Below are 72089 nucleotides of genomic sequence, written 5' to 3'. Positions count from 1 at the left end.
CGACTGAGATTTGCATCTCAGAAGGAAGGGTGGTTGTTGATTGTTGCAACCCTTCGCTCGGCAGCCAGCGGCATGGAGGCATGGCCGGCATGGCTTTGGCGTGCTTTAGGCGCGGGCAAGCTATGACTTTGGCATAGTTTTAGGCGCGGCCAAAATTAGGGTTTTGGCATAGTTTAGGCGCGACCAAAATTAGGGTTTTGGCATAGTTTAGGCGCGGCCAAAATTAGGGCTTGGCATTGGGCCAAAAGTTTCCACGCGTTTAGTGGCGAACTTGGACGGCTGAGATTTGCATCTCAGAAGGAAGGGTGGCCATTGATTGTTGCAACCCTTCGTTTGGCACCCAGCGGCATGGAGGCATGGCCGGCATGGCTTTGGCATGGTTTAGGCGCGGCCAAGCTAGGATTTTGGCATAGTTTTAGGCGCGACCAAAATTAGGGTTTTGGCATAGTTTAGGCGCGGCCAAAATTAGGGCTTGGCATTGGGACAAAAGTTGCCACGCGTTTGGTGGCGAACTTGGACGGATGAGATTTGCATCTCAGAAGGAAGGGTGGCCGTTGATTGTTGCAACCCTTCGTTTGGAAGCCAGCGGTACGGAGGCATGGCCGGCGTGGCTTTGGCATGGTTTAGGCGCGGCCAAGCTAGGATTTTGGCATAGATTTAGGCGCGGCCAAAATTAGGGTTTTGGCATAGTTTAGGCGCGGCCAAAATTAGGGCTTGGCATTGGTCCAAAAGTTGCCACGCATTTGGTGGCGAACTTGGAAGGTTGAGATTTGCATCTTATAAAGAAGGGTGGTCGTTGATTGTTGCAACCCTTCGTTTGGCAGCCAGCGTCATGGAGGCATGGCTTTGGTGCGGAGGTGTGGCTGGCATGGCATGCCATTGGCACTCTGGTGCGGCTGGCATGGTTGGTATTCCTTTGGCACGGAGATGTGGCTGGCATGGCATGTCATTGGCACGGTGGTGCGGCTGGCATGGTTGGCATGCCTTTGGCTTGGAGATGTTTTTGTCATGGCATGCCATTGGCACGGTGGTGCGGATGGCATGTTTGGCATGCCTTTGGCGCGGATATGTGTATGGCATGGCATGCCATTGGCACGGTGGTGCGGCTTGGATGGTTGGCATGCCTTTGGCGCGAAGATGTGGCTGGCATGGCATGTCATTGGCACGGTGGTTCGGCTGGCATGGTTGGCATGCCTTTGGCGCGGAGATGTGGCTGGCATGGCATGCCACTGGCACGGTGGTGCGGCTGGCATGTTTGACATGCCTTTGGCGCGGAGATATGGCTATTAGGGTTTAGCGTGTTAGAACCCTAGTTTAAAATATGTGGCACGCGTGATTGGCACGTTTGGCTAGCATGTGCGGATGGCATGTGCAGAGATGATGCCAGTCAGTACTGAGGGCTCTGCCGTGGAGCATGGCATATAAAAAAGGTACCCCGGTAATTTTACGCAGACATGTTGAATGGTTCAATAAATGTGCTAGTGGCGACATTACTATTCAAGTGTGATGTCACTGTCTGACTAAGGTTTTACCATTTTAACCCTAAGCTAAAAACCACCATCAATATTAAGTCCCTTGCTTATCTCGGAACAGGGGCATTGTTGCGAGGTAAGCATAAGATGGTGACAGACAGGGACAAAATCGAAATGGCAAGATGGTCAGGAAGATTCGTCTAACCTTTTCGAGAGCTAAGGAGAATTCGTGACTCTTGTATTGGTGGCTTTGCGTAGATTCTGCTCGTGGTGCTGCTAGCTAGGCCGCGGAGTGGTAGTGGTGGTTTTTGTCGGGAATGCAAACAGTTGGCGTCAGCTTGGATAGGCTGGGGAACACGGAGTTGTTGGCGTTGCTGGCTTGGCTTGGCAAGCCGTTGACATGGTGTGTCTTAGAACGGAGCCGCTGGCGTTGGTCGGCTTGGAATGGAGCTGTTAGCATTGGATCAGCTTAGAACGGGGATGTTAGCGTAAACTTGGCGTGGGCACTGTCTTGGTCTTGGCATGGCGTGAGCGTTGGCATGGGCTTGGGTGCTGGCTTGGTGTGGAGTGGGTACTGCCACGACACGGTGTGGGCGCTGGCATGGCGCGACGTTGGCTTGGCACGGCGTTGGCTTGGTGTGGCGCGGATTGTTGGCACCGTGAAGCTTGTTCTTGCGTGCCCAATTGACTTTTTCCATACATAACTCAAATAGGAAATCCTTTCCTTATTCAAATTCCAAAAGTGTCACGCCTATAAAAGGGTTTGCTCTCCTTTTTATCTCGTATCTTTGTTCTCACGTCCTTGCGCTAGCGGTAGAATGGTAGCAATAAAGCGGGCAAGCATATTCCAGGTATGTATTCCAGCGTTTCTCTTTCAATCTTTTTTTTTTGTATTGGTGCAAACCCTATCCATAGGTGTATCTTCCATGAACTTGTAAAAATATTTCAGCATGAACACCGCAGTAATGTTAGCCACCTCAATTATTATGCAAAATAGGCATGCACGGGCAGGTGACTGCCACCAATTCCTTTCCCACGAAAACCTAGTTTTTAGGGTTTCCTCCTTTTCCTTGGGGTGACTGTGTGCATAGTTTCCGCGGTGGGGCGCGCTTTCTTGGTCGGGTGCGTACTTTCTGCTGCAAGGTACGACTTTGGCAAGGGGCGTGCTTTCCGCAGCAATGTAGGGTTTTCCAGTCCCCATTTCTTCCGTTATGAGCGTTATGGCTTGCAACTTAAAACAAATTGGTCCACGTCCAAAATGGATTCTCCGTTATTGATAAAATAGTTTTCATGTACTTTGTAGTAACTTCTCTTCGTACCCCTTTCTTTGTTGTAGTTGAAAGCGTAAGCAGCTTAAGAAGGTTTCGTTAGGATGTCACCTGAGAAAATCCCTGCCGCGGCTTTGAAAAATATTGGCATCTCTAAGCCAAACATGGATGATGATTTTTTCACAACGTCCGCCACAGCTAGTAGAAATCATCCTAAGTTTGTGCCCGTCCTTCTGACCGGTTCAGAGGGTGAAGGAGACACCCATTAGGCTCGAACAGGTTGTGTAATACGATTTTGCCTTCAGAGGCAAGAGTATCCTGCTTCTTCCATTGACTTCAGAACCTGTCAGATTCCGTTGCGTTCTTTCGACAATTCGATGCAATTCATGATAAGTCAGGATTGTGTAAAAGCAAATTTGATCAAAGCGCAAATCATTGGCGCTTCAAATCAGGAAAGATATCCCGGGCTTAGTTGATTTCATCTCCCGGTGGTGTCCAGACACTCACACGGCCATATACAGGTGGAGTGAAATGACTGTCTCTTTGGAAAGTGTGGTTGTCTTGCTGAACCTTCCCATAACAGGGAATCTTGATATCACCTTGTCTGAAGATGAAGAACAAATGCACGCTGCTCTTGTCACGAAGTCAAAAGGCTTTGTCCGGAAGGAAAAGGAGACGAGGCGTTTCTACGTTTGGTGGGTGTCTCAATGGTTCCCAGATGAGTCAGAGCCATATCAAAAGAATAGTACGCTTCATGTCGCGACATTCTTGGTTCTTTGGTTATCCAGGGACATTTTTGACGACGGCTCTGGTAAAAAGGAAATAAGACAGGGTCTCATTAAGTTTGCCATCATATTAGCGAAAGGTGTTGTTCACCCCATTGGCGGCTTGTTTCTCGGTTCTCTGTACACACATTTGGATGATCTGGTTGCAGACATGCGTGCTTCAAACGGCTACATGAAAGTGGACTCGTACGTCCATGTTGCTTTTCTTCAAGCGTGGTTGTGGGATCATTTTGATAAGTGCATTCCCAAAACACTGGCTTCACTTCCCCAGTCTTGGGGTGGTTCTAGGATACTTCGCTGGGTGAACAGGCGCCCAAGATCTGGCTCGAACCTGGTTGACTTCCTTGACAACTCCTACATAATTAACTTTCGTCCATGGGCTCTGGTGCATGGCTCCATAGTTCAAATAGACACTTTTGCCTCTATTCCGGATACATCTTTACTTTCTGGAAAGAATACGAGCATTGGGGAGGTTGTGCTCATGCGAAGTTGCACGCCTGGTTATGTACCGTCTTTCTTTCGAGGATCTTATCAGGCAGTCTCTTACAACATTGACATGGCGGCTCGACATATGGGATTTGACCAAGGGGCCCCGCTCTCTCGTCAGTCGGTTGTTCCAGAAAACTTGTTGCCAGCTGCTCTTGATGCTAGTGCTCTTGAGCCGGGTATAAGTCTTCCCTTCTTGCTCTCGGAACGAAATCTGACAACAACTTCTAAGTATAACATATACTGGAAGGACGAGTTCCTTTCCATTCATGGATTCGTGAATGACGTAATGAAGAATAATTGTGGTAAGCCTTCTGCTGCAACTTTAGCAAGATATCCATTGTCAAGGGATCCTTCCTCGCCCAAACGGAAATCTCCTAACACGGACACAGACAGTCCCCAAAAGAAGGAGCGAAGGTCTAAAGATCGCGCGGGTGGTCTTCGATCAGATTCAACGGCCCTTGTGACTTTTAGTTCTTCCAATGTTCAGGTATGTATTCTTTTTCTTGCCCACTCAGTCGGATTGTACATTTCTTTCGTTATTGAAACTATTTCCTTATTCCTTAACCAGGGCGTGAACGCCTTTGCCCAGCTTGCACGTAGTCAGAAAACGGCGGCTCTCGCAGCAGAGTGTGGAAATTCTGATCCTCAGCTCTCGCGACAGAGGGTGATAATGCCGAGCCTTCTTGCGGTGAAGAAGAGCTCGAAAAGGAGGAAAGCTCAGAATTTAATGATGGTGAAAATAGCTCTTCCAACAGCAGCGCTGAGTCTTCTTCTAGTCAGTCTGAAAGTGAATCAGTGAGTCTTCCACGCATTCTTCTTCTTCCTTCCTTTCTCTCTCTTTTTTTTTTTTTTGAAAAATATCTAAACCACGATATTGCAGGGAGAACCCGCTCCTAAATATGGCCCCAAGGCGGAAAACCGCAGAGATACATCTTTGTCTCCAACCGTGGAAGCTGCGCCTGGCGACCCGGAAACGGAGGTCGATCAAGATGAAGATGTTGTTGCGGCTCCAGTAGTGGAGAGTGCTCCAGCGACCGTTGGCGTCATTGCAGTTAGGAATCATTTACAGTTGCCGGTTCGGTTGCGGGCGCTGTTTTCGCTCCTCCATACTTAGTTCCTTATCCAGATCATGTGTTGATCGGCGGCTTCAGCGTGCCATCCAAAGACGAGACGTTATATACCAAGATATGGGAAATGTATGGACACATCGCCACAACCAAAAAGGTTACTATTCGGATTGTACTGGTCAAGCGTGTGGAGGAAGCTTTATCTTCGATTGACGACATGTGCAAAGTGACTGGCCATACCATTTCTGAGGACGTGGTCTCAAGCTGGAAGTTCCATCGTGATGTGTGCGTAGACCACGGGTTCAACGTTTCCTGGTTTGTTGAAGGTTTATCTGAGATCGAAAAGTTGCATACCACGGTGGCTGAAGGCCCTTCCGCGGATGAGGTCGCACAGCAGGAGGCGGAGATCAACAGGTTGTCCACAGAGCTAAAGCTGAAACAGGCGGCTCTCGAAAGCACGAAGGAGGCTTTCTCCAAGAAGATCAAGCCATTACTAGATGGTTTTCCTTGAATGTACTCCTGTCTTCTGAACTTCTTTATTTAGGCTTCTTTTTTTCGAAAGGCAAACAGAGCGCCTGGTTCATGGTTCGATTTGAATTGATAGATAATCGTCTCCTATGAGGGTTTTGGATTATTCTTTTGGAATGAATTGTTGTTTTTTTTTTTAGAATAATGTTGTTTTCAGTTATGACTATGTGTGGCACAAATACCCCAGGAGAGTCATGGAGTTGTGAATGTTGTATTGTGAGTAGAAAGTATGGGATGAAACATGGGGATATCATGGCTGTTGGTTTCTATTATCTATGTGAAAATTCTAGGTAGTAGAACATGCAACTCGTCTGACGAGACTTACTTGCTTTTTAGAGTCTCCCAACAAAATGGATCTCTCGGATGTAAATATGAGTTTTTGTGGGCGACGGCGCCGTGACTGTGAAAAGTCCCCAATTATTCCTAAGTCCCTAGTCGTTCCAGAGTCGTCTGATAACCGAGGCGGCGGGCTAGTATGCTTCCATCATCTCGATATCTGGGTTGAAAAGATGGAATCGGAAATCGGGAATTGATATTGTGACCGATAGATTAATCTCCCACTGCGGTCGCCAATTATTTGAGGGTGAAAACAGTTTCTGCTGATTTTGGTAATTCCGAGTGTGTGGGTGAGAAACGAGTCTAAACCCTAACAATGTATTGCAAGGGAGTACTTTGATTCGAGAGATCAATCTGTACAAATACGGCCTAAAAAATAAATGGCCGTTCCGGACTTGCTTCGGTCACAACGTGAAGGAGAAGGGTTGGTCTAGGGAGGGAAGCGAAGAGAGTGTTGAGACCAGAATAGTTGATTCGGGAAGAGTAGTTGTTTGACGACTTGTATCAGAAAGTGGAAAACTAACAGATGGGAAAACTAAGAAGTGATTTCTGAGTGTTGTATTCTCCTGACCAAAATTTGTTCTTTGGTGGAAATAGGTGTGACCTATTTACACAAGTCGCAACGAAACGTACCCTGGTCTCGTAAGAAGTGGAAACAGTTGAATAAATGGAAGAAAGAGGTAACGGGTAACGCCTGGAATTGATGTTTCCATAATGAAGGAAACGTCTCACCATTACTTCTTGTATTTAATAACCGCCTCACTCTTATGACACTTTCTTGTAACGGGCGTAGTGTACGCCACACACTGTAAACCGCCATACCAATACCCTGATGAACATCCCCCAGTTTGTGACATGTTTTGATGTCTCGAGTGTTTTGTGTAGCATGTTGCCATTGTTTGGAAAGTTGATCTTGGGAGGCTTGCCGGCTCGGTGGTGACCTTCGACGGTTGAGATTTTGCATCTTGAGAGGAAGGTTAGTCGTTGATTGTGGTTACCTTCCGTTGGTAGCCAGTGGCGTGGCCACGGTGCTGGCATAGCTTGCGCAGGATCTTGGTATGGTTAATTAGGGTTTGGTGCCGTGACCATAGAATTGGCATAGCTAAGTGTGCCTCGTGTCCAAAGAGGTGGCAGCGTAGCCAAAGGTTGCTACAAGTCGTTTGGTTTAGTGGCGAGCTTGTACGGATGAGATTTGCATCTCAGAAGGAAGGATAGCCGTTGACTGTTGCAACCTTCCGTTTGGCAGCCAGCGACATGGAGGCATGGCCGGCATGGCTTTGGCGTGGCCAAATTAGGGCTTTGGCACCGTGGCCAAATTAGGGTTTTGGCACCGTGGCCAATAATTGGCACCGTAGCCAAGAGATTGCCACAAGTCGTTTGGTGACAAGTTTGTACGGTTGAGATTTGCATCTCAAAGGGAAGGGTAGCCGTTGATTTTTGCAACCCTACGTTTGGCAGCCAGCGGCATGGATGCATGGCCGTGGCTTTCGCATGGTTTAGGCGCGACCAAGCTAGGATTTTGGCATAGTTTTAGACGCGGCCAAAATTAGGGTTTTAGCATAGTTTAGGCGCGGCCAAAATTAAGGCTTGGCATTGGGCCAAAAGTTGCCACGCGTTTGGTGGCGAACTTGGACGGCTGAGATTTGCATCTCAGAAGGAAGGGTGGCTGTTGATTGTTGCAACCCTTCGATTGGCAGCCAGCGACATGGAGGCATGGCTGGCATGGCTTTGGTGTGGAGGTGTGGTTGGCATGGCATGCCATTGGCACTATGGTGCGGCTGGCATGGTTGGCATGCTGAGATGTGGCTGGCATAGCATGCCGTTGGCACGGTGTGCGGCTGGCATGGTTGGCATGCCTTTGGCGCGGAGATGTGGCTGGCATGGTTGGCATGCCTTTGGCGCGGAGATGTGGCTGGCATGGTTGGCATGCCTTTGGCGCGGATATGTGGCTGGCATGGCATGCCATTGGCACGATGGTGCGGCTGGCATGATTGGCATGTCTTTGGCGCGGAGATATGGCTATTAGGGTTTAGTGTGTCGAAACTCTAATTTAAAATATGTGGCACGCGTGATTGGCACGTTTGGCTAGCATACACGGCTGGCATGTGCGGAGATGATGCCAGTCAGTACCGAGGGCTCTGCCGTGGAGCATGTCATATAAAAAAAGGTACCTCGGTAATTTTACGCAGACATGTTGAATGGCTCAATAAATGTGCTAGTGGCGACATTATTACTCAAGTGTGACGTCACTGTCTGACTAAGGTTTTATGATTTTATCCCTAAGCTAAAAACCACCATCAACAGACGGTTACTCAACTAGATAAGAAATTCATCACTGATTTTCCTACGTTGAGGCAAGACTTTATACGCTTGTTTTATGGTAAATTGGAACAGTGTGGAAACTAAGTTATATGTATCATGCTTTCTAGCATACTTGCAAGGGAAAATGGACATTCATTTGTCTAGATTTAAGATCCGGTTAGTAGCATCATCATGGCACATCAGGAAAATTATGATCTGTTCCCCCAGGTATTTAGGCACAAGAATCATCCAATGCGGAAGGAGTAAAAGACTTCCAAACATTAGATTTATCTTCGTATTTGGTTTGGTTGGATAATATATCATCTTAGTTCACAAAAAGTAAATATTAAATGGGATAGGACAGTGCTACCCAAGCACTGTCGCAACCAGTTTCTTTGTTTTTTAAACCCCAAAGCTCTCTCCCGTCATGTTATCATTTGCCACCGGTCCACGACATTTAGCTATGGCCCACGGTTGCCCAAAAAGCTCAAGGCTCCTAAATTCAGGGGTTAGATGAAAGCCACGTTACAGAGGAGATAGTGAGGGACCATTTCAGGAAAAAAGTAGCACCGTCGAGATTATTTTGGTTATCAAAGGAAAAAAATACTGGTCGTAGTAGTGGCAGAGACGACAAGCACTGGATTAATTTATACACTAAATTAACGTCTTCTCTTCCATATGTATTGCAAGTTGCACTTTGTGCAGAAGCCGTGTAAATAACCTAGCCGGAGTGCCGGACAAATATTTTCACAAGCGATGAGGGATTCGCTGATATTCTACATTATTATGCTCGTGATTGACTGATGGACAAATACTCTTCAATAAAGCATGTCTAAAGTATGCTACCAATATTCTTCACCAGTAAAAGGCACATTGGCGCTATTCGACCAGTCAAATCAACAGAAACCTACAAGCATGAACGGCCCTAAGCCACTTAGTAATTGTTATCGCGTAGATATGCATAGGGGAATATATATAGTTTTGATTGACAGTCACTGGAATTTGTCCCCTCAAATTCTGTTGGGTGTCTAAATATTCTGGCAAGTTTCATGCAGTATCTTGCTATGACCACCACGAAAACTAAACCCACTTTTTGAACTTTCTTTTTCTTTTTATCATTTAAAACAAAGTGTGATGATAACATTTCCTATCGGATAGAAATAGGCGAACTTGGTTAACCAATGTCAGAGCTTTCCTATGAAGATTAAGATAACTCAAGTTCCACTTTTAACCTACTTTCCCCAATGATTTTGCTCTAGAAAAGCCTTCCCCTGTTAAGCAAGACAACTGAGAAGTTCCACTTTTTAAACCCACTTTTTCACCTGTCCTTTGTTTGTACGTGCCTGTACATATTATAGAAGGGATGGTGGAATTTGGGATGGCATTTCCAAAAGATTTTTCTATAACGATTAATTAGAGTATACCCCATTTAGGCCATCCGGATTCGTTTGGATCTATAAGATTTTGGGTAAATTACTCTATTTTAATTGGAGCATTTCTTATTGAAGAAGATAATTATTTCAAATGGTCGGAGTTGATCCCGATTCACACCATCATTCGTCAATACTACTGGTACAAAAATTGGATGTCTTAGCGGTGCATGACTCTTTCTCTTTGCGATGTATTTGCAATTGGTGTCATCATTTGTATTTGGGTTTTGATTATCTTGTATGTTGGTGTTTTTGATAATCTTGTAAGCAATCATGTAATCACTATTTTGGTTTGAATGAATTGAAATGTGATTTCCAAATTTTTTTTTTTTTTTTTTTTGGTAATTCGATTTTCATTAATGGAAATCATGATTACATGGATCTCAAGTACATCGAATTCAAAAAGTAACAAGAAACAACATGCTTGTAGCGGTACATGATTGAAAATTACGACAAGGAAAAGAGAAAGAATTCCAAATACTGGCCAAATACAAGTATGTGAGAACCGATTGAATCGGAGAGAATATGGCCTTCATAATATTTATAGACTAATTGATAAATCGTCTTCCTGTTGAAGTAATGCTCCAATAGTATGAGAGTAATCTGCAAATTTGTTGACCAGGGAATCGAGAGTAACGTGAATCTGGCGACGCACTCGAACAAACATATAATCAAGATCAAGTAACCATTAAAATAAAATATAATCACCATGAAGATGAAGATAAAAATCACCCTAAAGGTGAAGAAAAAATCACCATGAAGGTGAAGAAAAGAAGGCAAACAAAGCCAAATTAAAAAGCTAATAGAAAAGAATCTTGTTATTCTAAAAGTAAAACATAAAAAAAAAAAAAAAAACGAAGATCCTTCCTCAGATCTACCCCAAAATAGGTTGGATCTGAGCAAGAAGATGAAGTTGAGTTTTTTCTGTTTTTCTTTTTTTCTCTGGAAAAGTGGAGAGAGAAAAAAAATTAGAGTATACCTGAAATAATTGAGGGATATTTTATTATTCACGCTGGCATGAAAAAATCATGCCTATTTTGATTGCTGGCATTAAAAAAGGGAAAAAAACGGTTTAATCCAAAACCGCCCATAATAGTACGCTTTAGTCCAGACCTAGTTGACTGGGTACAATTTAACCCAAATATTGTATAAAGACGCTGCTACCTTTCGCACGCTTTTAATAAAGCACATGTGCAATGAAATAAATCAGTTTTGTAACTGACACAATGAACGTGGTTGCGACACGTTATCCTTGAATTAAAAACTGATTAAAACTGCGGCGTATCGGATAAATTCAGTAACTGCAACATTTTGCTTTATCAGAAACTTCACAAGAAAAAAATCAAAAAAAAATTCAGAAGAAATTTTGCAGACGAACCCTAGAAAATTTACAGAGTAAAACCCTAAAATCTTACTTATAAAAACACCTAGATGGTTAAAGTATCAGTAACATCATGGTGAAAGGAAATAAAGTAGTTTCAAAGAAGAACGCACCAACAGTTGAAGATTCAGCATCAACTAAATAAAAAAATCCATCAGTTGCAGTAGAAGAAATTCAAAAATCAACATCACCAACAACGAAATCAAAGTCAGCATTAAAAGATTCAACAACAATTTCATCCCCAACTCCATCAGTTGCAGCAGAAAAAATTCGAAAATCAACAGGAGCAAAGACGAGATCTAAGAGAGGATTAGAAGATTCAACATCAATTTCAGTACCAGAAACTTCAAAAACATCACCAGCTAAGAAGAAATCAAAGCCTTCAACATCAATTTTGGTACCAGAAACTTCAAAAACATCACCAGCTAAGAAGAAATAAAATCCTTCAAAGCCTTTAACATCTGTTAAAACAAAAAAAGGTAACAATTCAAGTCCAGTTATGTTTGTTTTTTAGAAATTTTAATGGGATTTCTTGTAGGGGTGTACAAATATGTACACTACTAAGCTGTTGCAGTGATTCATGTCCATTTATATCTGTTTTTTAGAAATTTTAATGGGATTTGTTGTATATGTGTACATATCTGTACACACCTAGGCCGTTGCAGTGATTCATGTCCATTTATGTCTGTTTTTTAGAAATTTTTATAGAATTTTTTGTTGGTGTGTACAGATTTGTACACCCCTAGGCTGTTGCAGTGATTCATGTCCATTTATATCTGTTTTTTAGAATTTTTTATAGGATTTGTTGTTGGTGTGTACATACTAGTACACCAACATGCTGTTGCAGTGATTCATGTCCAGTTATGTCCGTTTTTGAGTAATTTTCATGAGTTTTGTTGCTGGTGTGTAAATACTAGTACACCAACATGCTGTTGCAGTGATTCATGTCCAGTTATGTCTGTTTTTGAGCAATTTTTATGGGAATTGTTGCTGGTGAGTAAATACAAGTACACCAACATGTTGTTGCAGTGATTCATGTCCAGTTATGTCTGTTTTTGAGCAATTTTCATGAGTTTTGTTGCTGGTGTTTAAATACTAGTACACCAACATGTCATGTTATGTGAGTTCGTGAGTGGTTTTATGGTTAACGGCATGTTATATGTGTTATGGAGTTGTTTCATTTCAGTTGTGTGTATAGATTTGTACACAAGCGTTGTATTGCAGTGATTCAAGGCATGTTGTGCTTGTTTTAAAGATTTTTCTGTAGGAGTGTACAGGTTTTTACACCATCATGGTGTTATAGTGATATATGGGCTGTTGTATGGGAATTATTGTTGCTCTTGTTATATTTATGTACCAGTGTACTGGTTTGTACACCAGTATTTTTGTATGAGTATCATGTGTTATGCTTCTCTTTTCTTATTCCTAGTTGTCTATTTTCGTAGATACAAACAAACCTTATAGATCAGGTTTTCATGCAATCAACGAGTTTGTGAACATGTACCTTGATGAGGATGGAGAAGTAAGGAAAAAGGATTGTAAAAAAGTCTGGTTCACAGAATTTCAGTTAGAGAAGCAAAAGGAGAGCCCTTTTTGTCATGTATTAGATGTATTTTTTCACAAGAAAGCTGAAAAGAAAGAGGAGGAAAACTCAGAAAATAAAAAAGAGAAGAAGAGAGATGCGTGTTTCAAGAGTCCAGAATCAATCTTTAAGATTGTGAACCAATTCCGCCATGATAATTCAGGGAGAAATGTATTTGTTTTCAATACTGCCGAGGAGAAAAAGTTTGTGGAAGTAGAAAGTATGTCAGAAGATTTGTTCTTAATTTTTGAACTAGAAATGGTGGCATCAGAATCTGTTGAAGGAGAATGTACCAAAACTAGATCTGAGTAGAGATACGATTCACTAATAAACCGAATGAAACTGAAGGATCAATCTAGGTTGGGGGAACTAGATGTGCAGAATGAAATCTTGCGTATAATGAAGTTAAAACCAACGTTGGATATGGAGATTGAGAGAAATGCCGAGGACTTGGTAGTGTTGTTTGGGATGTACCTGTGCATCACTGTTTTTTTACCACAGCAAATGGAAGCGGTATAAGAGTCAATTTGCTCCCTACTTTGAATCATTGGATATAATGGAAAAAAAAAACAACTGGCCAGTTCATATACATCAATATCTAATGGATAGCATTAGGAAACATATTGCCCCACCACTTAGAGTTAATGGTTGTATGGTATACCTGTTGGTGAGTTTACATGTGTACATTGTTTTACACCAGTTTTAAGTTATACAAATTTACATGCTTTGGTTCACTGTATTTGTTGGGTCCTAACATTTCTAACTCTTTACCTGTTTGTAAATGCAGTATTGGTTTGCTGAACACAACAACAAGCAATGAACAAGGTTTTCCTAGGTTTCTAAGGTGGGTAATAAGTGACATCAGCAATATAATAGAGAAAGACATTAATGAAGCTATGAAAAAGGTAACCCGATAACTTTCTTACGATAGTGATTTCTTCCTAGATGTGTACATTAGATATACACCTTGATAAGGTTTACAAAATGGTGACAAAATTTTGTCATGTACAACAATATACACTTGTAACACGGGTGTAAAAAGATGTACACATGTTATCCATATTGATACTTTGGCATATTTTTAGATACAACCCGGATGGGTAAAATCTTGCAGTGATGAACAACAACAGATAATGGAAGAGTACAGAAATAATAGGCAAGAAAATAACAGAGATACACTGAAAGAAAAGTTGTACAAAGTAATACAACAAAGAGATGAGGCATTGGAAGAGCTTTCTGACTTGAAAGTTAAACATTTGAAGCTTGTTAGCTTCATTGAAGAAAAAAGCAAAAAAAAATTATGAAGCTGATGCAAGGAATGTGCAAGATGATAAGGATCTTGTTGATTTGTTTGTTGACTCCTTGCAAAAAATCATTTCATTTAACAAAGAATTAAAAAGTGAGGATGAACGTGATGATGATGAGCATGAGGAGGAGGAAGGTGAGAAAGGTGAGAAAAGTGGCAAAGTTGATGATGTGGATGACAGTGATAATAATGATGATAGTGATGATGATGAGGAAGGTGAGAAAGGAAAGAGAAGTGGCAAAGCTGGTGATGTGGATGGCAGTGATAAGAAGCAGGAGGAGGAGGATGGTGGTGGCAAAGGTGGTGACGAGGAGCAGGATGAGGAGGAGGAGGGGGATGATGGTGGCAAAGGTGGTGATGAGAAGCAGGATGAGGAGGATGGTGGTGTCAAAGGTGGTGATATGCATGATGAGGAGGAGGAGCAAGATGAGGAGGAGGAGCAAGATGAGGAGGATGGTGGTGGCAAAGGTGGTGATATGCATGATGATGATGACGAAGGTGGAAAAGGTGGTGATATGCATGGTGATGATGACTAAGGTGGCAAAGGTGGTGATATGCATGGTGATGACAATGACAAAGAGGGTAGCAAAGGTGGTGATGACGAGGGTGGCAAATCTGAAACAATGAAGTTCTGTCTGAAACTTCTGAAAAGCGAAGGTATAAAATCACTCTTATTAAATGTGGCAGTCATTTGTTTTTATGTGTGTAGATAGTTGTACACCAGTATGATAAAACTCATACCTTTTATCTAAACTTGAATCTTTTAGCACTCCTATGTCAAAGACAAATGAAGAGAAGGATGGAAAGGATGGAACAAGGCAAGGTGTTGAGTCTGAAACTGCTAAGAAGCCTAGGTATAAAATGATCTCACCTCGGATTTCTTTTCATTTTCTGTATATGTGTACCAAGATGTACACATAAAAAAAATGTATTCTTTCAGCACTTCTCTGCCAGAGACAGCTGCATATCAAGAAGACCAGGATGCCACTCAAACAGCTGAAATTGATGAGGCTACGATAATCGCAGTTCAAGCCATATCTCAGATGGACTCTAAAGGAATGTTGCCGGTTGAAGAAGATGTGCTTTTACTCACACAGGAGAAGATCAACAAAATGATCCTTATGCATCAATTGAGGACCTTCTAGACAACTTGTCTGAAAGTGTTTTCATAAAGCTTGAAAAAGGTTGTTACAGAATGGCAGCATCTGACGTGAAGGAAAAGATGGCAACCGTGATCCACGAATGTCCAAGTTTTCAACTGTTGAGCCAAGAAGATCCAAAAGAAGAGTCGTCGAAAAGATCATTATCCAATGAAGATGTACGAGAAAGGGTTGTTGCTGAAGCAGTGCAGTTCATCCAACAACATGGAGATGCATTTTTTAGCAGTCATGAAGTAGAAGAGCAGAAGACACCACCAGCAAAGACAAGAGCTGGGAAGATGAAGGAAGCAGAGATGTTGAAGACAAAAGCGGCTGGAAGGTTGTCCAAGACACCACCAAAGAGAGCTGCAAAGAAAAAACTTCCTCCTGATTTCACTGCCGAGGGTAAAAACAGACAAGTTAGGATGAAAGTGGATCAAAAAGGCAAGGGGATCCAAAAAGAGGTAGAAGAACCAGGTTATCCTGCACCAATAAATAGAAAGGAAAATGAGTATCATCCTTATCGCCCATTGCCGGATATTCGTCAATCAGAACTATACCAAGCCATGAAACCAGGATAGGACAAAAGAAGGATACAAAAATTCTTCGACTATGCAAGCCTGGGGTAAGTTCAGAAAACAATACCTCGAACTATACGAATGATTGAATCTTATTGAAAAAAAGTTATGTGTACCACCATGTTAACATTTCCTTTATGATTCTGCAACTCTGTAGCTTGGGAACTGACAAGGCTCGAAGATCCAACTGTCAGGGAAGATATTCTGATTATGGGAAAAGTACTTTGTGAATTGATGTTCAACAAGTATATGGACCAAGAGGTACTGCAGTTCTATGTCCATCGACGTTGGCGATGCAATTGTCAGAGATAGCTTCCGTCATCCAGATCATCAAAAGTACATGAAATGTGAAGTAATGAGTCCTACTGCATGTGTAAGTTTCTCAAAAACAAATCAAAAATGTTATATATAGATACTTTAATGATGTGTACATACTAGTACACCTGATTGACATGGCATGTTCTATGTGTTTGTAGATTTCTTTAGGTGTAGACTTAGATGTACACTAGTATGTTATATGATTGACACATGCTTTGTTTAAGTTTTTGCATGGATGCTTGATTGTTAGATTTTATTTAGGTGTGTACATATTTGTACACCTCTATCATACGTCATGGATACATCTATGTCATACATCTGTTTCCAGGCCTAAAATGTTTGATATGTGGTAGTATAGATGCTTCTTAGTTTTCTTGTCTAATTTAGGTATACCTAATTTATTTTATTTTCCAACAAATTATTGATTGCAGTACTATGTGAAGAACAATATCATGAGCACTGTACAAAAGCTTGTGGTTGATTTCATACGGGACATGCCTGACAATCTAGAAGTTCTTGTAATCCCCGTCAATCACTCTACAGAAAAAATGGCAGTAGGACTTCACTGGTCGCTTCTAAAGTTTGATTTCATAGCTGAAAAGTGGAAGTGGTACAACTTGTTGCACTCAAATGAGGAATATAAAGATGATGCACATCAACTGCAAATATGGTGCAATTGGAACTCAACAAGAAGATAGTGTTAAAGGGTGATGCACCTATAGAACCACATGAAATAAACATCATGCAATGTCCTGCTCAGGGAATCAATCCAGACTGCCTCCTATACACTTGCTACTTTATGAAACGAGGTATGAAGAAGAGAAAGAGTATTGAAAGAGATCAACAGATATCCGAACAAATTTGTCAGGGAATGAGAGTAACATTGGTGGCCAAAATGCTGAAAAAAGTCGGACCGTAAGAAAAAGTGTGGGATATAGCAACTGATGATTATCACAAAGAGTGGCGCCTGAGTAAAGAGATGAAACCATTGAAGAGGAAGAAGAGTTTATTTTAAGCTTCGTTATACAAGATCACTTTCTGAATTGCTTCTAAACATTTTCTATCTTTTCAGACAACTTTTCAAATTCCAGTTTGTATTACTTTGTTTATGACTTATCAATACCTTGAATTAATATTTTTATTAGGTTCAATATTGATGTTATTGATGTTACAAGTTTACGACTTATCACTACCATTGAAGTGTATATTACAGGTTTTGAAATCTTAAGGTGTACTTGATTGTGCACATTTACTGACAGAGCAGAAATTGTTTAGAAGGTGTACATAAAGGTACACATGTACTGACAGATTTTCATATTTTATCAAAAGTATGAAAATTGAAGACATAAAAATATTACTAAAATTTTTATATCATGCATAACTGAAAACATAAAAATTGAACATAACAAAAGTAATTACTAATTATACAGATCTGTAAACATAGAATATTTCTAAACAAAATAGACTAGTAGCATCCATTGTACACCAAGGTGTACATAGTGGTACACATGTAAAAAGACAGGTAAGAAAAACTGAAGTTCACAGGAAGGTGTAAATAATGGTACACATGTCTTGGTACTAATTATTCACGCCAAAGAAAATTGAAAAGACATTACCAAAAGTAAAGACCAAATACATAAAATCTTTTGAACAAATGAAACATAGAAAAAAACATCAAATCATGGGGCAGGTAGCTCTGTTATGGTGACCAAGGGTGAAGCACTTTGTGCACATCATAGGCCTTTTTTGCTTCTCATAAGCATTCTTGATATGCTGTGTTCTTCGTCTACCTGGTGGAGGAACATGAATAGGAACAATAACCCTATCACTAGGATCATAAGCATGCGGCTTGTCATAATTGGGGATTGGCAAGATGATCTCCTGGTATATCCTGTTGTACCATTCGGTGGTGAAGTATGGATCAACAAATGAATAGATGTCTTCTCTCGTAGCTTGAATGGCAGCACAACATGTGCACAAGGAAAACCATTAACTCGCCACCTGTGACATGTACAAGTTTTCTGCAATAGATCTACAGAATGAGTTCGGGGAGACCTGACTTCATACAATATTTCCATGGACTGAACAACAGTCCAAGTACGACCAATGTCGATGTTTTCCTTTAGTAAAGCCTCATATTCAGGAGTGAGCCTAGTATTGAAATTTTCTAGACCTTCTATCCTTCTCTCAGACATCTTCTCCATAACCTTCAAACTAACATAATAAAAACACAAAACATAAAATCAAAAACATGATCCAGAAGGAATATAGATAAAACATGTGTACAACAATGTACACATTAAGGAAATCCATGTGTACAAAAATGTACACACAGTTGCAGAATCACAGATAAAACATGTGTACAAGTATCTACAGATCAAGCAAATCCATGTATGCAACAATGTAGATAGACTTACATAAATAAAATACTAAACATAAAACTCACTGTATCCCATCGACAAGAGCAAAAGCAGGCAACTTTTTGAAAGGAAGAACCCAGTTGTTGAAGGACTCGGCAAGAGTTGAAGAGTGAGCACCATATATGCATACAGGAAAAAATGAATTTGCCCATTTCTCTTTTGGAATAGTCCTGATATAGTTAGCAACATGTCCACATCCAATTGCATGCATGCCCCACAAAGCTTCTTCAAAGTTCCCTGGTGTGTAAGAGTAGGCATCTTTGTAAAACAAATCAATAACGGGCTTCGAATTCGCATCACCTGATCCAATGGGGAGATTGCATTTGATGTGGTAAAAGCAATAGTTGTGATGTGAATTAGGAAAATATTTTGGAATGCCCTGCAAAAGTCATTATCCACGATCACTAAGGAAAACAATCTGACGACCATCGACAACTTGTTGAAGATTCTCCAGAAACCAAAACCAATTATCTTTATTTTTAGTAGAAACAATAGCAAAAGCAAATGGGTAAAAAGCATTGTTTCCATTGATACATGTCGCAGCCATCAAAGTACCCTGTATCTACCAGTAAGGAAAGTAGCGTCCAAGTAAATCATGGGCCTGAGATACCTATAGTTATGCTTGCAAGCACCGAAACAAATGAATATCCTCTTAAATCTACTGGTTTCATCCTCAACTTCAAACTTCACATAGCTATCGGGATTAGTTTCTTCAATTGCTTTGACATATTAAGTTAAATCGCTCTAAGACTTCTCGTCATCGCCATACTGTTCTTCAAATACAGCTTCTTTCCCTCTATGGGCATGGTGATACTTAATATTGGACCCATAAGTTTTCTTAAAAAGTGACATGATCTGTCTGGGTTTTAAGCTAGGATCACCCTGTATATTGTCAGCAATCAAATGCTTGACTAAATTGGTTGTCACCGCAGGACTCTTCAACCTCAAACCAACACCACAACTACAAAAAAGAAAAAAAGAAAAAAACTGGAATAAGTAATGTGAACCACAATGTACACCTAATAAGATCTCAAAACCAACACTCTGGACATACACACAAACCAAGCAAGAATATGTAATTTAAGAGTACAACAAGTACTGTGCACCACAATGTACACCTAAAACAAATCTACATATATAAGGTGCACAACTATGTCCACCACTATGGACATACACACAAAAAGCCTAAAGATAAGTAATGTGGACTAGTATGAAAACCACTAACCTGTGAGATTTACAATCTTTCAGCACGAACCGATAAGTATCACCATTCACAGACCCAAAGTGAATCCTCCAACCACAACCATCTTCTTTGCATTTTGCAGTAAAACGAGTCGTGTCATTTTTAAGAATAACAATCTTGTGACCAATATCTATCTTGTACTTATCGACAGCAATCCTAACAGCTTTAACAGCACCCATAAATTCTCTACCAATCTTGTCAAATACATAAATCCATTCATCAATAATAAGAGGCTTCCCCTTGTCTGCATCATGATCTAACACCCTTACCATCTCAGGACTTTCAGTTACACAAGCAGACTTAGAACAAGAACCAGAACTACTGCTACAACCAGACTTAGAACTAGAACTACTGCTACGATCATACTTAGAACGAGAAGTATGATTCTGAATCATATCCACATTCAAATAGACATCTTCATTACCAATAAGAATCATGAAACCAATTAAGCTTTGTAGTTGTATATCACCTTGCATAAAAACTATTTGAGCATTATCCATATAGCTGAAACATATACTCCCAGGAGAAAAAGACCTCCAGTGCTTGCATGCAAAATGCTTCAATTCTTCTACGGTTGTTTTAGTATTAACATGAAAAATAGCAGAATGCTCACCATGTTTCAAAACAACATTAATAAACTTCTCAGACCTTTTGATACCCCTACATATTACAAAAGAAATGATAATAAACATTTGAAGCTTCAAACAACAATTTCATATAACCTAAAAGTAAACGGTGTACATGGAAGTACATATTTAATCGAAGCCAAAAACATCAAGTAACACTAAACCTAGATAAAATACTCCATCAATTAAGCTCCAGAATCTTACTGGAACGTATAATTGAATAAATCAGAAGCCTAGAATCTAGTATCAGTTCGATTTCATATCATTCATCATAAAACTAAAAAAACATCATCAAACAACAGTAAACAAAAATTGAATTGATCTAGTATTAACAGTAAATCATCATCATCACGAGAATCAAAAGCTAGTATATAACAAAATATCAACTCAAGATCATATGAATTGATATCATCAACTCAAAAAATAAAAAAAAAACTAAAAATCAGAAATAAAACCTGAAAATTAGATGTAACAGATGAAATACAACCAAAAGAAAACTAACTTGAGGTTGAATTCTGCTCCACTAACAATCAAATCCAATCTAACCTCTATGAATCTGTTAAATCACCTCCGAATTCAAACCTGGAACGATCTATCTCTCAATCGTCATGAATTCAAATTTGAGATTAAGAACTTTCGACTCTAAAACACTTTCGAATGTAACCTGAGTTGAAATATGATGAAGAAACGATCAAATCCTCTTTGAAACTGTTAAATCGCCTCCCAAAACTAATCTCTGAGCTGCATCCTGTTTTGAATTCAAATTTCAGATCCAAAAATTTCGATTCCAAAATCACGCTTTATATATCAGGAATCGTTCAAGGGTAATTATGGTATATGGAAAACTCGCAAAATCGGGACTCGTTCGTGAATTTGGACTAACTCGTCCATGTTTAGACTAAACTGTACCAGGCGGGGCTTTTTTGGACTAGATTGTACTGGGCTTCAGATGGATGGACTAAAGCGTCCAAAGCCCACAAACTTTAGGACTAAACGTCAATTTCTACATTTAAAAACCATGCTAACGTGAATAGTAAAATATTTTCCAATTATTTCCGGTATACCCCAATTAATCCTCGTTCTTCTAATAAATCCACATATAACTACGTTGCTCAGATCGTAACTTCTCGTCTGGTTATCCTCCCCAGGTGAAATTGGCCCACTGCTAAAAAGAATTCGGAGTTGCAATGGGACATTGGAATCCAACGTGTCTCACTATTTATTTGCAAATGCATGATCGTGTTTAGTTTAGTTTACAATTAGAACCTTCTTACGGAACAAAACAATTAAGTTTAAGACATGTAGTGGAATGGAATTACCAAATTAATGACTTTGTTCTTAAAGAAACTTATACTTATACTTGTACCTTTTTTCTTACTTCTTATGGCCGAGTTTTCTACTTTATTGGTGGCCACGAGACAGAAAACACTCGGAGAATAGCACTTACATTTTGATTTGATCATCATAATAATTAACTATATATATAGGCGTGTGCCAAGATTACCTAGTAGAAGAGAACACAAATCATTTGGTTTCCTCTAACCATCGTCGTCTGTCACCGAGTAGTTTTATCGCAGGAAAAAATCAGCAAGCTGAGAGGAGGAAATACCATCTACCGCTAAAAATTAAGGTATGCATGCATGCATGCTTAATCACTTTCATGTTATTCATCAGTTAATTTGATTATTATCCTTAGTAGGATTTTTACAATATGCCAGATTTTCTATTGCTACCAACTCTTGAAATATTTTAAAGAGAGAAATTGATTGAACTAGCTTAAATCCTAATACAAAAACGGATTGAACTAGCTAGAAGTTAAAGAGGGTCATGATTAGTGATCCAATTTTCAATTATAGTTCTATCCACCTACCCCGTTTGATAATTCACTAGAATTGCTCCACCAAATTGTGTTTGTTTGTGGGGCTTTATTAACGTAGCTCTGAATATCACAGACCTTAAGTCATGAAATGATCAGTATATATAGTTGGTAGAAAAGAAGAACACCAGGAACCGAAAAAAATGCTGATTTCTTTTTGAAAAACCTTTCCGAACGGTACACTTGGCTAGCCAAAGAAAAAAATCAAAAATGTCCGTGAGAAGTAAATGATTTAAGCACTGCACATTCGTTTCTTGCTTCCTCCTTAAAGCGGGTAGTTTATGATGTTGATATAGATGGGGGGGCGTAATTGAGCAACTGCAGTGGACCACTAAGAGCAAATTTCTAGTCGAGTGGACTGGCGTAGTGGGACGGACCATCGATCAAAATTTGATCAAAGAGTAAAACCCAGACCAAATTTGGTCGGCGATCAAGACCAAACCCAGATATAGTCGAGCGGTCGTATAGTTCACGCCCCACCACCAGGCGGTTATATAATCTACGTCCCACACCAGGCGTATGTAAAGTCCCCGCACCACACCAGTCGTACGTAAAGTCTACGCTCCACATGGGGCGTACGTAAAGTCTACGCCCCATTTTTTATTTTATTTTTAATTTTGTATGGGGCGGGGATTATACCCCGCCCCATTCTTTGTTTTTCAAATTTTTTTTTGTGGGGCGGGCTTTATACCTCCGTCCCACTTCTTTCTTTTTTTTTTCTTTTTTTTAAGAATCTCCCCAATCAGGCGTATGTATATCCCACGCCCTACACCAGGCGAATATATAGTGTACGTTCGATCAAATTTAGTCTTTCACCCGTAACGTCACACACGAGACTAAATTCAAATTTGATCGTTCGTTTTGCTCTTTGATCTTTGGTTATGATCGTACCACTGTGGACGCTCTTAGTCCCCCACTCATACCTAAAAATGCAATTGCATTTTTTGATTAAGGAATCAAATCAAACTAATGAAAAAGTTGGGTTTAATGCATTCATTCTCAGATTAGATGTCCATTTATTGAATACGCATGGATGATTCTTCTTCTTGAAATCATCGTACATAACACTAGCCTAAAGAGACAAACTTGGTAGTAACAGAGAACGAAAGTAAAACAGACGTTGAAACGGATTGGTTTTTTTTGTTGACATTAATGGAAGTTTTTCGTCTTCTTCTACGAATTCATTTCCTTACACGTAATTGATCTATTCATGGTGTTTCATCACCTGCTGCCGTTTGGACTTTCTTCTTTACAGAAACTGCTAAAGAGAATAACCTGCCATTTAAGGTATATATTATTATTATTACTACTAATAAACAAATTAGAGTCCATAAATAAATACAGCCTTCTATCGTTTTCTTCTCTAATCTCTTCACTTCACTTTCCTGATTTCTTTTCCTTGATTGATTCTGTCTTCTGACAGAGTCTCAAATCTGCCAAGAACTTAGTAAGAAAACTACTGGAATTTTCACAATTTATGCTTTTGACATGAAATTTTGATGCCTGTTTGGGGTTTACTCAATTTTCATGTTCCAGACATTTCTTGCTTTGGTTGAATTATTGCTGCACTTAATTTTTTTGCAATTTTGCGGTTTATATGTACGAAGCTTGATTGTTATACTTTGTTTGTATCTCTGCATGTGAGTAATTCTCATTTTTTTCTTAAAGCTGAAATCTCTGTTCTCCGCATGGCCGAGGAAGCTAATCTGAATGAAAAGAAGTGGAGTATGCCGGTTTGTGTTTTCTTCAAGGATGCAAGGTGCACTTTTCTCTGCAAGAATGGACTTCTTTTTTATATAAAAAATGTACAGTGGAGTCCTCTTTCCAGGGGACCCTTTTTTAGTACAATTGAATTGGATATCTGGGCATCCTTCTTCTTACTAAATTTTGGAACTGACAATTGCTTCAATGATTGTCCTGGCAGGCTTATTTTCAAGAAAGATGAGCTTGGGGTGGACATATTACGAATAGCAATTCCTGCAGCATTGGCTCTAATGGCAGATCCCATTGCTTCTTTGATTGATACGGCATTCATTGGCCATATAGGTTTGTTATTTTGGTTATTTCAAAAGTAAATGACGGACGTCGATTAGCTGCGTATTGGCATCTTTCTGAACATTCTAGGTTTGAGAAACTTAGATGTACATGTTTTGATAACTGTAGGTCCAGTTGAGCTCGCGGGTGTCGGAGTTGCTATTGCTGTATTTAACCAGGTATCAAGAATTGCTATATTCCCTCTTGTCAGCATCACAACTTCTTTTGTTGCGGAGGAAGATGCTGTTAGTAGAATGAACACTGAAGGTAAACTAGAAGCTGATAACATGGAAAAGGCTTGTTTGGAGAACAGTGAGGTTAAAGAACTGATTACGAAAGCTGGTATGTCAATACTCTTCTCTCAATTCTCAAAGGGAAATGTCGTGGTTCACACCGTTAAAGCATGGTAATAGGATACTTATTGCTATTTGGAATGTCATACCAGATGCAGGAAACACAGCGAACAAATACGACAATTATAAGACGCCAAAACTTGAAAATGAGAAGAGACACGTTCCATCAGCATCATCAGCACTGGTCATTGGTGGGATACTTGGACTTGTTCAGGCTGTTTTCCTGATTTTTGGAGCAAAGCTTCTCCTGGGAATCATGGGTATAAAACATGTAAGCGAGCAACAAACAGATCTTTTTATGTTGATTTCCCGAAACTTGATGCTTTAAATAAGTGAACATGATACTTTTTTATTTGTCACTGTTACAGTCTTACAATGTTGTGCATCATAAGTTGCATAATAACGTTTAATTGTTAATATAGGGGTCTCCTATGCTAGCCCCAGCGCAGCGATACTTGATATTGAGGTCTCTTGGTGCTCCTGCAATACTTCTCTCTTTAGCCATGCAAGGGATCTTCCGAGGATTCAAGGATACAACAACACCTTTATATGCTACTGGTAAGATATCATCCACAAAACTTGTTATGTTTCTGTTGATATAAAGATTTTTGTCCACCCAAGTATAAGATTCATTCATACTTTGTACTGAAACCACTGCTGAGCCATTTTATGTGCAATTCAATGACTCTTGACTGAGTATAAGTGTAAGACGTAGTTAATGCATCAGTAATGAAATAAGCACAAACAAAATGTAAATATCCTTCTCTTGGTTATCTGGGTTTGGAAACATGAAGACTTTAAGAAATAATGTTTGGGTATAGCTGTATGAGATGTCTTTAAGCGAGTTTCCTTTGCTTCATCTTTTCGGTTCGTCTTTAATATTGCATATAGCGCTAACTCATTTTTGTTGAATTCATTTTAGTGGCAGGAGATGTAACAAATATCATTTTAGACCCGATTTTTATCTTCACTTTAAAATTGGGTGTCAGTGGTGCTGCCATTGCACATATTATTTCCCAGTAAGTTTATTACCTTCTCTAGTTTTCTTTTTCTTACCGAGCAAAAAAAAAGTTTTCTTTTTCTTATTCCCCCCCTTGTTATACTATCACATAAACCTATAAAATATACCAATAACATGTGATAGTTGCAGGTACCTACTCGCAGCAATACTGTTATGGAAGCTAATGGAAAAAATTGATCTCCTACCGCCAAATATCGGGGAACTTCAATTTAGTCGATTTCTTAAAAATGGTAAGGGTTCTTTAAGCTTATCAGTGATTTCTTAAAAATCTGCCTTCTGTTTCAGTAAGCAAACATATGTGCGCATCATCTTAATTAGTTGAATAATCCTTCGAGCTTTGCAAATTTCTTCTGACACATACCCATGCTTCTGTTCGTGGTTCTTGTTATCCAGGTGTTCTTTTGCTAGCAAGGGTAATAGCTGCAACATTTTGTGTGACTTTAGCAGCATCAATGGCTGCACGTCATGGACCAACAACCATGGCTGCTTTCCAGATCTGCTTACAGATTTGGTTAGCATCATCTCTTCTTGCTGATGGGCTGGCGGTTGCTGGACAGGTAATCTATAAGGGTACCTTTTCAATGAATAGTGTTACGAAGCGTGCCTATATGATAATTTGAGGCTTCTTATCAATTCTGCTTGCCATCAATAGTTGAAATTGTGAAGTCTACGAGCTTCCCGTCTAACTATAGATGAACGTTTTAATATTGTTTGCTGTGTTAAAGCAAGTTATAGATAGATTAATGTATCAAGTTTCACCATTGTCAATACGTGCTGCTGGTTGTCATATAAACACAAGCGAAGTTTAGCTATGACCACTATATAGACATATGCCTGAAAGTAATCAACTCAGATGAGCTCAATTCTGATTTTACGATGTGGGGAATTCTGACTGTTCTATGGAACACAAAGTCAGGTTTTCTTTATCATCTGGCACAGGGGCAGATGCCTACAGTTAGATAAACGGTTTTCCTCACTAAATTTGGATTGTAGATTTTCTTGTTCATTTATAGTTGGATTTAAAGTTTTTAAACTCCTCCAGGCAATACTTGCTACTGCATTTGCTGAAAAAGATTTGGAGAAATCTACATCCACTGCATCCCGGGTTCTGCAGGTACCATTGAATAGAAACAAATTAAGCTGATACATACTTGTATGTGAGATTTTCTGATATGTTTATGAATCACATTTTTTTGCAGTTGGGTCTGGTTCTGGGTTTGATACTTTCTGTCTTTCTCGGAGTGGGTCTGCATTTCGGTTCGCGTTTATTCACTAATGACAGGAACGTTCTGCGTCTCATAAGTATAGCCACACCGGTATGGTCAAAGTGCAACTAAACTAAGAATTCGTCTTTTCTTCTATCCCATTTTTCAAATGATTTCTAGCTGAACTTTATTCGTTTTGCCCTGTCAGTTTGTAGCAGCGACTCAACCAATCAATGCACTAGCCTTTGTTTTTGATGGTGTAAATTTTGGAGCATCTGACTTCATATATTCTGCTTACTCCATGGCAAGTTTACTTAGCATTGCAAAATAATTCTGCAATTAGTATAATTGTTGCTTTATTCTATTTGAATTTGATGTTAATCCTTTACGCAAATTGACTTCTTCAGGTTCTCGTGGCCATTGTTAGTATAGTGTGCCTGTTTCTTCTTTCTGCAAGCCATGGTTTTGTCGGAATCTGGATTGCTCTTACCATTTATATGAGTCTGCGAATGTTTGCTGGTTTTTGGAGGTATCACATTATCAATTTTATGGCCTTCATTTTTCTTACTTGTATTTGTTGGTTCGTTGATGAATGAAATCTAGTTAAATTTTGTCCATAACCCCATCCTGCTCGAAGAACGAACTCATATTGAGCAACCACAACTGAACTTAAAGTGCTCCAGAGATTGCTGTTTAGTCTCCATTTGCTAACATTTCGTATCCTCTCTTTGCTGCATTTTTCACTTTCAGAATTGCAACAGGGAGTGGACCATGGAACTTCCTCAGAAGTTGATTTTGCTTGCATATTATGGGACATCGGTATGTGCTGAGTAGTTTTTGGCTCCATGCCGATTTTTCCTTCAACTCGGGGAGTTGTACATGCTTTATTCGTGGTGTTGTTCCCCAATGACTTCGTAAGAGTGACACTCTGGCAATTAGTTCAGTGGTAGGATACTAGAACGTAGCAAAGACCATCTCATGAATGCTCTTGTAACATCAATTAAGTGCTTTTGACTGTGCGTGAAGCTGAAGTTTGTTGTGCAGTTGTGAATGTAAATGGTTATTATCGTTTTCCTACACTTCTGTTGCATGATCGTTAGGGTCTGTTTCACGTGGTTGTCTTTTTTTTGAAACTGGAAAAAGAATTGTATTAAGAAGGATAACGAGTTTCCATAACCAGCATTGAACATTTATATTGCTGGGAGGAGAACTACGCCAAACTCCACTCATCCTTTCAGCTCTAGCAAATTTGGATAAAATGTCAGCAACCTTATTCCTTTCTTTTGGCACATCACTGCCAAGACGTAAAGACTCTAAGAATACTTTTTATTTCAAGAATTAATTCTCCATTCTATATTGAAGCTTTCACAGTTTACTGCATCAGCCATCACCTTAGAGTCAAGCTCAAAATGTACATTCTCCATCTCCAGTTCTTTTGCCCATTGCATCGCCCCCCATAAAGCTTTACACTCAACCTGCTCCGCACTCCATGCCCATTGCTAGGTAGAAACATTTGGACCCCTTATGCGACCCTGCAAAATCATGAAGGATTAGTCCTGTACCACCAGTTTTAGTGTTATCATGATAGCTACAATACGAATTTATAGTGAAACAACCAAAGGGAGGAGGTATCCAGTGAATATTATCACGGATTTGACGAGCAACTGTGTTTCTGACAGTCCGTAGTCTTGAAACGTGTTCTGAAATGAATTCTCTGCAACTAGCCTCGGCAAAACCTAAATTTCACCAGGCACCTAGCTTACATACAGAGAGCAAGAAACTAGCAACTAGCAGGCAGATAAATGCCTAGCAGATAAAATGGTAACTCACAATCAAGAAATCTGTCAAACCATACACAATTGCTGATCAAGACTTCAGCAAAGAAGTTGTTACACAAAGTATTACAGTGAGAAGCAAATCATTCCAAAAAAAGGCTTTTCGTCGTTTTCGAAAGTCACTGAAGAATTTGTTTAGTTCTTAATAAATCATGTTTCATAAAACTTGAGCCAATAATCAAGGAAGACAAGAGAAAAGAGAAAACAGGTAATTATCCAAACTATAAAATCATCGAAATGTTAGCTAAAACCTTGTATATCAAAAGAAACAGAACCAATTAACAACCAAAATAGCGGGTGTTACAAGAGATGAGCCACTCTACATTAACTAACCTGAACGTCATTCTCTTGTTCTACTTTCGACGTTTCTTGGGGAGTCGGCATCCATTATGTGGAAGGTTGGTGACATCCTGTACGTTTATAATTTGATATTTGGGTCCTAATGCTTCTCTCAATCGCAAGACAGCTTCTTTCTTTTTCCTGAAATTAGTAAACCCTTTGACTCTTACTACAACTGTAGTCACCTTAACATTTCTATCATCGTCACTTTCTGTTGCATCAAATCTTTTTAATCCAGTGAAACCAGTTCGTCCTCTAGGTGGGTTTGTAAATCGAAAATTATTATCCATCCTAGGACCTCTGGATGGCGAAGAAGATTGACCTAATACATCTGCAGTTCAAATGACAGAAACCCAACAAATCATTGAATCAGAAACTGAGAACAGAAAGTGAGTTGATGAAGTGAGTATATGCTTACTACTACCTAGATTAGGAGAGGAATCACGACGGAGATAAGAGAGGGAATCAGAAAGAGAAGATGATGTTCTATCAATAACACCATTTTCTTCAACGAAATTAGGCAACCGAGTGTTGCTGCGATCATTGAGGAAACGGATGGAAGATGGAATTTCAATTTTCCTAGCAGCAACAAGTGAACCAATTTGGTGATGATGAAGAAGAAGATTACTTGTTTTCTTTAGAAAAGCCATCACCATTGATTGATTTTGCCCTTAATTCCCAAAAGCGTAAAAAAGACACCAGAATTAGGATTAAAACAAAACCACCAAGTAACATAGATATGAATCTAAAAAGATATGACTTTACCATTGAATACCAACAAAAAACCCTAAAATATATTCACTTCATCATTGACAAAAACAATTACAATCTCACTACGGAGATTGTAAAAAAGAGTAGAAACAGCAACAACAATATGAATTCAGTCCCAACAATTACAGTCTCAACATTGAAACAGTTGCACATGTCCAAACAGGCAAGAAAAAAAAAGATCCTTCTACAAAATCAACACTAAAAAGAGTGAAGGAACAACAAAAATATGGAGACGGCCCCAACAATTACAGTTTCCTTAAAGTATAACTAGTTGACCATCAATTAAGCATGAAAGACTAACGAGTTCTACCTTGTATATCGATATCATAGGTCTCCTCAACATCTTACATATCATAGCAACTTGAAATGAACAACAAGGACTACCAATTTAATAAAATTAAGTCCAACCATTTATCAAAAATGACAAGTTATGATAGCTAAAAAACCTGAAATTTCATTAATTTGTAATTACATACTCTTGATTTTTATAAACCCAAAAACAGAAAGCAACATTAATGGACAAAATCCAACCTAAATAGAACCATTTACACTCAATATAGTTCACAAAAACATCAAATGTATATCATGAATCCGTTTATATCTCAACATAAATCTGAAAACCCATCAAATACAAACATAATCTAACAAATCAACCCTAATCAGCCTTAAATAACATCATCTCAAGAACAATGAAACAAACCACAAAGGGCTTCATTCGCAAACAGATAAGGAAGATGTAAAACATCCTTTTAACCTAGCAAACAACAAAAGAGATTGAGAATAATCGAAATTATGATTTTGATTTGAGGAAGAGATAAGCGAGTTTCTTCTCACCTTCTGGTAGACGCCTTCTTCTTGTGCTGCTGCTGCGGCTCTTACCAGTTACCTCTGGGAGTCTGAAGTGTTGGAGAGAAAAAAATATAAACGATTTTTTGGGCACTACTCAAAAATGGAGGGGCACTGCTCTTCATTTGTTGGGTGGATATTTGGAGTAATTTTGGATCACCCCTTATCTAAGTATTTATATTAATACCAAAATTACCCTTCTTAGTTGAATTAGTTAGGATAATGATTAGTTAGTGTAAGGATTAGTCAAATAATTAAGTTAAATTAATTAGTGATGTTAAATTAATTAGTAGGGTGTTTTAGAAGAATATTTTTTGAGAAGAAGAAGAGGTTTTTGTTTTTTTTTTTTCAATTTAAGAAAAAGACTTTATTAATCATCGTCAACAGAAATAAGTTAACAAGCATTGGACGGAAGCCTGGCAACGTGCTAGGCTCCAATCTTTTTTTTTTCTTTTTTAGGATGGTTGATTTCGAAATGAGGGTTTCGGGTATTTTGGTATTCTTCAAATTTAGTTAATGTTGCTTGAATTGGCCAAAACTTTCGAAAAAATGAAAAATTTATAAACTGATTTCGACCATGGAAATAAAGTTCGGTTACGACATCTGAAGAGCAGGTAGCCGAACTCATCTGCAAGTGTAGTTCGGCTAATGTTTCTGAAAACACAAGTAGACGAACTCATCTTTAATGGAGTTTTTTCTTTCAGAGAAAAATTCGGTTAGGAGAAAAAAATTGCGACGTAACCGAACTAAAATTTCGGCTGGGAAAAAAAATCGACGTAACCGAACTCAATATGTATGTTTTCAGAGAAAAGTTCGGATGGGAGAAAAAATTGCGACATAACCGAATTAAAAGTTCGGTTGGGAAAAAAAATGAAAAAAAGCTGCGACGTAACCGAACTAAAAATTCGGCTGGGAATTTCTTTTTACGAGGTAACCGAACTTTTTTCTGAAAGAAAAAACTTCATTAAAGCTGAGTTCGTCTAGTTCGACAAACTGTTTTACATACAGTAAAACCTTCATATATTAATACTCAATATAGTAATAACCTCCACATATTACTACAAAATCATAGTCCCAACTTATGAAATCTTGCATATATTAACCTCCATATATTAGTAACCTTTGTATATTAATAATTTAATACGGTCCCAAGAGTATTAATATATGGAGGTTTTACTGTAATTCCTAGCCGAACTTCTCTCTGTAACTTCAATTTTCAACTCATTTTGATGATTACTACTCATTTTTTTCAACCAAAAAAGAATCACAAGTAATGGGTTCGTGGAAATTTCTTTGAATCGAGACGATGAAGCGGAAAGAAGAGAAGAAAATGAACCCTCTAGTAGTAACGGATTTGTGAAAAATTAAAAGTAATGGATTTGTTATAATTTTGATTTTGTTTTGTTAATGATTTGGATTAGGTATACGTATATTTATTAGATTAGTTTTAATTTTAATTAGGTTAAGGATAGGTTAGTCATTTCTACATTTTAGGACACCCCTTATACGTATAGAGTAGACATTCTTATCACTTAGTACTCCCCCTCCATTTTTGAGTAGTCCCCAAAAAATCGTTCAAATTATAGGCGTTCTTTCAAGGCCCAAAGTCCTTTCCCCAAAAAACTGCTAATAGGATTCGAAACCCATACGTAAAGAGAACCATAAATATAGCCTCTTCCTGGGTGAAAAGAACGTGGCCAAATTGGGATATACCGAGATTAATTGGAGTATACCTAATGAGACAAAACTCAAGTCATTTAAAAGTAAAACAAGCCATCCCTTGACCATATATTTTCTAAATGGCTAATATACCCTTATTTAGTTAACATTAAAAATTCTGATTAGGTTAATTAATTGAGTAGATTAAAACTTCTGAAATTATAAATTTAAGTTATGAAATTTTGTTTTTGATTGAACTCAAGGTTAGTGATGAAAAAAAATGTTCTGAAACTATGAAAAGTCAGCAAGGTCGACGAATGAAGAAGATGCCGACTATATTTGTCCGGCAAGGTAGATGAATGAAGACAACACCGACTAACTTTGGTCGGCAGGGTATTTAAATGAAGACAATGCCGACTTTATTTTTTTGACACACAGGAGACGACTAATATTAGTCGGCACGGTCTACAAAACCATGTCGACTGTTGAGAAAAATGTGGAATCATGTATTAGTCGGCAAGGTCTTCAAAAAAAATATCATGTCGGCTGTTGAAAAATACACCCTGCCGTCTGTTGAGAAAAATGTGGAATCATGTACTAGTCGGCAAGATCTTCAAAAAAATACTCTACCAGTTGTTGAGAAAAATGTGGAATCTTGTATTAGTCGGTAAGGTCTTACAAAAATACCCTGTCGGATGTTGAAAAGATTTACAGTCGCCATGGATATTATGAAAAGTCGGAAAGATATGCATGTTACGACCTTGCCGACTAAAGACACATAAGTCATATTTTTCGATTTATAACCTAATATAACAATCATATAACAATCAAATCACACAATACAAAGATGGGTTTGAGTTTAGACATCACTTACAACTTTCTTTTCACCGGTAGAATCAACCATTTTTTTGGAAAATCAAAGTTGAAGATTTTCAGTTGATGGAAGAAATGGAAGAAGATGAAGGGGAGGAGCAGAGAGATTAGGGAAGATTAAGAGTTTTTTAGTTTTTAATTTTAAGTTAATTAGTCAAAGTGTATTAAAGTAAAATCACCAATTTTGACCACCCCTTAGCAAGAGCACTAGGACCATTTAAATTTGGGTATACTCCAATTAATCTTGATATACCCCAATCTCGCCAGGGAAAAGAACCCTATTTAGTATTTAAGGAGTGCGTACTTTAAATCCGATTCAAATAATCGGTCAAAGGATCTATCTTTGTCTATGTGGCTCACTCTTGGTTTGGTCCTACTTATAGTTCATTCTGTAATAAAAAACGGAAGAGGCAACTTAGTGCCAAATGCCTGGCAATCCTTGGTTCGTTACCTTCTTCTAACTCCATGGACTAAGATCTTCTTTCATTATGTGGTCAATACTGCTCGACTTTAGTTGATCATGGGATGTAGAAAAAGCTTCTCATTTTGAGGAAATTGAAAGACATTTCTTTAATTTCCATTTACCAGGTTCGTATCTTTCTTCCGTATGTGAATTTGGTAGCGCTAACTAATGCAGGCCCATATAGATCGGGAAGATAGAGTCTCAAGCTCGGGTCGGACGACTTGGAAGCTGAGTATTCGCAGTGTGATCTAGTTCCTAATCACCTTTCTATCATAAAAATGCCAACAATTACCGTAGTACCTGCATGAATCAAAGTGGATACTGGAGTGGGACCCTCCATAGCATGGGGTGACCAAGTATCCAATCGTATCTGTGCAGATTTCCCAGCAGCACCAGTAAGAAGTAAAATACAAATTAGAGCGATGACATTAAATTTCACATTGCAAAAAAATCCAAGAGATTCTATGGGCACTAGCACGAACAAAAATGGTTGAAAAGTCTACTGTTTGAAATAGAGTAGAACAACAAGAAATACTAGGAGTTAAACCAAAATCACCTACTCGATTGACATGCATAGCTTTTGTAGCTGCTTTATCTGTCTGAAGTCGTGTAAACCAGAAATTGATTAACAAATATGAAAAAGACTTGTTAGACAGTTGATTTACGCGGCTTATACCACTGGCCTATCACGAAGTCAGAGTCTAAGGTAGTAAGCCAGCAGTACGAATTATCCGGTTTATTAGTATCAAGTCAGGTCAGGACCAACTAGCAGTAGCAATAGTTGAACTGCGAGTATCAAAAAAATGATAAGTTAGCTTAGAGCCTTTCCCATGCATGTCTATTCCGGCAAGCCGAAAGGAGCTCTATTGTGCGTTTGTTTTTTCCATATTGCTAAAGCAAAGATCTATGAATGTCATAACAAAGCAATAGATGATATCTCATCACCCCAATACGCTTTAAGATTCCCAATGCTTCCATGAAAGAACTTAGAATGAAGACAGAAAAGCTTAGGATTTAAATTAAAATCTTGATGCCAGTGCCTTTGATTGGCCCGCATCTTCCACGTAATTGCTTGTGAAAGAACCGGTGTATGAGAAGTGGAAGAGGCAATCCCGATATGAATAACCAAGACCGGGAACATGAAGGAGACCAGAGGAAGTCTTGGGAAGAACATACTTGGTGATGTAATTTCAATGTTGTTGTAGTAATAAGATTTGTTCAACACTTGTGAAAGCATATTTTAGACTTAATTTTAAATAAAAATTATAGGAAACTTAAATAAAAGTGATATGAAAAATATGGATAAGACTGGGGCTATGGATTCCGCTAATTATCAATATCAAAGTGATTTATATTCTTTAATTATAATTATGCAAATCCTTCATTCAAATTGATTCTTAATATTGCAAAAGTTTATTTATTAGAAATAATAATTGTAAATCGAAAGTATGGGACATCAAAACCTTAGGATAGAATGCTCCATCAATTGAAATAACAATTGGTTAACAAAAACCATTTTATCTATCTATTTATCAAGGCAAATAATCATATAATAATTGCATAAATTAAATAAAATAGAGACTACCACATTTCATTGGCGAAATAGCTTCCTCTGTTGCCCCAGAGGATGGGTTTAGCTCATCATTGTGTGAACTTGCTCAAAACATTGATTCATGCTCAAAATTTGTTTACAAAGATGAAATGGAGAGAAAATAATGAAAATCGTTTGTTTGCAACGTTTATAATTATTGCAAAACACTGTTACAAAGAACGATAAAAAAGAACTGATGTTGTTGTATCTCTGCGACCCTCGTGTGGCTGTCGTTGTCACTGTAGCATGAACGACTGCCTCTGGTGGTCTTTTGTTCTTCGTGTTCTTCAGCAGCAGCAGAAATGGTGGTTCTATGGTGCGATTTTTTCTCTCTTCTGTTGTTGCTCTCCGCCTCTCCCAAACTCTCTTCTCCTCTCTACTGACCCTCAACGACTTATATAGCCTCACTGCACCCAAGTCTCGCATCATAACTGCATATAATTCTCTCTTCAATACTCTACTATCACGGGATTATTTTTTTTCCTTTTAAAACTCGTTCACGCGTCTGCAAGTGATTCTCCGTATCTGCTGTTGGTTATATACACTAAAACACGCTACTGAATGTTATTGTTTGGTTCGAACACTCTCAAGACACACGCACAGAAAAGAATTTCACGGGAAATGGTGAGATATTCTCATGCACACTGTCCATAATTAACCTGATAAATATATCCCAACTTAATCCAAGCAAAATCCCATACCACGCCTGTTAATGTCTGTCAGCTCTTCCTATGAAGATCCAGCCATTGAGTCTCGCTAAAACTCCTCTAAAAATCTGCCAGGGAAGAACCAAACTTTCCCGCCATTTTTCTGTTTGAAGGAAGAAGAAAGGTCAGCCCTTATCCAACGTCTTGGGTGCCAAATAACCAGTGGGTGCTATAGACTAATGGGCTACACATAGTCGTGGGTGCTCCTTAGCAAAAGTGGGGGTCCGTATAGCAAATGTCCTCCAGGGGTACTCCGAGCAACTTTTTGAGCCAAATTTTCCAACAATATTTATTTCCAAAAAAATACCTACAAACACACAAACACCATAATAAGTACGAAATCGAGTACTAACAATACGGAACATTGAGGACAAATTAGACACAAAAATGCGTCTATCAAATACCCCCATACTTATTTTTTGCTAGTCCTCGAGCAAATCTAATCTAGAAAATAAAAATGACTACACTTAGCACGTGCAGCAAGCCGTTAAACCACTAGGTGGCCCTAGTGGCGGAGTGTTGTCTCTGGAGGATTTACCATAGGTGTACCCACAAAACCTTTACTCCAGACCCTAGCTATCTACGCAGAACCTTGGAAAGCACTAAAGAATCTCCTTGGTTGGCATACTCTCATTGACTACGGGAGAAAGTACCCTGATGCGAAATTCAAATTGTTGTACACGAGTTTGCACTCAACATAATAAAATTCATATATAAGTGACAGAGCTCTACTCAGATAGTTTTTGTACATCATAATCGGAGTCAATCAATCACATGGAAAGATTAAGAAGATGGATAAAGAGATGGTTAAAAGTGAACGGTGTTTCCCATATCCGTCTGAAGGCCTCTGCCAAGGTGAACCTATCCTAATGGACTGAGATACCGGTCTGACTAATATCAACACAACTGGCATATACAAGGGGACCAGTGGTCGATAAACCTAACTCTAGGTCAACACAACTGGCATATACAAGGGCACCAGTGGTCGACTTTCTTGAATTTATTCCGGTTGGTCTAATGGTCTGGTCTCATTCATTTTTTTTTTTGTGTGTTTTTTTTTTGATGGTATCTCAATCACTCTATTCCACCCCAGCAAAGGTAACAACTTGAATCGTGTGCCCCACCAAATCACTTTAAAAAATAAAAACAGAAGGATTAGGATTCAACGAGATATGGCGAAACTACCATGTTTTTTTTTTAATTCTAATACCTGAGCTATGTGCTTTTATGAATAGACTATTTATATGTTTCCATCTAATCAGATTGGTTCCTCAACTCCTACAACCAAGATGTTCCCATCCACTTAGATTGGTTAGTGCCAACCTTAATAAGCATAAATTTCTAGGCTCTGGAGTTTATTTATTGCAACTAAAAGCTAACAAAAAGTTTCTTCCTCACCCCTAAACTTAAAACTAACATTGTCCTCGATGTTTCTAACGAAAGAGAAATACCAAACAATAAAGTAACATGAGGAATTAGTAAAGAGAGAAGTCGAAAAGATAGTACATGGGTGAAGAGAGAAATCAAAAACTAATATACAATATACAATCGCCTCGATGGTCAATCAAGGGTAAACAGGGTCCTCCAGAGGAACCTCCTCAACATCACCTGTAGGAAATGGCTCTAAAAAGGGTTTCAATCTCTGACCATTAACCTTCGAAGAACTACTACCATCTGATATCTCGATCTCAACAGCTCCATGAGTAAAGACAGTGCGAACAATAAAAGGGCCCGTCCACCGAGAACGTAACTTCCCAGGGAAAAGATGCAAGCGGGTATCATACAGAAGAACTTTTTGACCTGGAGAAAATGAATTTCTTAAGATATTTCTATCATGCACAAGTTTCATTTTGTTTTTATACTCCTTAGCACTATCGTAAGCATCTCTACGAATCTCTTCCAACTCATTGAGCTGGAGTTTCCTATGGGCTCCTGCCTTGTCGAGTGAAAAATTTAGCTGCTTAACAACCCAATAAGCTTTATGTTCTAACTCAACAAGTAAGTGACATGCCTTGCCATAAACAAGCCGATAAGGCGACATTCCAAAGGGGGTCTTAAACGCAGTACGGTAAGCCCGTAAGGCATCAATAAGCCTAGACGACCTGTCTTTCCGATTAGGATTAACTGTTTTCTCTAATATACGTTTTATCTCCCTATTGGAAACTTCTACCTGACCACTAGTCTGTGGATGATATAGGGTATCTACCTTATGTGTAATACCATATTTTTTCATCAAAAGCCTAAAAGGTCCATTACAAAAGTGTGACCCTCCATCACTAATTATAGCTCGCGGTGTACCAAAACGTGTAAGAATATTATTTTTCAAAAGACATAGTCTACAGCGACAAGGATGTATAAGTTACCAAAAGAATTAGGAAACGGACCCATAAAGTCAATACCCCACACGTCAAATACCTCCACAACTAAGATAGGGTTCAAGGGCATCATGTTCATACGGTAAATGGTTCCTAATTTCTGTCAACGTTCACAAGTCACACAGTAACCGTGGGATTCTTTAAACAACGAAGGCCAATAGAATCCACACTGCAATATCTTAGCAGCAGTTTTCTTAGCACTAAAGTGATCCCCACAAGCATGATCATGACAAAAGGAAATAATACTGGACTGGTAACTCTCGGGTATACATCTCCTAATAATCTGGTCTGGACAATACTTAAACAAATAAGGATCATCCCAAAAGAAGTGCTTAAGCTCAGCTAAAAACCTAGAACGATCTTGTTTACCCCAATGTTGGGGCATTCGACCAGTAACAAGATAGTTCATTATATTCGCATACCAAGGTAATTGGGTAACAAAGAACAATTGTTCATCAGAAAGTTATCCCTTATAAGAAGGGAATCATCAGGGGAACTAACAACTATCCTAGACAAGTGGTCTGCTACAACATTTTCGGCACCCTTTTTGTCTCTAATGTCTGGAGAAAACTCTTGCAACAAAAGGATCCACCTAATCAATCTAGGTTTTGTATCCTTCTTAGACAAAAGATATTTCAAAGCAGCATGATCAGTATATATGATGATCTTAGAACCTAAGAGATAGGGTCTAAACTTTTCTAAGGCAAACACAATGGCTAACAGTTCCTTCTTGGTAGTGGTATAGTTCAACTGGGCATCATTCAGAGTTTTGCTAGCATAGTAAATCACATGAAGTAATTTTCTTTCTCGCTGACCTATCACAACACCAATAGCATAATCTGAAGCATCACACATGATCTCAAAGGGTAGATTCTAGTTGGGTGCCTGGACTATGGGGCGGTAGTGAGTAAATTCTTAAGCTTCTCAAAAGCCTCTAAACAAGCATCATCAAAGACAAACTTAACATCTTTTGCAAGCAAATTACAAAGAGGTCTATAAATTAGGCTAAAATCCTTAATGAATCGACGATAAAAACCTGCATGCCCTAAGAATGACCTAATATCTCTTACGGTTTTTGGGACCTGTAAAGTCTTAATAAGGTCAACTTTGGCTTTATCTACCTCTATACCCTTAGAAGATACGATATGCCCTAAAACAATTCCTGAACGAACCATGAAGTGACATTTCTCCCAATTAAGCACTAAATTCTTTTCCTTACACCTAGTCAATACTAGTGACAAATGATGCAAGCACTCATCGAAAGATGAACCAAACACTGAAAAATCATCCATAAAGACCTCTAAGAACCGTTCTACCATGTCAGAAAATATGCTCATCACGCAACGCTGAAAAGTCGCAGGGGCATTACAAAGCCCGAAAGGCATGCTTCTATACGCAAAGGTACCAAAGGGACAGGTAAAAGTGGTTTTCTCCTGGTCTTCTGGGGAAATAACGATCTGATTATATCCAGAGTAGCCATCTAAAAAGCAGTAGTGACTATGTCCAGCTAATCTCTCTACCATTTGGTCGATGAAGGGAAGGGGAAAGTGGTCCTTCCTAGTGACCTTGTTCAATTTCCTATATTCAATACAAACACGCCAACCCATGGTCACTCGGATCGGGATTAAATCATTGTTATCCTTCTGGACTACAGTAATACCGGATTTCTTGGGTACAACATGAACGGGACTGACCCACTTACTGTCTGAAATGTGGTAGATAATGCCTGCATCTAACAACTTAAGAACCTCGTTTCGAACTACCTCTTTCATATTAGGGTTTAGTCGACGTTGCATCTCCCTAGAAGGTTTGGTATCACTCTCTAAATAGATCTGATGCATACCAACAGTGGGACTTGTACCCTTAATGTCAGCTATGGTCCACCCTAAAGCTTCCTTGTTGTTTTGAAGGACGGTTACTAGCCTACTTTCCTGGTCATTATCCAAGACGGAAGAAATAATCACAGGTAAAGTCTCAGACGGGCCTAAAAACCTATATTTCAGGGAATCTGGCAATGGTTTTAGGTCCAACTTAGGAGGCTCTTCTAATGAAGGAACTAGGGTAGACTTAGAAACTGGTAGTGGTTCGACTTAGGTTTCCATCCATTACTAGTATCTAACAAAGGGGTTGAATCTAACAAAGCATTCACCTCATTAATCACATTATCATCATCAAAATCAATCCCAAAGTGAGCTAGGCATTTCTCTAATGGATCTTCTAACAAAGTGTTTGGTAATGACTCCTCGACTAATGTTCCTATCATGTTCACCTCTTCTATGTTCGAGTCATCTAGTTCAGAGGGTAGCTTACTAATATTAAAAATGTTCAGCTCAATAGTCATATTACCAAAAGACAATTTCATAATACCATTTCGACAGTTAATGATCGCATTGGATGTAGCTAAAAACGGGCGACCTAAAATTACCGGTATCTGGTTCTCTGGGTCAGGGACAGGTTGGGTATCTAGGATAAAAATCCACTGGATAAATAAACTTGTCAACCTCTATGAGAACATCCTCGATCACACCACGAGGAATTTTAACGGACCTATCAGCTAACTGAAGTGTCATCTGGGTAGGTTTCATCTCACCAAGTCCTAGCTTAAGGTACACATGATATGGTAGTAAGTTCACACTAGCTCCTAAGTCAAGCAACGCTTTCTCAACACGGTATTTACCTATTGTGCAAGAAATGGTAGGGGACCCTGGGTCTTTATACTTAGGAGTAGTGGTATTCTGAATAATAGAACTCACCTGACTAGCTAGAAAGGCTTTCTTCTGGACATTAAGCTTTCGCTTTCGCGTACACATATCCTTGAGAAACTTGGCATAAGAGGGAATCTGCTTAATTGCATCTAGTAGTGGAAGGTTGATAGTTACCTGCTTAAAAACCTCCAATATATCATTAAAATTGGACTCCCTCTTAGTTGGAACTAGCAGCTGTGGGAATGGGGCTCTAGGGACAAAGTCGGGCTCAATATGACCCTCATTGGTCTCTTTAGAGACTCTATCAGTCTCCTCAGTTTCTGGTTCAGAAGGGTGAACTACAGCATGTTCACTATCAGGCATGGAAACCTTGTTGTCTATCACTCTACCACTCCTAAGGGTTTTAATAGCATTCACATAACCAGATGGTCTTTCACCTATTTCATTAATTCCTCTAGGGTTGGGTTGAGTCTGACTAGGAAACTTACCTCTTTCTCTTAAAGATTCATTTATTTGACTAACCTGGGTTTTCAACTCGGAAATAGCCTGAGAGTTAGCCTGACCTATTCTCTTATTTTCTTCTAAACCTTGAGCAACAGATTGCTGAAACTGCACAGTGTTACGAGTTAACAAAGCAAGAGACTCTTCTAAACTCATAATCTTCTTATCTGAAGGGTTCTGAAACTGTGCCGGAGCTGAAGGATTCTTAGTATAGCCAAAACCTGGGGGAACCTGAGCATTACTAGACTGACCTTGATTCTGGCCCTTGGACCAAGAAAGGTTTGGATGGTTTCTCCATCCAGGGTTATAGTTTTATGAATATGGGTCAAACTTCTGTCGGTTATCAAACCTAGTGTTGTTATAAAGAGCATTGGCTTGCTCTTCAACAACATGGCCTTCCCAAAAAGGCTCATTTCTTTCACTACTACCACTAGAATGACCTAATTCTAAGGCTTCTAACCTTTTGGTTATAGCTGTTATTTTGGCATCTGACTCATAAGATCCTTCTACCCTATTAACATTTCCTCTACTTAGAAGAATTGTTTTCTGGGGTTCCCTACTATTTTCCTATTGTTGGCTCTTATCGGCGATTTCATTCAAAAATGTCATCGCTTCATCAACAGTTTTATTCTCAAACCCACCTGTGCATAAGGACTCAACCATGGTTGTTGTTGAATAATCTAAACCCTCGTAGAGGATCTGAACTAACCTAACCTTCTCCAAACCATGATGAGGACATTGAGATATCAAGTCATTGAACCTTTCTAAGTACCTATATAAAGATTCTCCCTCTTGTTGAGCAAAAGTACATATTTGTGTCCTAATAGACGATGTTTTATGCCTTGGGAAAAACTTATGTATAAAGGCAGAAGTAAGTTGGTCATAGGTTTCAATTGACTCAGAGTCCAAACTATACATCCAAAATTTGGCTTTATCTTTTAAGGAAAAGGGGAATAACCTAAGTTTCAACGCATCATCACTTAGGTTTTTAATTTTCAGAGTACTACAAACTTCCTCAAATTCCCTAACATGAAAATAGGGGTTCTCATTCTCCTTCCCTAAAAACATTGGGAGCATCTGTAAAGTCCCAGGTTTCAGTTCATAATTTGCCTCGGTTTCAGCTAACTCGATACAAGACGGACGAGAGGTCCTAGTTGGGTTTAGCAAAGCTTTCAAAGTTGTCATTTCTGGAACTACCAAAGGACTAGGAGTACTAGGGGTACTTTCCTCACGAAGAGACAGATTCTCAAACTGAAGTTTCCAAAAACGGGGCTCTCAAAAGAAGAGTCTTCGAGCTCCCCGCCTTCACAAGAAGAACTACTAGGTTTGTCACTAATCAAACGACCTAGAGTGTTTCTTTTGCAAGCCCGTTTAAAAACTTCGGGCATACACTAGAAAAACAAAATTGAAAAGAGAAGTCCTAAAAAAGGAAGGGATGTTCTATGCAAACACAAACAAGGATGACTCCACCACAACAAACCTACTGATTTCTAGCAAACAAAAAGCATGATGGCTCCACTTAGATTGTTTCTAGACCAGCTTCTAATCCTTCGAACATGAATTTGTTACAATTTAAGCAAACCCCTCTGGAATCAATCCGAGTTAAAGTAAGTTGAATAGAGGCGAGGGAAGCTCGGTGGAGCTTTGATACCCAAGGCCTCACCGGTATTACAAGGCGTCGCAATCACGCATTCAACTTACAGAAACCGTCAAGAACTTCGAAGTATGCTTAAAAGAGTAACCAATATTTTTCAAATGACTTTCCTGTTAAGCTCGTTACCCTATCGGTCTCGTTCTAGTCAAAATTTTAGGCTTAGGTTCGCGTTTGGTGTCGTTTTCCTAAGGCGGGCAAGAAGAGAACGGTGATGAAATCCGAACCCTTATCTTGTATGGCCAGTCCTTTCCCTTTATAAAGAAATTAAAGCAGCCGTTTTCAAGTCCTCAACATATATGCATACGAAGGAAGACAGTAACTCGCTGACAGGGGATTCACGAGTGTTTCGACAAACTTACCTCCCGTACCAGACGGGGGATGAACCTTTGTAGTCGACTTGGGCCACGACTCCTATGTCATGTACGAACCCGAGGGGACGAGGTGATATCGTAATCACCTTCCTTCTTTGCAAACAGTTTATATTTAAACTACCCTTCCGTAGGGTTTAAAAATAATGTCCCAAAATTTAAAGTCCAAAGTCCAAAAATATAAAGTGCAAAAGAAAAAGAAAGTCTAAAAAATAAAATTCTACAAAAATAAAATTGTCTCTCTTTTTTTTTATAAAAAAAAAAATCTTCTTCTTTCGCTCCTTTTGCTTTGCCTTTCACTCGAAGTCTTTAGGTATTCACCAAAAGCTTTGGAAAATTTTTCTTTCACTCCAAATTCCGAATTTTATAAGAAAAAGACAAAAACCCAAAAACATAAAGAAGAACAAATAAAATAAAAACCTAAAAAAAAAAATCTAAAAACTCTAGCCTAAAGGCAAGTCCGCGTCGTCGGCGCCAAAAATTGATGTGATTTCAATGTTGTTATAGTAATAAGATTCATGCAAGACTTGTGAAAGCAGATTTTAGACTTAATTTTAAATAAAAATTATAGGAAACTTAAATAAAAGTGATATGAAAAATATGGAGAAGACTGGGGCTACGGATTCCACTAATTACCAATATAAAAGTGATTTATATTCTCTAATTATAATTATGCAAATCCTTCATTCAAATTGATTCTTAATATTGCAAAAGTTGATTTTTTAGAAATAACAATTGTAAATCGAAAGTATGAGACATCAAAACCCTAGGCTAGAATGCTCCATCAATTGAAATAACAATTGTTTAACAAAAACCATTTTATCTATTTATTTATCAAGGAAAATAATCATATAATAATTGCATAAATAAAATAAAATAGAGACTACCACATTTCATTGGCGAAATAGCTTCCTCCGTCGCCCTAGAGGATGGGTTTAGCTCATCACTGTGTAAACTTGCTCAAAATATTGATTCATGCTCAAAATTTGTTTACAAAAATGAAATGGAGAGAAAATAATAAAAATCGGGTGTTTGCAACGTTTATAATTGTTGCAAAACACTGTTACAAAGAACGATAAAAAAGAACTGTTGTTGTATCTCTGCGACCCTCGTGCGGCTGTCGTTGTCACTGTAGCATGAACGACTGCCTCTGGTGGTCTTTTGTTCTTCGTGTTCTTCAGCAGCAGCAGAAATGGTGGTTCTCTGGTGCGATTTTTTTCTCTCTTCTGTTGTTGCTCTCCGCCTCTCCCAAACTCTCTTCTCCTCTCTACTGACCCTCAACGACTTATATAGCCTCACTGCACCCAAGTCTCGCATCATAACTGCATATAATTCTCTCTTCAATACTCTACTATCACGGGATTATTTTTTTCCCTTTTAAAACTCGTTCACGCGTCTGCAAGTGATTCTCCGTATCTGCTGTTGGTTATATACACTAAAACACGCTATTGAATGTTATTGTTTGGTTCGAACACTCTCAAGACACACGCACAACAAAGAATTTCACGGGAAATGGTGAGATATTCTCATGCACACTGTCCATAATTAACCCGATAAATATAGCCCAACTTAATCCAAGCAAAAGCCCATACCATGCCTGTTAATGTCTGTCAGCTCTTCTTCTGAAGATCCAGCCATTGAGTCTCGCTAAAACTCCTCTAAAAATCTGCCAGGGAAGAACCAAACTTTCCCGCCATTTTTCTGTTTGAAGGAAGAAGAAAGGTCAGCCCTTATCCAACGTCTTGGGTGCCAAATAACTAGTGGGTGCTATAGACTAATGGGCTACACATAGCCGTGGGTGCTCCTTAGAAAAAGTGGGGGTCCATATAACAAATGTCCTCCAGGGGTAATCCGAGCAACTTTTTGAGCCAAATTTTCCAACAATATTTATTTCAAAAAAAATACCTACAAACACACAAAACACCATAATAAGTACGAAATCGAGTACTAAAATACGGAACATTGTGGACAAATTAGACACAAAAATGCATCTATCACTTGGATGATGCACCAGATGCACTTCTTAAGCCCAGATAACTTCATCCCCCGTTTCCATTAGGCCCTCTATATATGTCGATCTAGCAAAGAATGAAAAATCTCAGCCATAACCACTAGTATATATCCCAAGAAAGAAACATCAGTTAAGGCATACGATAACAACACGTAAGCTTAAAAATGAAGAGTATGCACCTCTTCTCTCTACCAGGAAGAGGCTAATATAACCTTGTAAGAAGGATGTCTAGCTAAGGCATAAAGAGAACCAAAGGAAGTAACAAGGAGGAAATCAACTTCATCCTATATACCATGTTTTTAGCTTCTTAGCTATGTTGGATCACACTAATACGGGAAGTGGATATCCAAGGCTAAGTTTAGGGGTTCGACTCCATTCTTCTTCCTTTCATTAATGTTATGTTACCTCGCCTTAGTCTTTCCTTGTTAGAGCAGAGAAAGAGAGAAGAACTATGTGGATTTGGCATTTTCTTTAGAGAGCAACCGTGGGGGAAACAAAGACAACAGGGGAAACTAATAAGTGTCCATCGATTCTTTTTAGAAGATTTCCATAAATAAAAGAAAGCAGTGACTTTCTATTATGTGTAAATTATTCCAAATTCCATAAATCTTTCGATAGGATATCTATCTATGTAATTGCCACCTATTCATGTAATTTCCAATATAGAACTTGAAGACGAGCGCTCGTCGCTATTTATCTCACTCCTGAAGTCACAATGTATGAGAAGAAAGTGACCCCAAAATATTTCTCTCTGCCAATAGAGGGATTCGAACCCCAGCCGCCGACTTCTTTTAGTTAGTCGCCCCATCTTCTCCACTGAATCGATAGTTCGTTGTTGTTAATGTTCCTTATATTAACATATATATCATAATTGTAATACCACAGATCGAATTCTCCACAATTTCTTTGTATACATATATTTTTATTTTTATAATTACTATATATCGGATTTTACGTCCCATATTCATATCTTTAAAATGAATATACATACGTATGTTTTTCCGAATCACGAACCGACGGTCGGATCTTTGAACTAATTTAGATTTTACAAAACCGAATAATACTTGTATGTTCGTCGTTCCATATGTATAACAAAATCCGAACTGCTAATTAGGCTTTGGCTACAATAATTCTAATAAGCAGATGCTCACTCTTTAAAGAGTGGGCATAAAATTGGATATGGTATTTGATAAGGGACAAGTTTGAATTCAGGTTGTGAATTTGAGAAATTATGCCCAAGATTGGACATGGTATCACTAGATAGTACTCCTTCCGTTTGTAGAAAAAAGACTGGGATACGATTCATGCAATAACTATCCGAGATTTTGTTTGTTGTCGGAAATGAAGATACTTGGGTTTTAATTTGTCTTCTGAAATTGAGACACCTAGAATTTGCACCTCTAGTTATTCTAGGTACCAAAACACAAAAATGAACATATCCTAGACAAAAATTTGTGCCCGAAAAAACCCAAGTACCATTAAATGATCTCGTTTCAAAATAAGATGTGAGTGTTATAGAAATAATAAGGTTTATCTCATTTCTAGTAACTCTCCTATTCTGAATCTAGTAACTCTTATATTTAAACAATTCATCTCTAATAGTGTTTAGAGATTTTTAAAAAAAAAATCTAAATACATACTGCTTCAAAAAAATAAAAAAATAAATCCAAATACATACCTCATGCAAATGGAGCACTGCGAAGATATTCAAAGGCGTAAAATAAATTAACTTTACATCAAAATTAAGAAAAAACAAAAATCATCAAAAACCCAATCTTTGTTTTAATGTCTAACGCAATACTCCATATTTTCGCTTATTTTTTATAGGAAAGATAAACTATATTGATTTAAGAGAGGCTACATTAGAGTATTATCCTGCTGTATCAAGGTTATCACCCGGTCAAGAATGAAGCTTAAGTACTGAACACAGAAATTATGAGTTCTTGCGAATTTAGCTGAATTGTCTGCCAAATGGTTTGCATCTCTATGCACATATGTGCATGACTAGAAAGAGAAAGAACTAAGAATGTCCAATGCATATTTTATTATGTTGTGTGTAGTCCACTTCACAGAAGTTTGCAGTCACCCTCCAGTTGAACTTTTGTCAGTCCTTTTTGTTGCACCCACATGAATGCTTTAAGAAGTGCTTGCACTTCTGCTTGTTCAGGATCTATTGCAAGAGATGCACCTCATCGCAATCCATCTCAGTCATCTGCAAAACTTCTAGCTATTAGAACTCATCCCGAAGGACTGTTTCTATATATATGAGATACTTAAAAGTTAATTTTGATCAAATCATTAGGTGGATGTGATCAATAATTATGAATCTGTCTTGTTGACTGATTGTTACTGAGATGAATACTCAAAATACTTTTCCATTCATTCATCTGCATTGTAATAGAGTTAGCAAGACTGAATACTAGGATTTACATTATCAAAATATGTAACACACCTAGGTTTCTATATAGATCACATACAAAAAGCAACCGTCTCATACAAGTTGAAATCCAGAATAGTTGAAATGTTCCCAGTTGGGAAAAATTGAATCACCCAATGATGCAAATCAATAATAATGAGTTGATTAAACAGAGTATTATCAACCTTGTACCAGATACCGCTAGAAACATTACAATCAAGAAACAAGTGTTGAGGACATTTTGTACTCTGCTCATATAATGGACAAGAAGTACATTGGTGTCTAGTGATTGTAGATAATTTAGACTTAGTTGGTAAGCATTTGTGCAGAAACTTCCACATAAAATGTTGTACTCTAAGAGGAAGTTTATGCTTCTAAAAGGATTTTCGATTTATTGACATGTTATTTTTTGCTAGGGATGACTATAAGTCTATCATTAAAAATCACATTATAAGCAGATTTTACTGTAAAACAACCATTATTACTAGGCTCCCATCTTAACTTGTCTTCACCTGCAAAAGGTATTTTGATCTTTAAAATTTCCTGGACTGTATTAGTATCAAATAAAGTGGAAATGGTATTTAAGTTCCAGCATTTCAATTCATGGTTAATCAACTGACTCACATGCATCATATTAAAAGAGCTAAATTGAGATGAGGGAGGTCTGTGCATATTAGGAATCCAGTTGTCCTTCCATATATGCACAGACGTACCATCACCAATTTCCCAAACATAATTTTTTTAACAATTTCGAAACCTGTGCATATTCCATTCAAGATCCAAGAACCTTGTTTAGAGACACTGTCAATCAACGGGTCAAAGCCAGCAAAATACTTACCTCTAAGGATTTTAACCCAATCATCATTATAACTTTCAATCATTCGCCATGCTAGCTTAGTTAAAAGAGTAAGATTTAAAATCTCAGTTCTCCTAATATTTAGACCACCTAGATCTTTTGGAAGAGCGATATCTCTCCAACCCTTAATGTAGCAACCTTTATCTCCATCTTTTCCCCCCACCAAAATATCATTTAAAGACTATCTAATTTATTTGTTAGCTCTTTTGGCATGGAAACACAGCCAGATGATGGCTAGCTAGACTTCCTAAAACAGACTGGTTCATTATTGTTCTTCCTGAAGGAGCAAGGTAAGTTGGTTTCCAATGGGCAAGTCTACCCTAAGTGTTATCCAACAAGTGACTAAAAGAATCAAATTTCCTTTTTTGCAAGAGTAATGAGACACCTAAGTACTTCTCATTTAGGGACATTTTTTTCCCTGAGAATATTGGTTATCTCATTCTTCACATTATTTGGAACTTTATTACTAAAAGCCAGTGCAGATTTCTCAAAATTAACAGCCTGACCTGAGAACTTACTAGATTGATTAATAAGAGTAGCTAAATTCCTAACATCTTTAGTTCTTGCCTTAATGAAAATCAAGCAATCATCGTCAAAGAATAAGTGAGAGATAGAATGACAGTGTTTGTTGGCTTTAAATCCATGAATGAGGTTAACATTTTCAGCTTGAATCAAACCTCTAGATAAACCTTCCATACAGAGAATGAAGAGATATGGATACAAGGGATCTCCTTGTCTCAAGCCTATTTGAGGATAATAAACTTTACGTGGAGCATCATTGAGAAGAATAAAGGTGGACTCTGTGGAAATGCACTGGTTAATCATGCTACACCAATTAGAAGAAAACCCAAGCTTTTTGAGACTATCAAGAAGAAAAGACTATTATATTATGTCAGAAGATTTTGACATATCAAGCTTTATTGCAACACATCCACCTTTTTTCTTTGTTTTTTTTTTCATATAATGAATTAGTTCATGTGCAATAATAATATTACCAGATATGAAGGCTGTCTGAACTGAAGATATGATTTTATGTAAAACACATTTCAACTTGGAGGCTAACATTTTTGATATTATTTTGTATGTCACATTGCATAAGCTAATAGGTCTGAAGTCCACAACATTTCTAGATCAATTGCTCTTATTATTTTATTACCCTTTATTAGAAAGCTTACTTCATATAAGATTACTATTACATAGGCATACGTAAGTGAAGGTATGCAATAAAAAATTCAGAAACTTACACACCTAGGGATCTCATTTCACAAATCAGTAGTACTTAGTATAATTATTGATCAAAATTTCTAAAGAAGGCACCATGACAATGTAGGTTTTCATAATAACTAATTACCGGAATATCTACCACTCAACAATTAATTCATAATAAATAATAAATACGACTCGATAAATGGGTGCTAGATATTACAGTGAAATCTATGCAACTCTTACATAAAAAAGTCAAATTCGTTACCAATATATCCAATTAATAATGAAAAATCATCTAAGCACTCGACAATCATCGAGTTTATGCACATTCGGGGGATAAGTGACATCAATTGTGAAAAAAAATGTCGTTATTTAGCTTAACATCATCCCTGCCAAACAAAATCCAATTCGTGAACAAATTTTGAAAGCCTAGATCTTAGATCATGGGGATCCAAGTAACAGTAAAACTCTGCATTGGTTGTATTCACATAATATAGGTATTGAATATTATATGGAAGACAATCACTGGACTCATGATTGGTTCAAATGCAAGTCATAGCTTTGTTGTTGTATTGCATTGTGAACTTCATAATAAGTCAAATAATAGAGAGTTAAAACGAACTATAATTTTGGGCATACCAAAATCTTCCAAGGCATACTGAATGAAGATAAAAAAAGGTTGTGAAATAGCAAAATCAGATAACCCCTTAACCCAAATTTTTTTAATGGCAAATCTGCCCTTTACGTATTAGTGTTAATAATCTTGATTAGTGATTAAATATTTTGTTTAGTGATTAAAATAATTTTCAGAATTATAAGAGTTGTTTAGATGAAAAATTTGAGGAAAAAAAAATCAAAGTTTTGGTTTGGTTAAGAAGGAGAGAAAGAGAAGGAGAAAGTGAGAAAATTATAATTCTTGATTCAATGGAGGATGAGGAGGGTCATCATTCATCTAAAAAACCTAGGAAAATACATATCAACTACAACAATGATCCAGAAATGGCTGATTTCTTAGATTATGAGAATGATTTTACACCCACTCAAACTCAAGCTCAAACTCAAACACAAACTCAAGATGATGATTTTTATGAGCCAAATCCTGATGATGAAGACATTGATGAGGAACCCAATGCTTCTAATACACAGGTACACTTATATCTTATACTTAATCTCACTTCTATAGCTCTCAATTATCAAAAGTTAGGTTTTTTGAATCATGGTTCGGCGAAACAGGTTGAGGTTCGGCTCACATCTATGAGTCGAATCTACCAATTGATGAACGGTTCGACTTACTGAATATGTTTACTGCATGCGCCGAACCTATAATTTCCAATTCCAACCCTTTTGCTAAACACTAGTTCGGCTTATATGAAAGTTTCATAGTAAGCCGAACAACATCCTGAATAGCCCGGAAATAGAATCATTACTAATTCGGCTTATATATCCAAAATCGTATGTGCCGAACATAATTTTTTAATTTCTGGGTTGAAATATTGTTACTGGTTCGGCACATATGGAGAATATCGTATCAGCCAAAACCTCTTATGTTCAAGGTTCGACACATAATATGATTATCGTCTGAGCCGAACATGAATTTGTTAATTTTTGGGTTAAAATATTGTTCGTGCTTCGGCACATATTGAGGATATCGTATAAGCCGAAACCTGTAAATGTTTATAGTTCGGCACATAATGTGATTATCGAATGCGCCGAACCTTGTTATTATATTCCCTTTATAGTGTTTAACCTTGTGATACTCTTTGTAGATCGTGCTTGGACCCATGGAAAATCAACCTGATCCAGTAGACATAATTCACGAGGATACCAAGGATCACTTCCAAAATGATTTGGTATGTAAGAACCTTTTGTTTACCTTAATGTTGTCGGAATATTCCAAAGTTTTTCTTACAAATTACTTGTTTTGGAATGAACGTAGATATGGAAAACTAAACCAGAAGTTCTGGATTGGCTTGAGGAACACGCGATGAAGATAAATTGTGTACTAGTTAAAGGACAACAAATCCGATGGGATCGGTTTGAAATGATTTGTGAGCGTAGTGGAACCGGCGCTAGCAAGGTTAAAAAGGGTACTGTATACGTTGGGAAGACCGGGAGAAAGAATAGGACGAAGACGAAGAAAAGAATGCCCTTTCAAGATCGTTTTCAACCTCAAGAATAAGTCCATGAACAAAGAAGATCAATATTGGATAATGAATAAAGATATGGATTGTCGTCATAACCACCCACGTCCCAAAGACCTTCATGGACATGCGAAAGTAGCGCGACTCAAACCCGACGAGATGCTAGAAGTGGATAAAATGACACGAGCACGTTTGCCACCTTCTAGGATTCTTAGCAAATTGAAGGCGTACAACTTGTCCTTTGTTGATGATTTCATCTCACTTGTTGATGAGGTATTTTTGTTCTTCCACGGTCATTGGTGTTTTGCAACCAAGTTTGGCCTTCATTTTTTTCAACATCTCCCTAACCGCGGCATTGGTCCTGACACAAGTATGAAAGTTATAAGACTAATTCGGCGCAAGTATGAATCATGTCTTGAAATTTTTATTAGCTTACACAGAGAGTGGATCGTCTCATACCACAAAACAGTTATAAGCCGATCCTATATATTCGGCTCACAACCGATACCGTCGAATAAGCCGAATCTATGATTATCACTCAAACATGTATTCGGCGCAACATGATATCATATAAATAAGCCGATCCTATACACTTGTAAAATTTATGAAATTTTAACAATGATATTCGGCGCAACCCTAATACTATCGAATAAGCCGAGTCTAGACTTATGAATTGAAACATTTATTCGGCGCAAAACTAATACAACCATACAAGCCGATCCTAAGCACATGCAAAAATTCTGAAATTCAAACAACATTTATTCGGCACAAAACTAATACAACCATACAAGCCGATCCTAAGCACATGCAAAAATTCTGAAATTCAAACAACATTTATTCGGCACAAAACTAATACTACCATACAAGCCGATCCTACGCACATACAAAATTTCTGAAATTCACAAAACATATTCGGCACAAAACTAACACCATCGAATAAGCCGATTCTAAATATAAGTCTCTGTGTCACTAAGTTCGGCTCAAAACGGATTTCAGATCTACGCCGAGCCGTTCATATGCACTTTCATGGTTCAGTTCCAAGAACAGCTCGACGCACATCTAACATTTGTTTTACGCCGAACCATACCCTGTAACCGCCGGAGAACACATGATTTTGACGAATTAAATCGACCAAAACAATCAAAAACATCAAATATGAGATGGGTTTGTAGAACTAACCTTCTTATTCTCATTTCCGGAGTTGGTTCTTCTTCAATCTCTTCTTCCGGTTGATTTTGTGGTTGATTTTGAGTTTGTTCTTCACTCTCTAAATCTTCTTCTTCATCAATAGGTTGTTCAATCGATCGATTTGAACGAGATACTGCCTTACGACGACCCATTATATAGATGAGTTTAATCGTCGATTAAAGTTTCACGAATCGACAATTAAATTTCCGCGATGAAAAAAAAGAAAGGGAAGGATGAATGAGTTCGGCTGTGGAGAGGAAGAAGGTGAATGAAACTGATTTTAGGTGTAGTTGATTATAGGTTTTGTATTAGGGTTAGGGATCGATTAGTAGTAATTTAAAGGATTTAAGGGCATATAGGTAATTGAACCACCCTATAGAATACCCCTTATAAGGTCACCCAAGTTAGGACTAGTGTTGTATGCCTAAGAAGATTTTGGTATGCCCAAAATCAGGGTTCGTTAAAACAGCGGATATGTCAACTTTCTTTTACCTTTCTACCATGTACAAATCGGATATTGTTTAACCTTCAACTTCAAAGCGCAACAGGTACTACATCAGCATATTTTTGGTCATTTTATTAGTATGGATATATATGTAGATACAAACCGGAAGATAATTAAAGTTACAACTGCATTACCTGGGACCTCCGACTTTTGTTACAAATTTGGTACACCAGTGGTGTCCATCGTCGTCCACAATCTTTTTACTATGGTCTCTGCAATACACAATAATATTAGTTGCAGCCAACAATTTTGGTAGGGGTAGACTTGCACAGTGATATTTTTGTAGGGGAATCCTTGCACAATAGTTCCTACTTACACGAACAGAACACGTCAACACACACAAAAATAATTGGCTCGATATACCAAAAATCATTCAACAAAAGTTGGATGTAACAGTACCGACTTGCAAAATTACCCGGTACTTCAGATTTTCATTTTGGAAAAAGAAGCTATATGAACCCGGAATGCCTACATGCACTATCCCTTGTTAGGTTGGGACTTCAGACTGCAGTCAGTAATTCGACAACATTCGCGTCACTCGCCGAACCACGTTAAATTTTTGTGTATTCTATTTATCTCTTATTCGTTTTTTATTCTTAATTTCGAATCATCGTCAACTAATCAATCGTGTTCAGATATCACAAACACATAATAAGTTCCCCATCAATTAAAGAATGTCAGCTTTAATTGAGGAGTAACAATTAGGAGTCGGAGTATACCATATACACATTTTTTGTGATCATTCAAAGAATTATCACGAAAAAAATGGGTAGTTTTAGAAACCAAAATTGTTTTCCAGCATTCAAAAACTCCCGCCTATACCATTTTTCCATTCCCTCCACGACATTATGGTGACCGGTTATTTCCGGTCAAAAAAACTTTATATAAACTAGTGTTTAGAAGTGAAAATGTTTCATAAGAGAAATTCCCAATTTCTTTTCTCTCTCGTTCGCTAACTCTTTTCTTCGCCTGGATTTTTCTCCCAATAGGGTTTCTTGATTTCATGGTTGGCTTGTTTCGATTGAGATTTCAACTGAAGTTCTATTAGATTTCTCTCTCTTTCTTTCAATAATCAAAGAAGATCGACAACAATGAGTGCTGTGAATATTACGAACGTGACAGTATTAGATAATCCATCGGCGTTTCAGAATCCCTTCCAGTTCGAGATTTCTTATGAATGTTTGATTCCTCTTAAAGATGGTATAATTTTTATTTTATTTTGTTTAATTTCTTCTTATTTTTTCTATTTGATTATAAGATGTAATTGTTTGCTTTGATTTTGTTCTCTTTACCATCTTTAGTTGCGTTCTAGCTAGGGTTAGAAAGTTTTAGGGATTTTCGCTTCTTTAATAGGGGTTTTCTTACTGGAAATTGGAAGTGTAACATTGAAATTAAAATCGTAGAGAACGTCAATTATTAAGCAATTGACTTGGGTTTTTTCATTCGGAGCCCAAGTCTGATTTAGGGTTTCTTATTTTTTTCCTTTTATGCGCAGAGAAGCGGTGTTTTGTGATCTGGTTCGTTTTTATATATTTTGTCTTACTTCTTGAGAGTGATTGAAATGATCTTTTCCATGGTTATGTAAATCTTTCAGCACTATGTCAGTTTTGAATGTTTGTTTATGAGTTATTTAGGGTTTTCAGTACTGTGGACCTCATGGGAACTATCATTTTAGACTTCCTTTACATTCTGAGATTTTATGTCGGTAGACACTTAAAGCGCAGTAAGATATCTCTCTCATGTACTCATTTAGAAAGCCACTATCAATAGCTTCCTCTCTTATTGGTGATGTATGACAAGAATATGTTGAGGTTATTATACTTCATCATGGATTGTGCAATAAAAGCATTTATTCATTCTGGTTTGGCTTTGTATAGAGTTCCCTTGCAAAATATTATTTAGTGATTAGATTATTATCAGAGATAAGGCAGAATAAGACTATTTCCTTAAGTATCCATACTAAATTGTTATTATTCATGTTGTTCGTTAATATCACATCAATGTAAATGACATTCTTTAGTATCCACACTAAGATTATTTGTGGAAAATCTTTGTGTTCTAGTTTTTCTTCTTGTCATTTTCAAGCTTGAATCTACTTCTGTTCATCTGAATTGTATTGTTTTCTCATGCTCCCAGTCTAGGTAATAACAGTTATTTTTTCCTTGTCATTCTCTGACAGATCTGGAGTGGAAACTCATATACGTAGGATCTGCAGAAGATGATTCTTATGATCAACTCTTAGAAAGTGTGCTTGTTGGGCCAGTCAATGTGGGCAACTATCGTTTTGTTTTCCAGGTAACCTGATCTCTTTATGCATTGAACTGATTCAAAACATTTATTTTGCGCTATAAGTATTAGAGTAACTGAGAACCGCCCAAATTTGGTAGAGAAATAAGGGCTGCTGATTCATTTATAATATCTCAATGGTAGAAAATCCTCCTGGAACTAGCTCCGTAGCTTTGTTAAAATACAATGTTAGTACGAGGCAGATCCAATTTCACTGCAAGTTCTCTTTTGTCTGGCTGACATGTATTCATTACTACCTAAATAAATTGTGTTTGAAATTTTGGTAGGAACCCTATGTCTTTATCTCAGTACTATAAATCTCCCACTTATTTAAATCTGAAGCAGCTTCGAAGGATCTGCAAACACAAGCACAAGTCATATTACTATCTCGTTAAATCTCTAATTTCAGTATGTTGCTTCATTACTATTTACCGCTGCTAAAAGTACTTAGTCCTATCTTCTTTCCTCTGTGAGTCATTGTTTTTTAAGAGAAAGGAACTAGGCATTGCAAAGTATTCAAGTTTAAAACAAACTCCCCGAACCTTTGTAGTGTGTATAGATTGACATGACAAGCAAGTTGTTTGTTTCAAGAATGCCAACAATTGTTATACCCTTTCGACATTCCTCACTTTTTCCTATCTTCCCTATTTCATATAATGATCCTGTTGCAGGCAGATCCTCCAGACCCATCTAAGATCCGCGAAGAAGATATCATAGGTGTGACAGTGTTGCTTTTGACGTGCTCATATGTTGGCCAAGAATTTCTCAGAGTGGGGTACTACGTTAACAATGATTATGAAGATGAACAGCTAAGAGAAGAACCACCTCAGAAGGTCTTGATTGATAAAGTCCAGAGAAATATATTAGCCGATAAGCCTCGTGTTACAAAATTCCCAATCAGTTTTCAGCCAGAAACAACGACTGAGAATGGAGGAGAAAGCCAGCTACCACCCTCGCCAGATCATCCTCCTTCCGAGGCCATTGAAAATGGGGAAAAACCTCCTTCACCTGAGGACGTTCCAGCTGCTGAACCTTGATCTTTTTCCATTTGCTAGTTTTCTTCTTGGTAGACATTAAATCTTATTCGATGATATTGCGGGTGAACACTATGCAACGATAATTTTTTTTTCCGTAAAATCAGTGTTTTGGGGGTCAATGAATTTTGTGAGTTTTCAAGTTCCTTGATCGATTTGTGCAGTCCTTAACAAAATTTGTATAGTTAGGTCTACCGTGAACTTATGCTATTAAATTTTGTGTGAGAAGAGACCCATAATCCTTGTGAAAAATGTCCTTGTCGTTCTGTGAAATGAATTCTCTCCTGCCAGTATTAGCTGCTGTTCTGTCAGAACTAGATTGTTACCCTGCTTGGCACTGGGTTGTGATTATGGTTATTGCATGGCATCTGCTAGTGATTCTGTAAATAATATAGGGTCAAATACTCATTTTTGATTACCTATTGATGATGGGATTGAACGGAAGCTACTAAATGGAAACTGTTGCGACTCTCATATGCAAGTTTCATCCCCAAGACTTTTATATAGAGAAAACCCGAATTTCTGGTGAATCCAAGTCAAGTGACCTGGAATCATGGTGAATTCAAGTGAAGCTGGAAACCTCCTTTCATCCCAAGCTCAATTGAATTATTTGTTTAATGGATCGGTTGAAAGTCTTCACTGTATATGTGGCAGGTCATCTTGGTAGACTATCTGCCATTTGAAATTCAAATAAACGACATTTCAGTCTAACGGTAGGTTATCATTTTCTAAATTTAAAGCTATTAAAATATAATATAAAAATTAATTAAAAACAATAACTTTTCATTCAAAAGCCAGAGCTAAAATTGTTAAAATATATTCTCTCTGTTCTAGGAAGAGTGATATTTTCACATTTTCAATTTCACCTATTTTTAGGTAAAAATGAAAAAATAAAAGTATCACTTTTCTTCTGAAATGAAAGTAAAAGTTGATATTTTGTTTTTTAAAACGATTAAAGGAATGCCATATAGTGTGGTTGGAGCCTCTTAATCCCGTACGGGGAAATAAACTATCAACTCCATTTTTACTAATTTTGAAAGTCCTTGCTTTAAAGAATGAATTAATATAGCTAAATTGTTGTTTTCTTAATTAGAAAACTAAAAGCAAAATGGATTCAACAACTCTTGCGTTGAATTTCCAGGCATTGGAGTATGCTAAAAGGAAATGTCCAGACAATAGGAACATTTTGTGGTAAAAGAGAAAGAGAGTGGACCATCTTCCCCACCCCAAATCAGATGCTTAATATCTTTTATACTTAGCAACTTGTTAAGGAAAAGATCCCTCGTCTAACTTTCGATAAAATGTCTACATGCTTGATATATCCTTGATTGTGATCAATATCATGTTGGACTGGATTGTGATCAATGTTGATGGTAGCCTTGTTTCACAATGTAACTTCATAGGATATCTAGTGTTGAATCCAATCTCCTTTAACAATAATCTCCACAATCTCATAGATTATATGAGCCATAAATCTAGACGATGTTTCTGCACTAGACTGATTGTTTCTTGTTGCGTCTGTAATAACCCGATTCTCTATTGATAATGTCCCCACTTAGCCACTGCGGTTGTCTGGCAGTGTGAGGTTTTCAACGGGCATCGCTGCGGTCATCCAACAACAGCGAAAGGTCACATATCCCTGGATTGTTCCGCCCAAGCACGCTTAACTACAGAGTTTTTTGCCAATTCTGGAGCCAATTATGCTGAAAGGTCTCAGTGTTAGGGAAGGACAAACCATTACTTATATTCCATTCGGCCAACCATTGCCGAATATCGGGGTATTACAATGCCACCACCTTAAATTGGAGCCATAATCGGCTCCAAAATATATTCTTCAAGCCCAGATCTCCGACTTTCCCTGCCCCTTATGAGACCAATTCCTGACTTATCGCATCCAGCATACTCTCTCACGCTCGGCAGGTGCCTGTCGTCATCGACTCTGATATCATTTGTAATGACCTGATCGGACATCGATACTATTCACACTTAGCCATCGCGGTTATCCGAAAACGTGGGATTTTCAACGGGCACCGTTCCGGTCATCCAGCAGCAGCTTCCTGGGTGGTCACCCATCCCTGGATTACTCCTGTCTGTGCACGCTTAACTGTAGATTTTTCTGCCAACTCTGAAGCCAATTGTGCTGAAAATGTATCGGTGTTAGGAAAGGAAAAACCATTACGTGTATTCCATTCGGTGAATCCTACTTGTCGAATCGAGGCATTACAATATCACCACCTTAAATTGGAGCCGTCCTCGGCTCCAAAATGTTTTCAAGTAACCCATATCTCCGACGTTCCATGTCCCCCATGGGACAAGCACCTTAACCAACCCCATCCATTGTACCTTCCCATCCTCAGCAGGTGACCCGTCGACGACTCTGATACCATTTGTAATGACCCGACCCTCCACCGATACTGTCCCAACTTAGCCACTGCGAAAATCTAGCAGTGTGGGGTTTTAATGGGCACCGTTGCGTCCAGATCTCCGACATTCTCTGCCCCTCATGAGATCAGGTACCTGATATATTCGTCCATCATACTCTCTCACCCTCAACAGGTGACCCTTCGTCGGCCCCTCCGTCTAAGATGTAGTCGGGCCACATACTCATGTATATAACTTAAAAACCCCGCCCCCTCTAAATTCTCGTAAAGAATTTACTTTTGAGAAACAAATAGGAAGTTAAAACTTTTTTTTAGTTGAATGGTTGTGTAATAAAACGGTTTTGGGGCTTTATTTTCAACTTTATAATAGGTGTCAGCATATAAAGAGAGGCCACATCGTAGCCACTCCGTTCGTCGGTTCTGATACCATTTGCATGTAATGATCTAAATATCCACTCATATTGTCCCCACTTAGACACTACGGTTATCCAACAATGTGGGATTTTTAACGGGCACCGTTGCGGTCATCCGACAACATCTTCCCGAGAGGCCATCCATCCATGGATTACTCTCTCTCGAGCACGCTTAACTGCAGAGTTTTCTGCCAATTCTGGAACCAATTGTGATGCAAAGGCCTCAATTTTAGGAAAATACAAACCATTACTTATATTTCATTCGGCCAATCACTGCCGAATATCAGGGTACTACAACACTGAGTCTTTCTTCCAACAAATAAACAATAGTCAGAGGTAGACCTGCGATCAACCACCAAACCTGCCAATTTGTATCAGTGTATGCCTTAACTTCCGCATGATTATTCTTAGAGAATAATAATCCTTTTGCTAGTGCAAACTCTAGGTAGCGAAGAATTCAATACACTGCATCTATTTATGTCTAATGGTGCGTGCGTAAATGCTAGTCTTACATATTATGCAATATCATGACTAATGCGAGACAAATATGTTAACTTTACCAATAACCTTTAATACCTCTTTTTTTTAATCGAGATTCCAACGGTGTCTTCTCCCAACTTTTGTTTTGTCTCAACAAGTATGTCAATTGGCCTACATCCTATCATTCATGTCTCGGCTAGAACATCCATAACATATTTTGTTTGGAAGATAAATATTCCTTCATTTGATATTGGCACTTAAATTTCTAGGAAGTAGTGCAAGGCTCATAAATCCATTATTTCAAGTTCCTTATCCAAGTAAGATTTCAGCTTCCCTACTTCTTTTGAATCATCACCGGCCACTACAACGCCATCTACATAGATAATAAGCATGGTGATTTTTCCATTACAGAAATATTTTAAGAACAAAGTACTTGTCTTAATTTGATAATATCCATATCTCAACATACTTTTGGCAAACCTACCATAATACATATAAAGGTTTCTTCAGCTTGCACACTTTTCCTTCATTGGTAGCGAGTTGAAATCCTGGAGAAAATGTCCATGTACACTTTTTCTTCCGAATGACCATTAAGAAAATCATTTTTTCACAACAAATTTTTGAAGAGGTCATTCTTTGTTTGCTGACAAAGATAACAAGACACGAATAATGTTCATTTTCGCAACATGCGCAAAGTTTTCTTGTAGTTGATTCCATAAGTATGAGTGTATCATTTGGATACAAATCTTGGTGTTTATCATTCAATAGTTCCATCAGACCTGTGAAGTGAATACCCACTTACAACCAACCATTTTCTTCCTTTTTAGTATCTTGACTACATCCCTTTTAGTATCTTGACTAGTATGTCGCCGAGATTAAGAGACTCGTGTCCTCCAGGGACCGAGACCGATAATCTCGGTGAGATCTCGACCAAGATTGACGAAATTAGTGATAACACTTGTAGCCTTTTAAGTAGCTGAGTATCCTAAGAAAACACACTTAAGTGCTATTTTTTATCGACATGAAAATAACAAATACAACCCAAATATTTTTTGTGGAACACGAGTAATAGTTGGAAATGAAGAAAGCACACAAGAGGTGGTTGAAATTTTAGAACTCGAGAAGGCATCTTGTTAATTAAATGTGTTGTTGTAAAGATAACATCATCCCAATATAATATTGGCACATTCACCGAAAGCAACAAGCATCCAGAAAATTTTAATAAGTGACCATTGTTCCTCTTTACAACTTCATTTTGTTGAGCGGTATCAGTACAAGAGGTTTGGTGGAAAATCCCATGTTCCAAGAAATAAGAAGAAACACCCGTGTCCTATATACTCACTACCTCTATCTGACCTAAACACTTGAATTTTGTTGTTAAATTGGGTAAGGGACAAATTATGAAATTTATGGTAGAGAAAATATCGGTTTTGTATTTCAGTAAATACACCCAAGAAACTCGATATTTTTCATCAATGAATGTAACAAACAACGAGAACTATAAGACCTAATGACACGCGGAGGACCCCAAACATCAATATGTATAATAACAAATAGAAATAAACTTTTATTCATTCTTAAAGGATATGGAACATGGTGATGTTTAGCTAACTAACACACTTCACATTGAAATTTAAATATATCCATTTTTGAAATCAACATGGAGAATAAACTTTGCAAGTATCCAAAAGAAGGATGTCCCAATCGTTTATGCTACAACCAGATTTTATTTTATACATGTATATAATTAGACACACTTGTTGATATATAAGATCATGTATTGTCTTGTAATGTTCCCTGCAAGTATAAGTAGTAAAGGTATCTCTCCTTACCAAGACCAATCGCCGCTCTCGTGAGAAGAACCTGAAAAACACAAAGCGAGTCAAGAAAAAGTAAAAAAATCACTTGAAAGCTTTGGTTATTTGATTGATAGAGAGGAGTCTGAAAGAAAGTTTATGTATATGGAGCTAGTTACCGGAATATATCCTTCACCAGAGATAATAAATCCAAATCCATCAACTGTTAAAATTCAAGGTATACTAGGTTAATATTTTAAGGGGAAAACATGTTTGACATGTGATCAGTTTCTTATCGATAATCCAAAAATCCTTATATTTATCACACGTAGAGCTTCATGCACTACCAAAGTTATATATGTTACCATATTGAGCAAAAAAACTAGACCCAATAAAATCTTCCTCAAATGACAACATTCGAGCATGATCTTTTATCATTTACTCTATATGGATTTGAGTGGAAGGGGGAAAATGATGTCAGTTGAAACTCCCCATCATAATTTGTGATGTATGATATTATACCAACTTTTCTTCCTCCAAAACAGCTAATAGAATTACCCCATATTCTATTACCATTGAACTTAAAACATGTCTTTCTGGTATGTCTACACTTGTTATAGTAATCACAACATAAAGACTCTTTCTCGTCATACTTTCGGTTGCTTTTCAGTATGAATGTTGGAGCATGAGAAAATGGGATGACAACTTTTGGACTGAACTATCTGGAGGTACCAGAGATGTCATAGCACCAATGTGAATCTCCTTAGATATAATAATCCTAGAGACTCCTCGAAGCATCATGAACGAGTCCTTCCCTAATACTTAAATCTTGATGTGATCAAATTCTGAGTCGATACCAGCAATTAACTCTACAATTAAATTTTTTTCATTCTCTTATGTAACTAATTGGTATCAGCTATGCATTTCATGTTGCATGGATGGTGGAAATCAAGTTCTTGCATAGATCTTGAAGAGCTTTATAATAGACCAATAGAAGCTTACTATTCTGACGTGTCTATATAATTCGACGATTCAGATCATATATTTGTGTGGCATCATCACTCACAATGTAAATATGAGAAAATGTGTTGGAGAATGGAAGCGTGAAATATAGATATTAGGGTAGAAAAGAGAAATAATTGAGATTATCTCATGTTTTGATTGAATAATTCAATTGTGTTATTGTAAATTACAGTAGATAAATGTAAAACTAATTAACATAACTTGGAAAAATAAGTAATTCTAAAAATAAGAAGAAAAAATCAAAATAATAAATACCTAATAATAAATATAAAATTACGAGGATACGAAGTACACCATAATATTTTCGATATCAACCTATGTAAGACATATGTTGTGTAATCTACTACAGATACGAACTGTCAAGGAAATTGCTTAAATAAGGCGTACACTTGGTGTATAACATAAGTTCGAATCTGAACCAAATTATGGGTTTAAACCAAGTGTTTGATTAACGTGTAGTGTTATTATTTTAACTATAACTATAACATTAATTATAATATGAAAAATTAAAATAAATGCACACAACAAGATTTTGTTAACGAGGAAAACTGCAAGGCGGTAAAATCCCGGGACCTAGTCCAAATTTAAATACGCTCAGAATTAAGACGTTATACAAAGACTACAACAACTTCGTATAGTTAAGACCAAGTAAAATAACTCCAAGTTATTCAGTATCCCTGCGCCTACAACCAATCTGGTCCATGCACATGAATCCTAAGATAGAGTCTACTATCTTAAGTCGCTTCACATGCTGTGAAGTTTTCCGTAACTCAACCCCTTTGCTTTATAATACAAAAACGTCTAATCTGTTTTAGTAATCTCTCTCTATATCTCTAAGACCAAACCAAGTTAATCAGAGATAAATTGAGTACACAGGTTCTCTCGTTCAATCAATATAAACTCCTTTGTCCTGTTTGATCAACTAAGATCAAGATTACCCGAAATAATCAATCTTAGTTTACAAACTATCAAAGTAGATCTCAAACAAAACATAAAGATAAATTGTCGATCTATACAACAAGCTTTAAATTTAATTCGAGATAAACGGCTTGTCGTATCCCAGTTGATCAAGTGTGCACTAAGGTATGATAAAGATTGGAATACCAAAAACAAAATCCTCTAGTCTTTAATCTTCAATCGTCAAGGTACCTGCATAAATAACTTGATTCCACTTACCACCAATCATACACATAATAGAGTCTGTTTACAATGATCAAGAGTGTTATCTTCAGATCTTGAACCAATAAAGTAGATCTGAAATTTTCAATCCTTGAACTAGTTTGAGTGACCTTATATCAGAAGAGAAGGATAACAAAATAAACAAATTAGATCTATCAAGGTCAACTTTACTGTAAGTCAATCAAATCAATAATCGAAAAAAAATAGTTCGAGTAACCTTATACCAAAAGAGAAGGATAACAAAATAAACAAACTAGATCTATCAAGGTTCATTTTTACCGTAAGTCAATCAAATCAATAATTGAAAACTAAAAGCAATAATATTCTTAGTATCCCACCGGCGGTACTACTATAGCTTCTTTGATCCCACAAGAAGACTTTAAACGAAGTGCACATAAGAGATTTCACCAAATTATGATACTCTCCTCTCGAATGAGTATTTCAAGAATACTTTAATGGGCTTCCCACACCAACAATTAAGTAACGTTGTTAAGGGATGAGTTTGTAAGAATACAAGCTAGCTCAACTATTTATAATGACCAAGGCTTGTTTGGACAACAAGGAATTACCATATTCGAAAATCCTAAAAATATACATTAAATGTATTTTTTCGGTTTTACTCTCTTCCAACTGTAATCCAACATATGTAGCGCAATATCTCTTGGTTAACAACCAATATTATCTAGTATATAACATATACTTTACTTACATAGCTACAAAAAATATGCTTATCCATTGGGATATGGAAAGTATAAATCAGAATATCTAAAAGATAATTACAATATCTCGGTTATGGGATCACGTCTTGAGTATCAAGGAAAATACTTGAACCTTAGGTTATAAGATTTTAGCACATGTTCACTGTATTATGTCGATATCTTGTAAACTTTCGTTTTTAACTAAACACATGTTTAATATCTACGCAAACCCTAATACAGTAAAACTTCGATAAATTAATAGCCTTGGGATTGCCAAATTTTATCAATTTAGCGAATTAATAATTTATCGATAAATTAAGAAGTTATTAATATATCGAAACATACCAAATCTAAATCAAAAATACAAAAATAAGTGTATAAATTTCCTATAATGACAAATATTCAAAAATAAGTGTGTAAATTTCCTATAATGACAAATATCTAGAGTTTTATTTTTAGTTCAATTTTTTTTAGAATAACACAACAAAATCACTTCAGAACTTCTCAAGAGACAATAAAAAATTACAAATGAAATCAAACTTCATATAAAAATGTGAACTAAAAATAAATAACTTTAGATTTCTATTTAAATAAGGCACCATAATATAATGTTATTACCTTGATGATTGTTAAATTTATATATGAGTTGGGTCCTATTGGAAATTTAAAATTGGTATAATCTTATAAATTTAGCGGGATTATTAATTTAACACACATGCCCAAATTGGGACTGGCAGAGAATATTATCTTAGCGAAGTTATTGATTTATCGCGGATCAATTTAACGAAGTTGTACTGTATAATAGATAAACCGAAAATACAATCTTTGGTTAAAATAAGAGCCATAACTACTAGATATCCTGGGATTGGTCATAGTAGAGGTCCTTGGGACCGGTCCTAGTAGAGAACCTTGGTAAGAGATTATTCTTACTAGAGATCCTTGGGATCGGCCCTAGTAAAGATCCTTGTTTAAGGAATCGTCCTATAATAGATCCTTTGATTCCTTTCAAATGCGAAACAAGTTTTGCAAGTCTACTTCTTTAACTCATGTAATTAGACATAATTTCTAGGTATGGAATCAACCCGAAGGTTCAATACACTAAATAATAACGAATCACTAATTAATTTTATGTCGAATCTATGAAGTCCAATAGATAAACTATACTTTGTAACTCCATATAACAAATTCGTCTAAAAAAAGTAGTATATCTTTCCTTGACACTTATATATCATAATGAAATGATCAAGTCACAAATATTACAGACATATAAACAAACTTTGTATGTTATGTTTTCAATCTATACGACTTGAAATAAACGTACATAGGAATGGAACAAGTCAAGTCTATGTTACTAACCTCGAAGGAAGGATGATGTGTTCGTTGGTGCTGATACATCTTTAGGTTCTTCAGAGTAACAAGAGCGAGTCTCAATGATAGGTTATACGTCTTTAGGTTCTTCAGTATAACCTAAGGAAGTTGACTCTAGTAGTCTAATCAAGCAGCTTAGAGTTCTGAAGCTAAAATATGGCAACCAAACTTGACATACCAACGCTTGGTGGGTTAAACCGAGCAATTCTCTAATAATCTCCATATTTTTCATTTTTAGTGACAAAACTCTTTGCATATGGAGAGTACACGATTTAAAAGAAAAAGATATTATATTACATAACAATCTCCCAAGTCTATCTTCATACGCTTGACTCCAAGTTTCAACAACATAAATCATGAAAAATATTCAAAAATAAATGTCGTATTTGAAGCATTTGTATAACAATAGCTTTATTCCACCTAAAGGTAAGCTAAGCATATATTCAATCCGAACATATATGTTATTCAATTCTGTAGTAAATAATACTACACAACGTGTTATGTTTCTCCCCCTTGATCAATGCTTTACTCTTTTATGTTTAGATATATACTTTTCCAGCACATATATCCTTTCTCAATGATAGTTTAATCACCATATGCTCCATATATTTCGCCTCCTTTTTGTCACAAAAATGATAAAGCTGCGAAAAATACAACAAATATTTTGAAAGACTTTAAATTATAAGAACGCGATACGACCTATAAAAATCCGCGAATCGGAGGTCTAACATACCACTTTTGATAAGAAACGCTAAACCAAAACTACCAAAGTAGTCTAAATTTAGCCTCTTACCAAGGAACCATTACCTGAAGTAGTCTTCCTTTATTTCGATAAGTCCAACTAAGATCATACATAGCTTGGTTACTTATTAGGATCCAATAATAAAAATAATTATACCCTTATTTCGGTAAGCCAAACTAGGTTGGATAACTAGTTTTTTATCAGGGACCAGTTATACTCAAATAATTGTACATATTTTAATAAGCCAAAATTAAGATCGGAATAAACTTAGTTTTTTTATTAGAAACATGATTAAAAAGAATAATCATCACCTAATTAACTTCGATAAGCCCAACTAGAATCAGAGTCAATCTAATTACTTATCAGGAAAAAGATTATCAGAAATAACTATTCCCTCAATTTTTACAACCACACACCCCACAAAATATATAATTAAGCTCCAGTTCAACGTAGAAGTCTCCCCTTGTATATGCTATTTCATGCAAAACAAAAGAATAACACAAAAACAACCTTTACCGGAGAAAGTTCAATGAGATCTTAGCCATCACATGTCACAAGAGAAAAGCTAAAACTGAAACAACTCATATATATACCAAATACATAATTTATAGAACATAAATCGACATTAATATATATGTGACTTATATATGAGTTAAATCACCATCACCTTTTTAAGATTATTTGATAAAGCAAGACAAAAAGTTAGATATGAAACCGGTAAATCAAAAAATCATGAAATCATAAAAAGATAAGCCAAATATAAGACTGAAACTTGTATTTAATGAAAACCAATATTTATCTCATAACCGGAAGCACGTAAAGAGGTCTAAAATTGGAACAAGCAATGCAGTCTTAACTATCAAAATAATGAAACAAATATTTAAAAATTAAAGCTTATCATTCATAATTTATTGATAGTCTGAATAAACTTTACACAAATATTGACTGAATCAACAATTGATCAGTCCATTCATAAGAAAAAATATCAATAATCAAATCTCTCTATGGTATTGTGATGTACATGTTTTAAGTAGAACAATTCTGCATATTCCTTGAACAGAACCTTGATCAAAGTATAATTCCTCAACTTTGAGCAAGTCTAGTTCCCTTTCATGTAATCTTTTCAGAAGAATTTTTTTGTTGTTTTACAAGGAGTTCTTGAAACTGAAGAGATTTCTCGAGAGACCGTTTCAACACCATAACCTCTATTTATTTATTTTTGCACAAGTACGATCCATCTTGTGAAACTTCTTTTTGTAATCGATCATAGAATAGGAGTAACCAACATTATTGCAAGAAGCAGCCCCGTTTCCATTAAGGTTAATAGAATCAGAATAGAAAGAGAATTAGAATGACATCTTTGCAGCATACCTTTCAGATATTCTTGCAGAAAGCCTTGCATGGTAATTCAGATTATTCATATTTTGATCAGAAAGAGACAAGAGTCCCTGAGAGACAAGAAAACCCCTTAAAGAGAATTTCTGAACAAGGCAAATAAAAGTTTCCGAAAATTTGGGCATTGATTTTTGGAATGAGAATATTTCTCTTGGTCAGATAATAAAGTTGTGAAAGCTTTACATGACCGAATTCAAAAGAAAAATATTTATAGATTTTTTTTGAAAAATACCTTCCTTTTATCTCGTAAATTATTATATATTCTAATTTATACACCAATCTCACCAATAAATAAATAAATTTGAGCACAACTTGAGATAGTGTATTCTCAACAACTACGTTACGTTAAGATGAGACAAGTTTGTCTCACTAACAGTTGCAGCACGTTGATGCTTTTTTGTATTCTTATGGATTCTATCTCTTTTTTTTTTACATGAAACACAGAAAAGACCATCATTAATATATGAAGGTAGTGCCTTGTGTAGAGAAGAGTTAGAGTTTTGATAAGATTCCTTTTTTTGAAGTTCCAATACTTTCTTTCATACCCACTTCCAGACGCTTTTTGGACTGTTACTCTTGAAAATTTCTTTCTTTTTGTGAGAGACAGTCCTCTGATTTCTTGCTGGAATGGATTTTCTACGATATGAGACATCAGATCTTCTTGAACCAGAGTTATGAGTGAATTTTTCCATACAATGTTGATTATAACAACGTTGACCAAATGTTGTTCTCTTAGAATTTGAACAATTAAAAAACTTCTTATTTATTTATTTGTATTTTATTAGAATATGACCTCTGATTCCACAATAAAAACATAATTTGAGATAAAGCCCATGGTATTGTGGAGAACTCTGATGTGAGGAGTATTGTTTCCTGAAAAGAACCAATGGAACCTGAGATTCTTTTATCCTAGAATATGAAAATTATTTTCTTGGTGTATCTAAGTCAACATTTTTCCTTTTTGAGGATAAGATCGTTTTATCAGATTTTATCTATTTCGAGTAAATCTTAGGCTTATCCTTTAAGGATGATAACTGAAAACGCGGGGGTACCAAAATACACCACCAACTTTTTCGTAGGAAACATGTATGGACTAAACCTTAATACAATTTCTACAGTTTCAACTTAATGAAATTCAATCAGAAATTATAAAAAGAATTTATATTTCTTTCTCTTACAATCAATATGTAAATGGAAACAAGTTCGTGAACTTGATTATACTGTGAGAGTACTTGGACGATTCCACATATCAATATCCAAGATCAATCAAGTCGTATCCAACAATTAAATATGGACTTATCCACTTTGATTAATTTACGTACAACCTGTGATATTTTAATTATATAAATAAATATTATAATGCGGAAAAGAAATAACACAGACATCAGAAATTTTGTAAACGAGGAAATTGCAAATGCAGAAAAGCTTGAGGACCTTGTTCATACTTGAACACCAAACTGTATTAAGCCGCTACATACACTAGCCTACTATCAATACGTCGGACTGGAATTTAATTGAGACCGAATTCACCGTCACAGTAGTTTAGTTACAGTCGCGCTCCTTACGCCTCTTGAATCTCGCAAGACTTTGCACAATTGATTCCCTTAGCTGAGTTCCTTTACAGCGTAAGAATTGCTTCAACCTAAGTGACGAATTCAAAACAATATCCCTCTCCTCCCATCCCCCCCCCCCCCCCCCCCCACACACACATCACCACCACCACCCACCCACCCACACATAGAAAAGCCTATATGTGATTTCCCTTTTGATCGTTAGATCAAAGTGATATAGGAAATCGTTTGCAGGCTAGGTCTAGCAAACCTCAAAATCCAGTACTTATGACTCCCGAAGAGCAGTCTAGATTATTATTCACCTCATGAGTAAAACCTACTCCGATTTCAATGAAGAATCATTATGGAGGAATATACTTGTGGAATCACAAAGTCTGAGACGAAGAACTTTGCAATTTCTATCAATCTTGCCTGATCGGAGTGAGACTCAACGATTGGTAGGAAGATCAGGATAACGAACTATCAAGATAAAGATAGTCGGACCCGGCTTCACGAATCCCTAAGCGACGTCTTTTTAGTCGCTAAACCCTAGAAGGGTTTTAAGGAGAAGACGACTCTAGTTTACAAGTAGGACACACAAAAAGAGAGTCAGGGATTCTAAAATCCCAGTTGCTTGAGGTTCTCCTTATATGAACTTTCAAGATCGAAGGTTGCTTAATATTTAAGATAAGGTAGGTTTGGAATCAAGCAATCAATATCCACCATTAGATGAATGTTCGACTTAAGAAACACTCAATAGAATATACACTATGGTTAAGATAAACTGTAACCGAATCATGTATAATTACTGGTTCAAGTATGGTTAGCCGAGACTTGCCAAACGAACCATAAGCTTAACCATTTTCATTTAACACTTTAGACTTTAATCTTGAGTCACTACCATAAGTTATAATGTGATCAAATTTGTCTAGAGGTGTTTTTCATAGAGTTATTCAAATGTTGATTATATCATAGAAATAATTCTGATGCATCTGAAAATCATTGATTGGATAAGTATACATACTGGTATACGCACTTAATTACTTCCAGTTCTTGAGTCAGTTCTGTCATAGTACGTGTACCGGGTGTGTATACCCTTAAGACAAAAACAGTTCAGGATGTTTTGGTATCCGTACTGGTACGTGTACCTTCCCGAGTACACGAGTCAACATAAATTTTTGGTATCCATATGAGTATGTATACCAAAGGTCCTTTCCTAACTATAGCTACGCCGGTATGCACACTTGTATGTGTACCGCGGCTCCAGAATTATAACAGTTGCGCCAGTACATGTACTGTCATGTATCCGTATTTTTAGTAGTTTTATATCTCTCTAATAATATATTTTGAAACATTCTCAAATTACATCAATGACACATATCATTTTTCCAGACTATTTTCAAATGATTAACTTGAATCATGATTTGGGTCATAAACAATAAATATTTCTTAAAAATTCATCAAGTATTGAACAAATGTTCTTAAGCTTAGTCATTCCTATTTCGAGAATAATTAATAAGATAAACTTGACTCGAAATTTCTATTATGCAATACTTTAAAGTCCACTTAGTCATGCGACTTAGTCTCATAGATATAAGGTGAAACTTGAGTAATAGGTTGGTTCAGTCTTCACATACCTTTTTTCGATGAAGTTCTCCAAATGTGTTCAGTTGGTATTCGCCTTCAAACGGTAGAACGCGGTGTTGTCTGATACTCAACTACACACTTCTAATCCTAATCCGAGAATTGACTAAATGTATAATAAAAATCAAGATATAGTTTTGATAAACTAAATTTGAAAACAAGCTTGAAATTGAAACACTTGTGAGTTTGACCGAGAAATGCTCTAACAATAACAACCTAATTTTTGACATAAGCATATGATTTTCTTTTTCCAGCGTAAGTTCGAATCTGAACCAAACTATGGGATCAAAACAAGTGTTTGATTAACGTACAATGCTATTACTTTAATTATA

General features: G+C 37.3%; 4 protein-coding genes across 7 annotated transcripts; 2 read left to right on the top strand and 2 right to left on the bottom strand.

The window, feature by feature from the left end:
• The first annotated feature begins 21677 nt into the window (after nt 1-21677).
• Nucleotides 21678-27869, top strand: LOC113321753 (protein DETOXIFICATION 42-like). Of its 4 annotated transcripts, none has more exons than XM_026569669.1 (14): nt 21678-21899; nt 23847-23904; nt 24070-24191; nt 24309-24521; nt 24625-24803; nt 24955-25090; nt 25455-25551; nt 25677-25783; nt 25947-26110; nt 26596-26667; nt 26753-26869; nt 26967-27062; nt 27166-27287; nt 27509-27869. In XM_026569669.1, the coding sequence occupies exons 2-14, from the start codon at nt 23873-23875 to the stop codon at nt 27549-27551; spliced, it is 1500 nt and encodes a 499-aa protein (XP_026425454.1). In that variant the 5' UTR covers nt 21678-21899; nt 23847-23872; the 3' UTR covers nt 27552-27869. The 4 variants fall into 4 exon arrangements, with proteins under 4 accessions (XP_026425454.1, XP_026425450.1, XP_026425451.1 ...); XM_026569665.1 differs by having other exon boundaries at nt 23814-23904; XM_026569666.1 differs by having other exon boundaries at nt 21681-21899; nt 23814-23904; nt 25683-25783.
• A 112-nt stretch (nt 27870-27981) lies between these two features.
• On the bottom strand, nt 27982-30630 carry LOC113321754. Its single transcript, XM_026569670.1, has 4 exons — nt 30538-30630; nt 29357-29602; nt 28927-29263; nt 27982-28290 (listed from the first exon to the last, which is right to left on the bottom strand). Exons 2-3 carry the CDS (start codon nt 29586-29588, stop codon nt 28947-28949), a joined length of 549 nt encoding a protein of 182 aa, XP_026425455.1. The 5' UTR covers nt 29589-29602; nt 30538-30630; the 3' UTR covers nt 27982-28290; nt 28927-28946.
• Nucleotides 30631-49124: 18494 nt separating this feature from the next.
• LOC113324354 (uncharacterized mitochondrial protein AtMg01250-like) lies at nt 49125-49553 on the bottom strand. The gene has a single exon (XM_026572671.1). The coding sequence runs from the start codon at nt 49551-49553 to the stop codon at nt 49125-49127; it is 429 nt and encodes a 142-aa protein (XP_026428456.1).
• Nucleotides 49554-54701: 5148 nt separating this feature from the next.
• On the top strand, nt 54702-57360 carry LOC113320920 (histone chaperone ASF1B-like). The gene is made up of 3 exons (XM_026568827.1): nt 54702-54968; nt 55948-56063; nt 56726-57360. The coding sequence occupies exons 1-3, from the start codon at nt 54860-54862 to the stop codon at nt 57089-57091; spliced, it is 591 nt and encodes a 196-aa protein (XP_026424612.1). The 5' UTR covers nt 54702-54859; the 3' UTR covers nt 57092-57360.
• The last annotated feature ends 14729 nt before the right edge of the window (nt 57361-72089 follow it).

Source organism: Papaver somniferum, chromosome 11 (assembly GCF_003573695.1).
Source record: "Papaver somniferum cultivar HN1 chromosome 11, ASM357369v1, whole genome shotgun sequence".
Taxonomy (NCBI): Eukaryota; Viridiplantae; Streptophyta; class Magnoliopsida; order Ranunculales; family Papaveraceae; genus Papaver; species Papaver somniferum.
The sequence above is the reverse complement of the archived record's forward strand: the minus strand, read 5'-3'. Positions and strand labels throughout refer to the sequence as shown.

Coding starts and splice junctions, on each gene's coding strand:
- LOC113321753 (XM_026569665.1), top strand. CDS start 23,834: ATGGCCGAGGAAGCTAATCTGAATGAAAAGAAGTGGAGTATGCCGGTT. Junction 24,804..24,954: donor GAATCATGGGTATAAAACAT/GTAAGCGAGCAA, acceptor TTGTTAATATAG/GGGTCTCCTATGCTAGCCCC. Junction 27,063..27,165: donor TATATTCTGCTTACTCCATG/GCAAGTTTACTT, acceptor TGACTTCTTCAG/GTTCTCGTGGCCATTGTTAG.
- LOC113321754 (XM_026569670.1), bottom strand. CDS start 29,588: ATGGTGATGGCTTTTCTAAAGAAAACAAGTAATCTTCTTCTTCATCAT. Junction 29,264..29,356: donor TGATTCCTCTCCTAATCTAG/GTAGTAGTAAGC, acceptor TTTGAACTGCAG/ATGTATTAGGTCAATCTTCT.
- LOC113324354 (XM_026572671.1), bottom strand. CDS start 49,553: ATGATTAACCAGTGCATTTCCACAGAGTCCACCTTTATTCTTCTCAAT.
- LOC113320920 (XM_026568827.1), top strand. CDS start 54,860: ATGAGTGCTGTGAATATTACGAACGTGACAGTATTAGATAATCCATCG. Junction 54,969..55,947: donor TTTGATTCCTCTTAAAGATG/GTATAATTTTTA, acceptor ATTCTCTGACAG/ATCTGGAGTGGAAACTCATA. Junction 56,064..56,725: donor ACTATCGTTTTGTTTTCCAG/GTAACCTGATCT, acceptor ATCCTGTTGCAG/GCAGATCCTCCAGACCCATC.